Source organism: Mytilus galloprovincialis, chromosome 6 (assembly GCF_965363235.1).
Source record: "Mytilus galloprovincialis chromosome 6, xbMytGall1.hap1.1, whole genome shotgun sequence".
Lineage (NCBI taxonomy): Eukaryota > Metazoa > Mollusca > Bivalvia > Mytilida > Mytilidae > Mytilus > Mytilus galloprovincialis.
The window spans coordinates 94,428,931-94,501,019 of NC_134843.1; the positions used below are offsets into that span (position 1 = coordinate 94,428,931).

At 30.6% G+C, this 72,089-nt stretch overlaps 4 long non-coding RNA genes across 4 annotated transcripts; 3 read left to right on the forward strand and 1 right to left on the reverse strand.

The window, feature by feature from the left end:
* Window positions 1-3,596: 3,596 nt before the first annotated feature.
* On the reverse strand, window positions 3,597-10,601 carry LOC143078426 (uncharacterized). The gene is made up of 5 exons (XR_012979217.1): window positions 10,526-10,601; window positions 9,369-9,428; window positions 6,711-6,881; window positions 5,992-6,048; window positions 3,597-3,741 (listed from the first exon to the last, which is right to left on the reverse strand). It is a non-coding gene; the product is annotated as an uncharacterized LOC143078426 (long non-coding RNA).
* A 9,613-nt stretch (window positions 10,602-20,214) lies between these two features.
* LOC143078427 (uncharacterized) lies at window positions 20,215-27,870 on the forward strand. The gene is made up of 5 exons (XR_012979218.1): window positions 20,215-20,233; window positions 21,770-21,853; window positions 24,905-25,007; window positions 27,161-27,222; window positions 27,757-27,870. It is a non-coding gene; the product is annotated as an uncharacterized LOC143078427 (long non-coding RNA).
* A 19,191-nt stretch (window positions 27,871-47,061) lies between these two features.
* LOC143078428 (uncharacterized) lies at window positions 47,062-52,228 on the forward strand. Its single transcript, XR_012979219.1, has 3 exons — window positions 47,062-47,305; window positions 50,448-50,510; window positions 51,616-52,228. It is a non-coding gene; the product is annotated as an uncharacterized LOC143078428 (long non-coding RNA).
* Window positions 52,229-69,155: 16,927 nt separating this feature from the next.
* LOC143078429 (uncharacterized) lies at window positions 69,156-71,081 on the forward strand. Its single transcript, XR_012979220.1, has 3 exons — window positions 69,156-69,222; window positions 70,533-70,638; window positions 70,959-71,081. It is a non-coding gene; the product is annotated as an uncharacterized LOC143078429 (long non-coding RNA).
* The last annotated feature ends 1,008 nt before the right edge of the window (window positions 71,082-72,089 follow it).

A 72,089-nucleotide genomic window follows, 5' to 3' on the forward strand; every position in this document is an offset into this window, starting at 1 on the left:
GATGTACTGTGGTTGTCGATTGTTTTTTTGGTTTATAAGTGTTACGCGTTTGTCGTTCTTTATATAGATTAGACCTTTGGTTTTCCTGTTTAAATGGTTTTACACAAGTAACTGTTGGAGCCCTTTATAGCTTGCTGTTTGGTGTGAGCCTAGGCGCCGTGTTGAAGACATTATGTTGACCTACATGGTTTACTTTTATAGATTGTGACTTGGATGGAGAGTTGTCTCATTGTTACTCATACCACATCTTCCCATATCTATAAATGGTTATGATAAGTCATAATCCTACATTCTGTTGACTTTGTTTCTTTTATTTTATCATTGAACAAGATTTTTATGCTGTGCTTTACACCACTATCCAAGTGTTATGGGAAAGGTTTAGCGTTGGTTTATTTTGGTCAAATATGTTTTTTCGTAGATTATGTAGTCAAGATAAGGTTGTTGATTGTCTTGTATGAACTGGCCACGTTGTTTACGTCAAATCTTTTTTAGCTGAGTACATCATGTAAATGTTTGTTTTAAATTATTGAAGGCCGTAAGTTTGCATATAATGCTACCATTCACTTCCCTTAAGTTCTGGTAGACAGTTGTCTCCTATTTAGCGAATATGTTTTACCAGATATTTCGTTTATAGAAAATAGACAACGAAGTATTTGATATAAATAGTATGTGAATGATGAATAAGTTTTAATCAACCATGCGATGATTACTAAGCATTCTAACACTGGGCCGTGATGGTCATATGGAAATATTGCAAAACAAGTTTTAATGATAAAACAAACACTTTATGAGTTTAGAAAAAACTGATATTCACTGAGGTCCATTAGGTATTTCAAAAGTCAATTTAACCATATATATTCTGAAACAAAAGACAGAGAGTAAAAAATATATATCGTTATTTTAAACGTAAAACCACGCGAAGTTTTGCAAGGTGAATATACTATTTCGCAGAAGAATATGCTTATTTTTTAAAACATATGTAACTCATCTATATAGAAAGACCTATTTAAGTTCTGTCAATATAGAATATGTAATAGTTATACAAGTCAGGAATATAGCAGTTGTATTCTATTCGTTTCATGTGTTTAAGCTCTGATTTTGTTATTTGATAAGAGACTTTCTGTTTTGAATTTTCCTAGGAGTTCAGTATTTTTAAAAATTTTTTTTTACTTTTCTTTCATACAGATTATCACGTGTATCACGTTTATTGGTCGAGTAATTCCGACTTTGGGCAAGTGTTGTTCAGACTTTGATCAAGTATGGTTTAGACTAATATTATAGGTGTCAGCCATTGGTGGAAAATGATTTAGACATTAAATGTCCTTTTTCGTGAATGGTTAAGATATGGAAAACAGGTTGCAAATTGATTAAAACTGTTTCATCCTGCTTGAGTGTAAGTTCAGACTTTTCTTATGGCTAATTACCAGTTACAAATACTATATCTACACTGTACCGAAGCAATCGGACAGAAAAAGACTTTAAACACCAGTTTGATATAAAATACTTAAGAAAGGTAACACATGACAATCAAAATGTAAATAAATAAAAAAAAAATTTGTAGAAACAGTATTAAAAGACGAAAAATATCAATCGCATTACACTAATGCAGGGAAAACTTAGAATGAGTAATAGACACGACAGCTAATGTCACAAATAACCAAAAAACATTTGGCGCATTTTGAGGTCAACATCATTTTTGGAAATATATAAAAAAAAAAAAAATAGATTTTACCACTGCATCGAGTGTGATAGGATATTTATAAACTCGTGACAGTTAAATTTTGAAGTCTAAAGAGCGAGACTCGCCTGTTTTCATTACGTCACAATCGGAAATTCAGAGGAAAGCAACAACATTTTACGTCATAATCAAATTTTGACCAATGAAGAACTGATTATCAAACGAACCACAGGTTGATTAAATAAGAATGATCAACAGTTCAGGAAACAAATAAACCGAGTAAGAATCAGAGAGAATTGTTTATTGAATATGTGTGGTTCTAAATAGTTGGTGGTTCACGGACTGTATCAATAATTTCAACAGTAACTATAAAATAATTTGATCAGCACCGAAATCTCCAATAATCTAAAAGGTGTACAAAACAACACTAATATCTAGAAAAAGGAAACAATAAATTAAAATATCTATGAAAATCTTGGATAACATATATCTATAATTTAATATTGGATGTGTCGTGTCTTCTGATTGGCTGACGTTATTTTGTTATCAGCCCATAGACATTATTTTGTCATTTGACGGTGACGTGATCAACGTTTTTTCATGGTTTTCTACGGTTTAAAATGGAATTTAGAAATAAATTATAAGAAATGACTGTAATATTTTTTCTGTCTATTCGAAATAACATAAAAAATGTGGTGCCATCTGTTAAATAACCCGCTACGCGCGTTATTCAGTGTGCACCAAATTGTTTATGTTATTTCTTCATAGACAGAAAAAATATTACAGTCATTCCATACATAATCTGTATGTTACATTTGTCAAACCAATCTATTCTGATTGTGTTAAAAGAAATCTTTAACATTATAAAAGTTTCAAACTGAACAACGCTTGTATAATTTTAAAATTTCAAAGTTGACTCAAGTTGAATGTCTTAATAGAGATTGTATAGATATGAGTTCTCCGACAGAATAGTAATACATATGAGTTGGTACAATTCTAAAAGATCTTAGTTGATGAAAGTTAATATAGTAATTACTCTTATAGATACTGCGTAGATATACATTCACAACGGATAGCACTCGTGTGCATTTTTAGTGGTATAACTAAAAAAAAAAAGTAGACAAAGGTTAGAAATTACAAGAGAAGTTGCGTATTTGTACATCCCAAATTAATAGATTTGGCTATTGTCTATCACCATGATTTGTCTTTTTTCCTTCGTTTTGTCCAGATTTTAACACAGTATAACTACTGTGACTCAGTCTGTATTGTACGCTAGACTTTGAAAATATATTTAAATCACTATATTATCTAAACAATTTAGTTTTAGAAATCAGCAGTACAACGGTGGTTATATGTCGACCATGATCTGGTTACCTTACTGATGAGCATCTTTGCTTACACCGGGTTTTAATTATGAGGTTCATTTTACTCAGTCTTTGGTTGTTTTTGTAGAATTGTGTTCGTCTTTTAGCAATTTTACGTTTTTGTTTGCAAAGGCGTTTTTAGTTTGGTTTTGAACTATTAGGTTATGAGAGAGGTTCTGATATTTAAACTATTTCAACTGGATGTGGCCTTGATACTTTCCATAATGAGAAAAGGTTCAGTAACGGAAGAACGGCCACTTTATATATTATGCTCTCTTGTTAAGGTTGGAACAGAAACCGTTCAAAATATGTGTACGGCGGTATCTTTAATGGTACCTCAGAAAATTGAACTTTTTTTTCTATTGTTTAACCATTGTAATTTTTAGAAAAAAACGTAAAATAGTCCATAAATTGAGGTTAACAAACTAAACGTATAAGACAACATATTAATGTTAAAAGGAGGGGCATCAATGTATTGTAATCCTAGAGGTGTGAATATCCAATCTTATAACAATCCCGACTGAGGAATTATAATAATGCATGACAATAATAAATTATTATTGAAGTTGTGTATTGAAATTCTATGGCAATGCAATTAGTTTATTTTATTTTTTTAGCATATATGTATATGTATATGTTTGTTGTATTACATAACAATCCGGCTTCTCGAAGAGCTAGAGACAGTTCCCATTTTACCGCCTGAAATAAAAACAAAATAACAATTAAAAGATGACAAGCATTTCACTCAAAAAATAAGATTAATGAGGGCTGCTGTTGTTCTTTTTTTATCTATTTCATTTATCTACCAATAAACAACTCTTTATTGATATATAACTAATCAAACAGTATTTGCATTTTCAACAATAAGCGTGTGTTTTATTTCCCATAGTTGTAATTCGTTTTAAAGGGAAAAAAAGCCTGTGCATTTAGTATCTATAGACGTCATTTTCTTAGCGATTCTATGAACGACTGTATTTGAGGATGGGGAGGAGTCTATGCGATGTAAAAAGTAAACACTAACGATACGTTCATGACTAGACTTATGTTTGAGGGCATACAATACAGTTACAGTGCACGTAGGTAATGACGCTGCTAACGTTAATTGTTATTTTCGCGACGTCAAACTATGACTTATCGGGAAAAGATTCAGTTCTGACTAAGAAAAGTGCTTCGGACGCCAGAAATTAATTAAAAGTGTTGTTTTCAAATTTTTATCATTCAAACTAATTTAACTTGAGTCCATGGACCCCTCTTTTTTTAAATGCCATTTGTTTTTTTACGTAAGAAGATTATGTGTGCCAATTTTCACGAAAACGTCAATAGTGCATTTTTTTTTTTAAATATACTAGTCAACAAAAGAAACGATACACGACTTTGGAATAAAATTTATCACAAAGTATTAAATATAAAGCAAAATGAGATGCACTATTTTAAAAAGCTTTCATTTGCAATGTATGCACATATGAGAATGCAATTCAAAACCTAAAAAGTAACTAAATTCCGTGTAAACGATCATAGGGTGCAAATTATTTTTGCGGAAAGTTGGAGAAAAAATCGCCACACAATTTTCTAATTACTAAATGAATTTTCAAATTCGTTAAAAAATATCTAATATGCTCATCAAGTTATGTTTATGTTGTAACTTATGGGTTGAATTATTGTTTTTTTTTTATTATTTTTGGGAGAAAAAGCGTTTTTTTGAAATCTTAAAAAATGAAAATAAAAAAAAAGAATATCGTCTTAAATCAATGCTTTGGATATGAAAACAATACACTGTAAATTTGGAACCTTTCGGATTAGTTTTAAGATTGTTACCGTCGTTTTTTTAATTTCACTTTACACATATCAATTGATAATGTAAACATTTTAACGATTTCTTGTGAGGCTGAACTCTGCTTAACAAATAAAAATATGATTGTTAAAAAAGAATTAATGACAAAAATTGTCGTTACCTTTAAATGAGAGGCTGGCATCATTAGTTGGAACTTCTGTTTTTAAAATGGTCGTTTTCTGTAAATTTTGTCAAAAAAAAATAAATTTCGTCATGAAAGCAAAAAAAATGTTTTTCTAAACAACCTTCAATATTGGTCCTTTAAACTGAAAACTTCATCTTTAATTTGAAAAAAAAGTCGTGTATCGTTTCTTTTGTTGACCAGTATATATATATAAATATGCAGCAAAAAATTATGTTTTTTTTCTACATTTGTGAACATTTGATAAATATGAGTTATTTGAAAAAACCAATTGCACAAATTTTAAGGACGTTTATATGAGACAGAATTTACAAATAATTTAACAAAAACAGCTTGTGTTTATCTTTTAAAACAAAAATGTTATGTATACCTGTCGAAAGGAAAAATACGTCCACAAATCCGACTTTTTAGCAAACATATCAAATTTCGACCTCATTTTACCCAAAAAGTAGCACATGAGGTATATTTTTTATGACATATTTGATTTAATCAGGCAAAAAATAGCCTACATGCAATTTTTAGCAAAATTACAATATTGGATCAAAACTGTTTCTTATGCCCTTAAAACTGAAAAGCTACTTGTAACAAACAAATTGACTTCTAAATCGAAACAAAAACATTGTACACATGACTACTTCAATCCACAGCAATTCAGCGTCACCACCGTAAAAGTCTTACAAAATGTTAATTATTTTTTAAATAGTGTTTGATTATTAAAACCTGTCAATAATAAAGCTATGAAAAGTCAAGAGAGAATATTTTCCCGCTCTTTTGATTCCTTTATTAATTCCCTATCATTATAAACTAGTGTTGTGAAAAGTTAATTATTATGAAACTGAGAAGCGAACTCCCTTTAGCCAAGCTAGCTACAATCGTAATAATGTCACCATAGCACTTCATCGCCCAATCATCGCACGTCAGCGTGACAAATGCGGTTCAGAGTCTAACATATATATATCACTTTTGCATTACATACTTATCCGACTTCTTGCTGAGCTGAAAGCAGTAACAGTTCCATCTCTTGAGGTTGATACTAAATAGCAATAAATATCATAATTATAAAACAAGGAGCTGTGGTAAGAATGCATTTTTCTCTTTTTAATTAAACCGATAGTTTCCTTTTCCCAATTTTGAAGTTTTACGCGATTGTGGATTCTCTATTTATGTTAAACAAGAAGAATATGAGACCCGTACCAATTGTTGTAATCTGTTCGATTGATGTGATTGAGTTTCTGATTTTGCCATTAGCTTAGGGACTTTCCGTTTAGAACTTTCCTCAGAGTTTGGTACTTTTGCAATTTTATGTTTCACTGTTTCGACTAAACAAGGAACTTTCATTTTCGTTTTTATGTGATTTCTTCGTTTTTGTGTGTTGCTTTGAGTAAGTATCTATTTGTCAAGAAATCAGGTAAACTGTTAATGTCCATTTTTCTCGAAAGTGACATGACTTGTGGTACGTACATAAAAACCACGAAAAAAATGTCGAAAAACAATTAGTTCATAGAAATTAACTCAAAAGGTTACATATTTTCAACTTTTATAATGGTAAACATACTCGTAAAGCATTCATTATGAACAAGTGACTTTCTGTTGTCCGGTCAAACTTTTGCGTCTTTTGACTTATCTCGTATATTGCCTTAAATGTATCATAACGCTTTAATCTTAAATCATTTTTTTACCAAATTCAATACACACCTTCACTTTTCTTAACCTCGCATCCGTTGCAATAACATTTAGAGTTTTCGCAATAGCCAGCTAGACCATTACAACCAGACCCTAAACAACAACCTGCGCAGCCAACGTTACTGATGTATGCTACTTTACAAAATCTGTCAGAACAAACTTGCTGAAAGGATTCTCGCATACCTGTATATAAACAAATAATATTAAAACGGTCAATTGAAACGGAGTTGATTTCCATTAACACTAAACGTGTTTTAAAGTTGTAACAAAACCAAAATAAATAAGGCGAATTCTACAACGGGGAGGTCAATAAACACTGACAAACTCAACCTGTTGCAATTCACTGATATATATCGTTTCAGTGTTAAGTTAAACAGAGCACTGTTTTTATCGAAAACAACTAATCTTTTACATCAACTATGGGTAATGAAAGTTTCGAACAGCGGTATACTTCTTTCGCCTTTTTTATTTTTATCCTTGATGAATATTGAAATCAATCGGTACTACTCCAATTCCAAACTCAATTCTATATAAATAATCATAGCTTCTATTCTATAACACGAAAATAACTAACTTAAGTTGAACATGTAAACAATATCACTAGATGCACTTGCCTTCATTAAGTCCTTGCGATATAAGAAATTGCTTTGAAATCTTGTGTGTTCCACAGTGCGACACTTCAAATATTACCTTCAATATTTGGTTATCACTTCTGTATATTTTGCATTTACTCTAATCAAATTGGTCCATCACTTGGCTTACACGTCAATAGAATCAGGTTGCCGAAGCAACTATCGTTACATTCACTGAGATGTATACGTATGCAACAAACATGCATGGGATCCGAAAAACAAGACCGGTACTGTTATTTCTATTCTAATGCACAACAAAATGGACTAATGCATAATATCTTAAAATATGTATGACATCAATATAAAGTAAAGCTTATTGCAAGGATGATTTAAGCGCGTAAGTCATTACAAAATATTACGCCCAAAGAAAATAAACAGTTATTCAGTTATTCTTCCACATCAAGTAGATGCTATTTTATTTTTATTTTATTGCGTGAATCCAACATTTATAGATTTCAAAACTTCCTAAATAACGACTTATCAATTTTTCATTTGATGGAGAATAGTTAACAATATATAAAGTTATATTTGATAAGGTTAAGAATTATAAGAACTATATTTCGTTGATTGACAAACTAAACATAAAAATCCATCGGACTTGGTCAATCTCCTTATAGATTGCACTTCTGTTAATATAAACTATGCAATTATGCATAGAAACTACGTCACTACAACTGTAACACTTTTACTATAAAGTTTTGAAGTTCATATTTAAGTTCATATTAACTTCTATTTTTCACCATTTGTATTCCTCGAACTTGTAAGAGTTAAACTTATACAAAAATTCCCCTCCTTTTACTTTGAATCTACTTCGGGATTTAATTAAGCCGCTGTCTATTTGTATTTATACTGGTAACATTCCCTAGTTACGTCGTCTTGAGATGAAATATAGAGCTACTATCCGGTAACCAGGTAAGGTTATTAACAAAACAGTTATATCTATGAATACTATATATCTTCCCAAAATAGGCGGGGTTTGATAAACCGCTTTATTTACAAAGTGCAACCTAGAATTCCTTTACAAGTGCAGCATCTCACTTCTAGAAAAAAAAGTGGCATTCAGATAGACTTCATTGAATAAAATAAAACAATAATTCTAATTTAAATTTTGACTTTGATAATCAGCATACATAGGCCCACTTGAAATTTATAACCTTTGTTTTTTTTTATTTGAATATTTTTGTGTTTTGTCATAAACATTTAAATATTTGCTTTCCAACTGCATCAAGTATTAACCCTTTTCAAACAGTCCTTCAAATTATAAACTCAATCTACTTATATCATTATTGTCATTGGCTTAAAGACAATTACAATAATGATAAATCTATAGTCTTTAAAAAGATTATAGTGGTTATCGTGTTGCGCAGTCTTTTGTTTTCTATACTTCGTTGTGTATCCAGTTATTTGTCCTTTGGTCTTTCTAATGTTTAAGCCATAGCATTTTCAGTTTTTTGTCGACTTGTGAAAAGTAAAATCACAACAATACTGAACACCCAGGAAACTTCAAAAAAGGAAAGGCTCTATTCAAATTCATTGGTCAACTTCAAAACGTAAAACAAACGAATGGATAACAACTGTCATATTCCTGACTTGGTACAGGCATATTCTTATGTAGAAAATGTTGCATTAAACCTGATTTTATACCTTGCTAAACTTCGAACTTCTATGACCATTGCAAAAAATTCCGTTATTGACAACGATGTATGAACGATACAAACAGACACAATAGGTAAACATGTCAATAAAAGTCAACATTGTTTTATCATCTTAATCACTTTTGCGAGTTAAGATGTCCTTTTTTATCTTTCGACTGATTTTTTATAAACATTTCTGTAATATCATAAGTAATTCAAAGTAAGTATGAATACTTCAAAGAAAATATTTAAATTTAGGTATACGTGCAATTGATCATATTAGATAACAAAGTAATTGTAATTAATTGCATACATGTACAGAAGTATAGAGTATTCGACCCCATTTTTGTTAATGAAGATAAATTTAACAGACAAGTTAAAATTAGAAAAATGTAATATTTTACCTATAGCAAAGAGAAGAATAGTGAATACAAATGTAGTGCTGTTCATTCTGTAAATAGTATCTGAAATGAAGTAAAACTAAATGTACATACTACACTAACGTATGAATAAAAAACAATCAAAACAGATAAAATAATAAACAAAAGGAAACATTATTTTCTCTAAAATAAACGTTAAGATACTTTTATTTGAACTCTTAATGTTATTCAACAAAAACTACCTAGTACGATAGGCACTTAACATTAAATTAACACTTTGCATTGTATTTGGCTTCAGTATATAAAGATAACTCACACACTTTATTCTACTGACTATTAAAATGGGGAAACACACATCAATGTAACATTTTATTTTTCTGCCAATGATTCGTACACAATATATACGTTTTGAATTAAAGAAAAATCTATAAAACGAACTGGAAAGTAAAATTAAGTTTCAAATTGTACATTTGAAAACATCACAGAAAAGTTGAGGCTGGAATTACCATTATAAGAATGATTGAATGAACAACTCTTCACTGGCCCTTAAATTGGAATAAAACAAAATATTACTACAAAGGACTAACGCCAAAAAATTGCTCATAAATAGTTTTTAAAAATGGATAATTTGTTCTATGTTCCTGTGCAGTTCCTAGTTGTGTTGTAGTGATCTTATTTTACATAGTTCCATGAGATCATCCATTAACGTACGTAGTTTTCACCTAATACTGAATAAAAAGAAAACGAGAAATAATTTGACATCATACAAATCAATCATTAACGTTAGCATATCTAAATTTTAAACTAACCTTTCATGTTTCCAGCGGTTAATATAATGTCTTATGTTACCAAAGCCGATATAAATATCATGAATTATCGGAAGTAATAAAATATATTACTGCCGACGTTAAGTTATATAAAAAAAACCGTTATATCTGAACGCCAGCAGATATATATTTTAGTACTTTCGATGATTCATAACTTCATCATCATCTTTTATCATTCTCTTTTTAAATTGCATGTTTCGGAGATTAACAGTAAATATAAATTTGAGTCTTTGTAAGTGTTCTTTTATATAAATTTTCGTTGATATCGTTAAACATATCAGATATGTTATTTAGTTATTATATTAATCTTGAACCATTGCAGCCTATATATATTTACGAAATATATCAACTTACCTCGATATTGGTTCTGATAAAGTCGAGAATCGTACTCCGAGTCTTAACTTTTATGTTTTGAATCGTAAAAAGCCAGCTTATTCAAATATAGTTCTTTTCGTGCAATTTGTAGCCACAAATAGCAAGGTTCAAGGATCTTAATTATTTTACGACTTATTATATTAAACTTTAACACTTTCACACTCATCTTTTTTTAAATTTCTTAATCAAATATACAAAGTGTTACAATTTGATTAATTATTGTAATTAATATAAATCTTATCCATGGGTCAACAGAATACGTTGTACGCCTTAAAAAGATAAAAGGAACATTTTAAAATGTCCATGCGTCTGACGCTTTTTTCTTGGATTACTCCAATCATGAATATTAATATGATTATAAACGTGTATATATCAACATATGTTTCATGTTTCAAACATTGTATACATTGTAGTTATTTCATTCATTGTATATATATGTAGTATATAGAGCTTTTACTTTATGTATGACAATCACCACAGAAAAAAGAAAAAGAAGTCAACGGAAAAATTTGACTTATTTGTCCGAGTAAATAGGCACTCAGAAATTTCTACAAATAGATAAGCAGAAACCAGAAATGAATGGATTTCCTACAAAATTCGAAATATTGATGACGAGGTACGAAACTAGTTTTGACCATTTTCGAAAAATACATTTCTCGGAAATATGGATATAGTCGACAATAACAAATATGTATCATTAATGGAAGAAAAGCAATCATGCCAAACGACTATTATAAGATGAATAATCTATAAAGAAACTTAAATGTGCAAACAGATTTATCAATGTCCCTAACAACAAAGAACATAATTTAACCGCACACTTCGTGTTTTTCTGCAGTTGAAATTTTATTCATTTATTTATTTATTTATTTATTTATTAATTGATGAGCTGAGAAATAATTGCCTACTGATGATTAGAAGGTAACGTGCAGTCACAAAGCTTTCAAATTATTTTACTACCTGTTTCTAGCTGTACATGCCGTACATTCGAAAGTCATCACACTATAGTTATTTTCCTTTACACTATCATAGGCACGTTCTATTCACGTGAATTTCACATAAAATATTTTACGTGAATAGCACGATTAATGAGCAATTGAACAATAATGGCAAAAGTAGTTTACCGCTGTTTAAAATCTGATTTAGGGAAAACAAATCCAAAATAAAAAATAAAACTGAAGGAAACACATCAACTATAAGAGGAAAACAGAGAAACCATGAAGTGCAACAAAAACATACGCCCACATATATACATATAAATGTACTATTTGATTACAACTGTCATATTCCAGACTTAGTACTCGACACTTTAAGAAAAAATGTGGCTTCAACCTGGTTTTATAGCTTATCAAACCTTCCACCTATATGAAAATGTTAAAAAAGATTGCTATAACGAAAACACTCATCACAAAAAAACGTACAATCATATAATATTAGAGTTGACCCAACATGAAAACCGCAAAACAACAAAATAATTTCCATCAACGACAAACAGCTCAAACAGTGACGTAACAATGTAACTGTGAATTATATACCATTCTTTACACTACCAGTCTAAACTATTAGCATGACAATGACGGTATTGAGAAGCTTTTTATAATTGATTGAATTACAAATGATAACACTAAATAATGTATCGTTCGATCTGACAAGAACTGTTCAGATCAGACTGGCCATTTTAGATTAAAAAAAAATGGTGTACGTGTGTTATTACAAAGGAATATATTCCTAAATTTCATATTTCAAATTGGTAGAAAAAATGTGATGAAAGAAACAAAAGGACATTTAAACTCATAAGTCGAAAACAGACAGACAAATTGAATAGTAATGCAAAGAGATAAAAATAGATAAATGAAAAGACAAATGGAAATAGTAATGTGTCAAAGAGACAACAACCCGACCATAGAACAGACAACAGCAGAAGGTCACCAATCCAGCTTTACAAAACAAAATATAGAAATTCAAAGACTGAGCCGCAAAAATATACAAAAAGAAGATGTGATATGCTGCTAGTTTAATAACTCTCCACAAAAGACCAAATGTGACAGACATTCACAACTATAGCTCACCGGGCGGACTTCAACAATGAGCAAAGCCCTTTGCGCAAAGACGGTTTAAAGCCAACCATTACTGGGGTTGTTGTCAGATGCTTTGGAAGGTTGAACAGATCATACTCCACAGGGGCCCCCTTTGAAAAGCTTATGTAAGTACTACAATACCGTCTAATTTGGTAGGTTACATGAGAGTTAAAGGAGAAGGGTTAATAGTTACGACAATTGAAACATATTCGTCATCATCTGTGACGTCAATGAGGGTCGACAAAAAAAACGGCTTCCGTAAATTTCAGATATGATAATTTCAAATTCACCACTTGGAACACTTATTTTAAGTTGTAAAAAAAAATAAAAAAATAACGAACTCGGAATATAATTCTAAATCATGAAAAAACTAGTGTATCTCTATCACGGAAATCATGAAATCTAGCAACTACCAGTTGAAGAATTTCGTATTAACTGGAAGACATATAACTCTATATCCACTACGTACATAGTCTGAAATGTTTTTTATTCAATGGTATCGTGCAAAATGAAGTAAACCGATACTATAAAAGGTAGCATTTTTTACAAAATAAATTTTTAAAAGTCACAGTATTAAGCTGTTTTGAACATGTTGAAAGTCCAAACGAAAAACAGTTATTTTTCAGATACGTGTTTTTTTTTTTTGTAACACAAGCAGCTCTATTAATATACAATTATTAACTTTTGATGAGCTTTACTAGTATGCAATGATTTATCAACTGAAATCAAAGGTTAAGAATTGATTATTATCATGATTATATTACTAAGTATCCGTCTAACATTTCGCAGTGGTGCTAGTTATTCTTTTATTCTTGCAGTTTTTCTTTTTTTTTGCAAAAGGTGCGAGTCAAATTCTGTCTCTGTGATACAGGTGCCCCAGAATGAACGAAATAACAAAGAGAGGATAATCTAGAACTCTCCAATGATTTGACATTTTTTCGTTAGTGGCGCGTGTTTGTATTTTTAGTTTTGAGTTCCGGTGTTGTGTGACACGGATGCTTCGATAAATGAGGTATTTACTAAGAGAAGAGGAAAACAATCTAAAGATTAACACATTTCTTCGAGTTCGTTATATTCCAATTTGGAGTGGTGCGAGTATGATAAAGTGATATAAGTTGTTATAATAAGTAAAAATGTTTTTAATGCATGGTGCGAGGTGGCCGTGGGGGAATTGTCTTAAATTCGAGACAAAATGACTACAAAACCATTTCAGCCTGCTAATAAAATGATGATGGTAAAAAAGCAGCTATGAAACTTAATTTTGGGGTTTAATTAATTTAGCTGCGCTTATTAAAGCATTAATTGATGCGGTTAAAAAAGAACATAACATTAACTAATTATTCATTATATATGATACTTCAGACGATATTCGGTTCGGATATAAACTGGCTAAACAAATTTTGTCTATCAATTGAATAGTATAGATATGTGTTCTATGTATTCATAATTATGCATCGTTATTAATAATCTGTCATTGTAATTGCCCTTGATGACTAGTTTCAGATAAGCGTAAAAAAACATAGAATTACAAATCTTCTCAACTGTTTTTGTGTTCAACAAAAGTGCAAACATGTTTTTTTTCCATTTTATTGTAAATCAGAAACTGACATTAAGTAGTAGTACATGTATATAGAAACATAAAAGTGTTTTTGCATTCAGCATTTATTAAAAAATACCTGTATTTCTTCTTTTAATTATAACTGATGACCTGTCATCAGATATAAGAACTTTTTGTATCGCATAATTTTGCTGTTTTGTTATAAAATATAAAATAAAATATGATGAATAAAAGTGATAAGTTACTTTCAGTTTTTTTTTAACATTGTTTGCTTCAACAAAGTACCTGTATTTTGATTTTATTGCGTTAGAATGACAATATTTCAATGAATGTATAATTCTTGCTAATAATAATGTTTTTGTCCAAGGCGGATAACCCTGGCCTAACAACTTTTTGGAACTTTTGGTCCTCGGCGATCTTCAACTTGGTAGTTGTTATGGCTTTCAAACTTTTTACACCTGAGCATAGTTTTGTGTGGACGTAGCGGGCGTCTGGCGTATAAAAATATTTTTTGACCTGTTACCTTTGGATGGCTATTATTCGTTTGTTTCTCTGTCCTATATTTACTCCCATGTATCTGTTTATTTATTGTAATCCTGGCGTGTAATATTGTCATTTTAATATTATAATTAACACTGACATTAAAGCAGGAGGTTTGGCATGCCATAAAACCAGGTTCAACCCACCATTTTTTTCATAAAATGCCCTGTGCCAAGTCAGGAAAATGGCCATTGTTACATTATAGTTAGTTTCTGTGTGTGTTACGTTTCGGTGTGTTGTGTCTCTGTTGTGTCGTAGTTCTCTTATATTTGATACGATTCCCTCAGTTTTAGTTTGTAACCCGGATTTGTTTTTTCTCTATCGATTTATGAATTTTGAACAGCGGTATACTACTGTTGCCTTTATTTAATAAGATAAATATCTATACTTATTGAGCTGCATCTCCTCTGAAAATATACAAAGTCATCTAATTCATAAAAATGTCTTTAAAACAAAAACATTTCCATAGAAAACATAAACAAGAGAACGTATCCCTATTCAGAGAAATTTATCGATCCATGTCTTTTACTCTGTTGTGCATGCGCAGTCGACGAACTGTCTGCGAAATTTTAAACCTACTAGAAAAAAAACCCGCGAAATATACTTTGGTTCTTAATTTGAAGATATACCGTTTTGATGTAAGAAAATTTAATCACAATTTGTCTTCCAACTCCCTCCGATCGGCAAGTTATCTCGTTTACACCTTTTGTAAATTGAAATCTTAAAACATTTGTTGCTAAATTACAAATCTTGATCACATGTTTGATGAAATGTCTAGTTTGTACCATTCTATTAGAACCATGGTTTAAATTTTGCTTCAAAGATTTTGCACCACACTCCTCTCGGTGGAACAATATTTTTTGCGCCCCCCTCAACTCCTGGATTGGCACCTGATTTCAAGTGTTTCCATGCTCAGAAAAAACCCCGTATATATGAATGGGCTGAAAATTTTATGCATTAATAGGAAGGGGGTGTCACTTTCCAGCCGCACACCTGTAGGCTTTTTTAACCGAAAACCGAAGTAATCCCTCCACCCTTTTCGTGTTGAATTGCTGCAGTTCAGCGGAAGGAAAAGATCTTGACGTGTGAAGACCTGTTGTGAAATTAATGAGATCGTCAAGGGAATGTGTATTTTATGCATTAGTATATGAATGGGTGGTCACATTCCAGTCGCTCTTCTGTACCCATTTTTACCGGAAACAGAGGCAAGCCACTCCCATACATAAGTGGGTTTAAAAATTTATGCATTAATATGAAATGGAGGTAGGTCATAGTCCAGTCGCACCCATTTTTAACCGAAAATTGAAAAAATCCGCCACCCTTTTCGTGTTAAATTGATGCTGTTTCCCGGAAGGAAAGGCTCTTGACTAGTTAAAATCTGTTGTCAGAGGAATGTGTATCACAAAGTGTTTCTGTGTAAGGTGAATATTAATCGTATCTTCTACGAAATGAAATTTTAATTGTGCAGGGCAGTCGTGCAATGACGGGATTGATGGGGGCACTTAAATTTCAAAGCCGAACGTCGTGAATGACGGTCGATTCGAACTGGCTTTTTTCGATTTAAACCCCCAAATACCACCAACAGATCTTGAAATGAACACATAATAAACAACACTGGTCATTGCCCCTTTGTACTATAAAACAATATTCATGGATTCTATGTGAAAGAAGAATACGGGACACCCAATTTCAACTCTATTCATTTAGCAATATAGATCTGTTTCAACACTTGTCCAATTGTACCGCGATTTCTTTGGCATCTTATAGTAGTTTACATGTATGGATTTTTTCATATTGACCCAGTAACATGCCCTCGATATCAGTAATTGCATCGGGCAGTTTTAATTGCCCCGAGGAAACACTAAGACAGCTCACCACAAATCTAAAACATGGCCAATACACAACAGCTACTGTGGATTCCTTTCTTTTCTTGGGTACCAATTTTCGTTGATAACTTTCGTGGATATTGAATTTCGTGGTTTTGTCAAAGTTTGTATACAAGCCTATATAAAAGTTTGTTATTCGTTGAACATTTTATTTCGTGGTTCACCTGTACCCACGAACTTCACGAAAATTGGTATCTCACGGATAATAATGAATCCACAGTAATTCTTTTATTAAATTGTTTAATTCCTCTATTAAACTAAGAGTCAGAAACTTACCGTGAAGAAGATACAGAAATGTATAGCTGAACTTGTCTACTTGCATTTAAAGTGGATTTTTGGTCAACATTGTCAGATGTTATTTCTAATATTCTCATCCAAGTACTTAATGGTATGCTATTACATTTCATTTTATCTACCAAATACAAAGTAGCTGGGAAGAATAAATCAGACGGTTTAACTATTCTTACTCTTGAGTGGAATGCGTTCTGATTAAAGGAAATGAAACTGTGATCCTAATCGAAGGTCCTTCCCGAAAAGGCTGTGAAATATAATGTATGTCCGTTTCAAGACGTTACTAAACACTGACCACCATTAAAATTTCTTCATTTTGCTTTTATGATATTAGGTTCAAACAAAATAAAAAATTAAGTTATCACTTACTTTACAAAATAAACGACATTTTGATTTAATCAATGTTCCGTTTAATCTGTTCATAATGTATGGCTGTGCGTTGGTAAAGCACAGACGTGATTTTGTACTGCATGACTCTGATTCCGTTATGACTGGCTGTAGCAGTTGTCGAATTTTTTTCCTTCATAAAGCATGGACATTTATGTACACTACACACACACACACACATATATATATATATATATATATATATATATATATATATATATATATATATATATGAATTTTAATTGCATTAAATAGAGTGTCCATATTTCCCACTGTTATTCAATACCCTGCACTGATATTTGATTTGTTCGCTTAAATTCACATGAACATTTACTGTATTTTAGTAAACTTAAGAATACGAAATGCGCATCGTTTTTTTCTGTACGTGGTTTATTAAAACTATTTATTTACGACAAGAGAAATCTTTTAAATGATAATTCGATGGTAGTTTTATTTGCATATTTCAATTTTGTTCGAACACACGTATGGTGAGTAGTAATTTTGCTGCATAATGGAAAAATAATATAAAATGGCCTCTGTTACAAAACAATTTTTACTTTTCCTGTGTGTTATTTTCATCAAATGAAGCAAAAATACGATTCAATAAGTCATTGCAGTCAAAATTCAAAGTTAAATCTTTCAGTCGGATCAATATGTTCGTTCATTTCAATCAATGAAACGGATTCTGAGTATAAGGGCTTACTTAATTTAAAGGTGACCGATTTCTGACTGTTAAACTGGTCCTTCAAATAAAAAACGCATAAGTTTGCACGTACTAAGTCTGATCCTGATTTTTATTTTGGTTATATAATAAAACAAATTTAAGACAGCAAAAATAATGATAGATCATAGATGACAGTTTAACGTCCAAACCACAAACATATAACTGATTCATGACTGCTAGGGGTCAAATAAACAAACCACAAACCATAAAATTAATTGGTATTTGAACAGGTTTGCATCTTTTATCTAGTTTTATCTCGTTGTTTACTTTCTTTGAATCCCTTCACAATATTTTGCTTAAAAAAAATCTTGATAAACGGACAATTTTACAATGACTTTAAAATTACTCATATAATTTGTAAGCTGAATTCATTTCTTTGTCGTAACTTTCTAATCTCCATCGAAAATTATTGTCAATTTCTAGTCAACATAAGAAACATACCTAACCCTGTCTATTGAATCTATTCCATTCTAGTCTTATTCAAAAACAAATTTTACATCAAAAGTTGTACAATATGAATATTGTTTAGCTATGAAGGTAACATTTCTCACAGTGGCTATAAAACGTATAAATGTTTAAAATATCCAACCAAAGGCAACAATAGTAAACCGCTGTTCAAAATTCATAAATCGGTAGAGAAAAAAAAACCAAATTCGTGTTACAAACTAAAACTGAGGGAAACATATCAAATATAAGAGAACTACTACACAACAAATACACAACATCGAAATGTAACACAGAGAGGGACAACTATAATGTAACAATGGCCATTTTCCTGACTTGGTACAGGACATTTTATGAAAAATGGTGGGTTTAACCTTTTCTAAAAGTTGTTCAAAAACAACACGAACTAACTCTTAAAAATTAACCCAAACCTTTTTGGAATTTTTGTTCCACATGATCTTCAACTTTGCATATCTCATTTCTAATGAGATTATTTGGCTCTGTCACTTAGTCATGGTATATTAATTTTAGAAATTTTGCTTAGTTCACATGTATAAGTTTGTGATAATTACAGTTTATGACGAACTGCTAATGAAGAGTCAATGATATTTTGTATGAACATTAATTGCCATTTGCAAATATCATTTCCATGGAGTTTATATAGCCTCAGCCCCTTATCATGGTTCACTGATTTTAAAAACACTTTTGCATACTTTACAAGTGAATGTAAATGCTTAGGTTTGTTTAAGGGGGAACAACTTCAATAATTTAATGGTATTTGGTATGCAGTTGTATAAGCATTGGAACATCTCATTTCCTTGAAAATTATTTAGTTATGTTCCTTCAGTCATGGTTCATCGACTCTGAATATTTGAATAATTATAAACTACTTGTAAATAACTACAGAAAAGCGAGACATATCTATGTGAACAGTTTATAGTATTATACTATAGAAGTGTCGGGATTTCCTAGTTTAAAAAAAATTCTATCATAGATTAATCAGATAACGTCAAATACAATCATGGCTCTAGTCAAGAATTTGCAAATGATGCTGTATCAGTTTGGGAATGCGTTCAAAAGAGGTTCCTACTTTTTCTTCTTTTATATGTCAATTAAAAAATCCTACATCCAATGTATAAACTGAAAATGTGATAGAAAAATATTCAACTCGTGAATGACCTGTTGATTAAATCTTGTGATACGTTCTTTCAAGAATTAATGTTCTGTTCGGTCACTCGTGGGATATTTTTAATCACTTAAATTTATCAATTAATGCAATCGTAAGTGTAATTATCAATAATAATTTGGATATTATTATAAAAATACTGCTATAATTCTTATTATTAGAACTGTGATTCATCGTATTATTTCATTTGTCTCTAGTATATATAACATATTCTTTAGTAAAATCAAAGCGTAAAACTCGATCATATTTTTTTATTGTAGTACAACATTTAACATATTCTTTACACAAGTCAAAGCTTCAAACTCGATCTTCTTTTTATTGTTGATTTATATTGCCAATTCTAAGAATCGCAATAAAGTAAAACACGAAACCTTCAACAACATTTTAAACATATAACCTTGAATTCTTGACATGCATCTTTTTTTTTTTTTTTTTTGTTTGTTTTTGGTAAACCAAAAGATAGATCTGTTCCTTGCTAATTCGTTTTCCGTGATTAATTCATTATATTACTTTTTTTATATTCATAATGAACTGTATATATAGCAGGTACTGTTGTATTGTTGGACAGTGGGTTACATCGTCATTCATTGAAGGTAAGTCTTTGGCTATAATTAATAATGACGACAAATCCATGGTATTCATGTACGAAAAGAAATTTAGAGAGCGCATACACTAAATAAAATGTGTCGCGGACGTAATGTCAAGAAAAACAATTAACAACTCCCTAAAAATAGATGAACCCGAATTGTAAGATTCCAACACTACAACAATTGTATTACGATGTTTTTTTCACTCGAGACAGTTAAATGTGAATAATTAAGTGCAGGGATTGCAGCATAAATAATTAAAATTGAACTGTTGAGACTGTAGAAATATCGTTACCCACAATATATAGTAATAAAATCTGTTTCTAGAATGATTTGCAGCCTTCCTTTTCAAATATTTTCTGCAAATTGTGTTCTTTATATGTGACGTCTTCAGGCATAGGTCGCCATTTCTATGACATCACAACAGGAAATTATAAAAAAAAAGTCCAGTCAAAGCTGAAGGCAGTTTTCAAACGAAAATATCAACATCTATGTAAACGACAGACATAGATCTTGATATTTTTGACACTGCCCTCATCTTTCTTTGACTTTGATTCATGATCCAAATAATTGAATTCTTGTTTGCACATTATTTATTATTTGTTTCCTCGGTTATGTTTAATGATTTATTGATCATCGTCTTTTAAACGTAAAGAAGCAACATATCATGCATATTCATAACAAGAACAAATTAACCTGCAATGCTATGTATCAATCACGTATTGCGAAAATATAAAAAAAAAACATTCAGCAAAACACTAAGGATGTTTGCTTGTCGTGTTTTGGAATTTTTGTCAGATTTTCGAAATCCTCTTGTTTTATTCACTTGAATGCCTTATACATTTTTGCCCATTGATCCCATGTTTCTTTTTATAAATCTTTAACATGTTTAATTATAAGTCATCTGTTAAAGTTGTATAAAATCTTTGTTTTTTTATTAGTTTTTTCGAGCTTATGCTTGCCTATGATAAAGCTAGGAAAAATCAAGAGAGAACATTTTCCCGTCAAAACTTCAATGACTAATATTTCGAAAACAAGCACATTGACTTACATATTTTTTTCGCTCTTTTTGTTCCTTTATTAATACCCCATCAATATATACTAATGTTATAAAAAGTTTTTTATTTTGAAACTGAGAAGCGAATTCCCTCAACATAAGAAGAAAAGATTCAGTAACACGAATCCAATCAAAACACCGGGAATTACTTAAGGTCCACCGGAAACGAAAGCTGTACAACATCCACTTTAAACACAATATTCATGAATGAGAATTCTGGTTGTTGCCATATTCCCCTAGAATCACTATGTGTTTAATAGAAATTGTACTTTTTTTCCAGTATGACAAACGACAAAGGCTACAACCGAAAACCGCATCTTAAGACCTCAATCTGTATATTATAGGATTGAAACGATATTTGAACGTATAAAAATTATAATATTTATTTGTACAATCGTATGAATTTAATCATCATCCTAATCAATCTTTATTTTAACTTTACTTGTCATGGATAGCTGCAAGCATTCTATTTTACGCTGTTGTAGGAAGTACAGTTTTACTACCACGGCCATATCAAGACAACATGAAGTTCGCATTGTTGATGCTGGTATTTCTTGTCATAGCTACAGGTATTAACTAATGAGTAACTTCATGTAAGATTCAGTGCTTGATCCAGTATCGTGTTCAATTAACAATTTTAAGTACTGGTTTGTACTTTTTAAATGTCACTGTTCTTCGTTTCACTTGTTCAATAGTTATCAAGTTATTACTACAAACACACAAATATATGCGTTTTTTATATATGTATTTATGTTCATTTGTATCAGTTCTTCAAACAAAAAAATGATACAATTACTAATCGTTTTAAATGAACCTGTTTCTCGTTTCACTTTCAAAATAGTTATCAATTGATATCTACTAATATATACGTTTTATTTATATCTGTTTTCAAACAAACAATTATATCCTTTTTATTCGCAAAACCAGGCGTACTTGGATAATAATCATGAAGTATGGTCTTGACAAAAAGTGTTAAATATCCTTCAAAAACCGTTTAGGTCAATCAACATGGCCTAGTAATAACCCAACTATCCAATCCTTGTTTATCTTTCATTGAGTGAGTTGTAACATTTAAAAGTTTTAAGATAATTGCATTGCTCAACGAACTAAACATTTCCCAAAACATTGAATTGTTATATTTCTCTTGCAATAGCCACACCGCTGCCTCATCGATTGTTGGAACCCTTTTGTCATAGGACACCTAAATTGGCACTTACTCCGTGGTAGTAAAGACCAATGTCTGCGACAAATATAATTATTGATATCTTCGAAAGACCAGAAACATATATATAGTTTATAAGGATAATAGAATAAAGAAGACCAAGAATATACAACTTCGAGTGAAATATGACAAAAACAAAACAAAATACTTCCAAAACCGTCTATTGACTTTGACTAATTGACGAGGAACGTTGGTTACTTTACATTTAGCAACTTGCTAGATCTTCACACACATATATTTTATGCTATAGCTTTCAAATCCCGAAGGACAGACTTTTTGTTGAATGGCACAACTGGAGAAAAGAATAACAGTAGTACTAACATAGAAGTTGATAAAATATAACACATGTTCGTAATGTATAATATATGTTTCAAGTGATTTTATTTTAAACTGAAACAAGTTAAAAATCCTCGCAGCTTTTTTATAGCTACAGTTCAGAATATTTTCCTATTATTATTCTTTGTAGATACAAATGTATGTTTAATTCTTACAAAACGGCTTTAATTCATGAATTGTTATTTTTGTTAACTAAGAGTAATAACACAAAACTAAATCACAAAAAATAGGATACTTGTTCAAGAGTCGCATACAAAATGTTCTATTAATAAATGCAGAAAACAGAACTAACATTTACCGCATTTTAAGTATCCGAAAGTAGTAAAAACTGTCATACATGTAGTTCATGACTAGCGCGATTGAATGAATTCTGATATTAACTGATCCCCCCAAAAAAGACTCAGTATAAAACTCCATTAAACGTAAGCATGATATTTTAAGGATAGGTTTTGATTTGTTTTGACGTGTTCAAATCAGATGTAGAAATACGGAATATAAGAAAAGCATTTAATGGTATCAGCTTTTAAAATTTATTTATAACATAGTTATTTGATATATCCGTTTCAGTGTATAGCAGAATTGCATTTTCTAAATTATACCTATTATAGTTTCGATCAATTTAATTCTATGAAATCATTGTGCTTTAAAATCAGGTGAACCCATTCCAAACTCACCAATAGATTACATTGCATTAAGACAGAATGGTCCAAAATCTAGAATATCATATTTTTCTTATGAGCAAATTTCAATATAACGAAAAGACTACATCTTAAGGATGTATTCTTCTGACGTTTTAGTCTCGTTGAAATCTCGTTCTAGAATTATTTCCAAAATATGTGATAGAAGTGGAAAATAGCAATGAATTTTTAAGATGCAATAATCAAACTTGACGCTGTGAAACATATGTGTATTTACAATAAGTAGTTTTTGAGAATTAGATAATTTGTTACCTATCAAGTCAGTTTTTGCAGCCAAAATTTTGAGAAAATGGGTAAGGGACACAAGAAATAATTTTACGAGAAACATGAACATCCGATACCACTTTTTTCTTTCCAAATTGCTTGAATATGTATTTTTTTAATTATTTATTAACACTTACCTATATTTATGTTAAGTTGAATTTATTCAGAATGATCCACTTCATCTTAGTTTAAAGTATGAAAAAAGTTTAATTGTAGAACTGTAATTTTTTTCACTATAAAAGCCCAAAAATGGGCAAATAAAGGCAACAGTAGTATACCGCCGTTTGAAACTTATAAATCGACTGAAAAAAAAACAAATAAAATTGATGAAAGATGGGAAAATCATCAAACTTGGGTCGTAGCTAAAAGAAGTGCACCACCATATGATTTTTTCTCCACCTATTATTTTTTTACACATTTGTAAACCTTAAAATCAGGTTAAGAAAAAAAGGTTAATTCCAGAAATTTTTGGCTCCTCAGAGGTGTAAATCCTTAATGTATTCGTCTGTTGGAAAATTTATTATTCGTTGGGAATTTGCTCAACTAGACTCAGTCGATAAAAACTGCATATAAAACATAAATGAGGTACATCGAAATAAGGTTGTACCTGAAATATTTCCACTATTAACATCTGTGACAATACTTTTAAAATGTATACCTTTAATGATTTGACTTACTTGGTCACGCAACTAAAAATATGTTAATCTTTAAATAACGTAAATAACAAATCATATAGTCAAATGTTGTATTTTTTGCATGAAAGGTTACAATCTGAGGTCGTTAAAAAAACATTTTAATTTTACGCATTACATGCTTCAAAATGCATTGCAGCTATATCTTTTGACAAATAAACACAGCTTTCAGGTCGTCCAATATATTCCCATCTAACTTGAACGGCTTTTTTTTTTCGGACTGATATGATTTAAACAATGTTTTCAGTGACCAAAATCAAAATCTCCGGTACATATTTTTTGTAATTTTATGTGTAAACAATAAATAGAAATGTTTTAGTTAAATAGATATGTTTAGCTTTATACTGTAAAGGAAAAGTCTTTTATGTGTTTCAGAAGACTTCTAATGGTTATCGTTTCCACTTTTAGATGACGTTCTTTCCCAAATGTGTGGTTGTAATCCAACAATAGAAGATCCAGTTTGTTCAAGGTCTGGTGTGACTTTCCGAAATATATGTTTCTTAAGATGCAGGTAAACATGTTGTACAACGTAATTATCATAGATACCAGGATTATAATTTAATACGTCAGACGCGCGTATCGTCTACATAAGACTCATCAGTGACGCTCAGATAAAAACAGTAAAAAAGCCATACCAATACAAGGTTGAAGAGCATTGGGAACCCAAAATTCCCCCCAAAAAAATGCCAAATCCGGCTAAGGTATTCTACTCCTGGGATAGATCCTTAATTTTTTGAACCAAAACGAACAATTCATCTGTAATATTTTGAAACAAATCACATAATTTATATAAATAAATTGAAATCACTGTTCAATTGAAATTGTCTCCTTTGAACTGGTCTAGTAGGCTTAACAAATTTGCAAACTAATATGCTGAGCTGGCACATTTAAAAACTAGCGGATGATTATCAAACAATGAATTGGACATACAAAACTGTCCTAGATTCTTTTTTTTTAATTTCCAAGTATTGGTTTATAACAGTTAAAACCTTATTGTGCCTGAAGTGCTTCAATACAGTTTTCCATTAATGCGAGTTGCCAAATATTGGTAAAGGATCAAAAGTATAGCCAAATACAGAGGATGAATTAAAGCGTTTTTTAAGTAATACATTCTATAATTCAATGATTTCAATAGTTTAACCATTACATATTTCTGTCTTCAATATACGTATTTTCTTGCAAATATCGAAGCATTTCACTACCAAGATTGTGATACCCTCTGGGGACTACTAATTAAACAGCAGAGGTATACCGACCCAGTTATAACAAAGGCAAATCACGGTATCATGTTTACCGCACTTGAAACACTTATAATGGCTCTTGAGTGATACTCGGAGCATCAACAAAAAACGTTGGAAAGCTGATATGACAAAAAGTACAACAATAAACACATAACGTTCGGTTCTTATACTACATTGGCATTCATTTTTTGGGCTTTGAGCGTTCCTGGTGAAGGTAAAACTTGAAAAAGACTTCAGACGCATGAAATTTACTTTTGTTGTGTTTACTGTTCTTGAGATCAATTCTTACCTAAATCTTCAAGACATGCATCAGGAAGAGAATACATGAGAGAAATATGTTCTTATTATTTTATTTTTTTTTTACAAATTGATACACTATATTCCCATTGGGTTATTTGCTTTTCCTATACGTTTTTACAAACAATCACCGTTAGGTAACGTAAGTTGTTGATATCATGGATTTGGTTTTTAATGGAATTTTGCATGTGACTGTTACCCGAAGTCCTCCATATGAATACCATAGAAATAAAGGTAACAGTTACCAAAGAGACTTTCGAATATAAATATATGAAAATAACTGTTACATATTTTAACGTTCAAATATTTAACACATAAAGAATCCTTTAAATAGAGTAATGCATTGTACTATTTATGTAGATATCTGAACTAGTTCAAATATTTTGAAATATTGCTTCTTGAAAACCTGTCCACAGAAGTCTTGAAATTAATCGGTTCCATTTTACAAATAAATGTTGGTAAGGAGTAAATAGTTGAATTTTCTGGACACTGTAAATATAGCGATGAAAAGGCAAAAACACCACGTGGTGAATGCTGTGTCCAAAGAATCTTTTTTTGGGGGGCAATGTTTAACATATTACATATTCACTTACATTTATACTAGGAAATCGATATTACAGTAAAAACGAATTAGATGACATTTATAAAAACTTATCGAAGCTATGTTGTATCAATAAAATAGCTATGTTAGTGGCAATCAGAATTGTCAATGTTATACAATTCCATAATACTTGCAGGTATATTTATGTATTTTACATTACATCTGTGATGTGACGAATATTATTATTAACAAGTTATTGCGGGTTGATTATTTAAAGGAAAATTTGTATTGTTGGTTCCTTATTATTTGTGGGGTGCCAACTTTGATTTCGTGAGAATAGGTTAACCTCGATTTTTTTGTTTTCAATGATATAATATTCCCCTTAAGGTCTGTGTGTAATGTCTGGCAAAACACGAAATCAAATATCTATGAATTAACTATATTGCTGAGTCAACAGATTGTATACAAAGCTAACAGATAATATTGAAGCTCTTTTGAATTTAATATGGGCAAGAGTTGAATGATTTTCATAACTATAGCCAATGACAGATGTCGAAGTGATACGTCATTAATTCTTTTTTACAGGGGTCATTATTTTAGTTGCTACGGTCATTGTCCATGTATATTTTAACATGTATCAGACAAAGGTAGGTAGTAATGAAACATAATTAAGTCTTAGAACTGAACTTAAAATTGATTAAGGATACATAAAATTGAGAAAAGTAACGGGGAATGTGTCAACCAACGAGCAGACAACAGCCCAAAGACACCAAATAGTCTGCAACACAGAGAGACAATCCAGTATCCGGATCTCGAGGCGGGCTTCAGCTGGCCCTTAACAAAAATATGCACTAGTTCAGCAAAATTTAAAAAATAAGTCACAGCAAAATAAGAAATATAGAGATAAGAACTGACCATAATATTTAAATAAGGTCAATTCAAATATTTCGTGCTATACTGTTGGCAGTTGTAGGAATATAAGATATTGTCATTCGCGGTTCGCTTTTAGTGCAGTAATGTTTTTCACCCTCCCACCCGAATAAATGTATTTTTCTTTTGTCTTTTTGATGAATGTGAATAATAATGTGTGTAAGTAAAGGCAACAGTAGTATAAGAACAGAATATTTAATTTGATTTATATGTATTTGCATACATAATGAAAATTGCTTTTATTTTTGTAGATTTGGTTTTTGGGTTTGTAACCTGTAGCGGTCTCGAGATGAACTTTATGTTGCATTTGTCTTTAATAAAATTAAAATTTTGCAACACTGTCAGGCGAGCTGATCCCATACAAAGGTGTTGAGTTTATTTTGTACATAATTTATTTGAACCTGAAAAAGAGTGAAAAACCCAGACAAAAAATTAAGTGTACAGTTTTGCATGACTGCATAAAAACTTTGCCATTAATGTTGTATTTGAATATTTGACAATATTAATAAAACATATTGAATAATTTTGCTATTCAACCAAACTAAAACCAACCAGTGAAACCAAAACAAAACTGATAAATTTAACCCTTCAATTGTAACATTTTTAAACTGATGTTCAACTATAATATTTTAGGAATAAAAAATAAACCTAGCCTTGATAGTTACCGAGACTTTCACCCTAGTTATACTAATATACTTCATAAATTCTATTCCTAAAAATTTGTAAGTTGAATAGATCTATTGTTACGAAGAACTATGGGTTTTAACAGACCTTTTATTTGAATTATACATTTAACACAAATATATTACATTGTTCATTTGGACTAAGTCTTAATAATAAAATAAATGATAAAATTAGGATTGTTGAAGACAAATGATTGCAAGCAGGGGCGGATCCAGCCATCCCATTTAAAAGTCTTGAGTGTCAAAAATAAGGGTCCAACCCACTAACTTTTATTTTGACGGACCGAAAAAGGGGGTTCCTACATATGCAATATGTATTATTGCATGTTGATAGTGTCGAATCGTCAGGTTTCTAAACCAGAGACATCTATCCTTCTGTATGTTTGAATTTGGATATTATTTAATGTTTTTATAGAGGATGACTATTTACTTGTTTAATACATTAATGATTACCTTCATTAGTAAACTTATCTATGTTACTACTTTGGGTTAAAGATATTGCCAAATCAAAAGAAAGACTTAAAATGTCGTCCGTCCAATGTAAGAATGCATGATACGACCAATTTTGCCCTACGAGTCCATCTTATCACGTGCATTTAACTTTGACATTTGTAAAACCTACTCACTTGTCAGAAGTTGAATGAAGATCGTCAAAGTAAGGCCACTAGTGAGGTTTTATTTGAAAAAAGAAAATATCTTATAAATCAAGGTTCGATATTTTAATTACAAATGCTATCCGTTTTTGTTCATTCAAAATTCATTATAAAGCAATACACGGTTTTGTATCGTGTGTTAGTTAGTTATACAAGTAGGGATACTGCACGTCTGGATAAGAACCCCAAGCTATATTCGGCCATGGCCATTTTTCTGATTTGGTACAGGACATGTTAAGAAAATATGGTGGGTTGAACCTGGTGTTGTGGCTAGCAAAACCTTCTGCTTTTATGTCAATGTTAAATATAACAGTAAAATGAACACATTACATGACAGGACTACAATACAAATGGGAGAACATATTGGACAGATAAACACACTCATTATAGCTATCAAAAGGTACCAGGTGTATAATTTCATACACCAAACGCGCGTTTCGTCCACACAAGACTACCCAATGACGCACAGGTCAACAACGTTCGAAAGCCAAAACAAGTAGAAAGTTAAAGAGTATTGAGGACTTAAAATTCCAAAAAGCTGTGCTTAATACTGCTAAGGTTTTCTGCCCAGTAAGAACATCTTTATTATTTAGAATAATTCATACTTTGGAAACAGTTAATTTATAAAACTGACTATATAACAGATATAAATGATAACACAGAAGTGGTGACTAACTACATAATAAATACGAAGAGCCGAAGATATCAACGCACAAAGTGACGTCACATTTGAATTTCTAAACAAATCCCTAAAATAGGATAGAATTAGGAAAGAATTCAAGAATATGTATGTAATACTGATATAACATTTATTAATAACAATAAAAATTACTAGACATATTAATATAAAATTGTGGTAGTAATTAGATAATAAATTGTATTATCTAGCTATGTCGGTGTTTCTTCTAAATCAAACTGTTATAAAAATATATCGTATAAGTTTAGTTGACCCAAACTACAATCTGATAAATGAACTGGGTGATTAATTATTTTTACCATAACACACAAATACAGCAGAAAAAAAAAAGATATACAACTGCAAACGATACGACATTTGACAAAATCTGATGAGAACAACAAATTTAACAACACAAATTAATAAATATTTTTTTAATAGAAAAGTACCGTGACACGGCAATGCGAATTCACATTTAAAAAACAGACAAAATGCGGAATAAGTCATGTTCGGTAATAAAAAGACCAGACTTATTTTTTGATGTGGCTTGTGATGAATGAATAACTCATCAGTGACGCTCGAATCCAAAAAATAAAAAATAAAAAAGGCCAAATAAAGTACGAAGTTGAAGAGCATTGAGGACCAAAATTCCTAAAAGTTCTGCCAAATATTGCTAAAGTAGTCTATGCCTGAGGTAGAACAACCTTATTATTTCCAAAAATTCAAAATTTTGTAAACAGTAAATTTATAAATATAACCATATCAATGACAATTCATGTCAGCACAAAAAGTGCTGACTACTGGGCTTGTGATACTCTCGGGGAAATAAATCTGCACCAGCAGTGGTATCGACCCAGTGGTGGTAAATAAACTCATCATAGATACCAGGACTAAATTTAGTATATACGCCAGACGCGAGTTTTGTCTACAAAGACTCATCAGTGACGCTCGAATCTAAAAAAAAGTTAAAAAGGCCAAATAAAGTACGAAGTTGAAGAGCATTGAGGACCAAAGTTCCTAAAAGTTTTGCCAAATGTTGCTAAGGTAGTCTATGCCTGAGGTAGAAACGCCTTAGTATTTCAAAAGATTCAAAATTTTGTAAACAGTAAATTTATAAATATAACCATATCAATGACAATTCATGTCAGCACAAAAAGTGCTGACTAAGGCTTGTGATATTCTCGGGGAAATAAATCTGAACCAGCAGTGGTATCGACCCAGTGGTGGTAAATAAACTCATCATAGATACCAGGACTATATTTAGTATATACGCCAGACGCGCGTTTCGTCTACAAAGACTCATCCGTGACGCTCGAATCCAAAAAAAAGTTAAAAAGGCCAAATAAAGTACGAAGTTAAAGAGTATGAGGACCAAAATTCCTAAAAAATTTGCCAAATATTGCTAAGGTAGTCTATGCCTGAGGTAGAAAAGCCTTAGTATTTCCAAACATTCAAAATTTTGTAAACAGTAAATTTATAAATATAACCATATCAATGACAATTCATGTCAGCACAGAAATTGCTGACTACTGGGCTTGTGATATTCTCGGGGAAATAAATCTGCATCAGCAGTGACGCTCGAATCCAAAAAAAGTTAAAAAGGCCAAATAAAGTACGAAGTTGAAGAGCATGGAGTACCAAAATTACTAAAATTAATATCATGAACTGTTTGAAAAATGAACTATGTATAACAGCAGTTGCCCGTACACAAGTTTATACTATCATGTGGTGTTCAATAACATTGGAGCAATATGCGTTCTAATCAATACATGCATGAAGTGCGTTTGCATATCGCCATATACTTTTAATTACTTCTCCTAAGGAGATGATATGCTGTTAAACTTCCGTCCGTCCATGCTACTAAAATGTTCTACTACTGATCATATCTTCCTGTAATTTCATATCAAGTATTATATGAAGATGTTTTCCATTGTTATGCATTTGCACACACACATTTATGGAACGCGGGAACTAAATTTATGGATAATCACAATGTATCTCGGATTCTTATAGTTTCTTGGTCGCTCATTTAAGATAGTCGGCGTAATTTAAACTTAACGCCCGATCATCATAGATGTTTCAATTAATGTGACTCGCGCGCCGATAATGATAGTTACTTGTTTGATTATGCATTTACAGCTGATAACGTGTAATGTTTCGAGAATGATAGTTAAATTCGACCAAGTGAATTAAAACACGAGTCGTAAATTCGATAATTTAGATAAAACCTGAAATACTTGCCGATTCAAAGTAAAATTTCAAAACTAAATTGAAAGATTAAAATTCAGACTTTACAATTTGGAACATCCTTAAAGTTCCTAGTCTATGTATGCAACAGAATGGACACAAAAGAAATGTCACAATATATCGCGGATTCTTATAGTTTCTTGGTCGCTCATTTAAGATAGTCGGCGTAATTTAAACTTAACGCCCGATCATCATAGATGATCTAATTAATGTGACTCGCGCGCTGATAATGATAGTTTTAGCCGAACAGGTTTATCATTTTTACGTAACTTAACTCATTGTATGCTGGTTCATATTCTGGACGCCAGTCTTTGCTCCTTTCTAATATAATTCACGAATAAAATAACAAATATGAAGCTTAGAAATGGAAAAATATTAAATACTAAACTTGTTCAAAGGGTATCTACACGTCTCAATCTTCAAAATCGCTTATCTAAAAATACGACCATCGCTAATATTTTTAACAATAAAAATCGTGGTTACCCTTCTATCCATAAGTGTCATGCCAAAATATGACTTACATGTCCTCGGCTTTCCACCAACAATACGGTTAGGTCCACATTTAATGGTTGCACATTTTCTTTAATATTTGAAACTGATATAACTTGAAAAACAAACAGTCTTATTTATTTACTCACATGAAACAAACCGGGATACGATATTCGGTACGTAGGTGAAACTGGATGGTATTTATTTAAACGCACTCAAAAACATCTGTATCGTTTTAAAAGACCCAATAAATTCAAAAGTATCATTTATCGACACCTTAAGAATCACAATCATCCTATTAAATATTTAGAAGGTCAACCTTTGGAAGTAGTAAATAAGCAGCCTGGTGAATCTCATTCAAAGTTTGTACGATCACGGAAAATAATTGAATTAAATTGGATTAAAAAATTACAGACAGTCTACCCTCTCAGTCTTAATGATAATATCAAGAACAAATTCTGTTAACATTTTGGATATTGTTTCTAAAACTGTTCGAAATAACCGTTCTGATGGTCGTAGAAAAAATCGCAATCAAAGAAAATTTTGGACCAATCATACCAATATTTCGGACCTAATTTCTATTTCAAAAAAGAACGGCAGACATTATCTGTTAACAAAGCTCTGTTCATTACCGATTAATAAGTTAAGTAAAATTTTAGAGGATTGCAACATAATTTCATATAACAGTCCTAAGTATGAAATCTTTCAAATTATAATGGCATATTGTTATTCTAAACTGTTTCCTAAAATTGATCGCCCTGAAGATCATAAAAAAACATTTTATTAAAATAAAGTATGTCAATAAAGGTTTTGATTTTGTTAATATTGCTGGTATTTTTAACGATCATTCTGTTAAAGAACAAATTCCTGGATATTTTGATAATACTGAACTCCCTCTTATTTGTTATATTTACAAGAAATCTACCCGGAAATTTGTGTTTAATTATAGCCAATTGTGTAAAGATGTTAATATCAGTGAACATACACCTACTTCATGTCATTGCACTAATTCCAAATACATTTATGGACCCATTTCCCATGTTATAACAGGAGATCTTAACATCGTTCAAGACCGAAAGTTAAAATCATTCCTCAGTAAAGGACCTAAATATCGTTCCCCGTCAATTATTAATTGGAATGAGTGTCGTGATATCATCCACGACTCACTCCGTACTTACTGTTTGAAATGGATAAAACGGGAAAAAGCTGACAAAAAATCTTTGGACTCTTTTTTTAATTCAGAAATGAACATAGTAGATATACGTATTCAACATTTTTAAAGAACATTTTACTCTTAACAATAACCACAATAAACCTATTTCTCGTATCAAACATAAACTAAAAGAACTAGCCAAGGAATTTGTTTTTGTCCCGGCCGATAAAGCTGCTAATAATAATATTATTGTTTGACGTAAATTTTACATTGAGGTTCTACAAAAAGAAATCACCAATTCACCCCCATTTCAACTGACTCCATTTTCAGAAAACGACATCTGTTACAAACATAAACTTTTAGCTACCGCTTTACAAGCAGAACCAAAAACAATGAAAGTCCCAACTATGTATTGGCTTCCGAAACTACACAAAACACCATACAAATATAGATTTTTTTCGTTTTCTAGCCATTGCACCACTACTAAATTATCTATTCTTCTTACCAGTACACTTGGTACAATCAAAAACCTGATAATAAATTGTTCAAATAAGGCCTTCGAAATTAGTGAAATTAATTACTTTTGTAGTGTCAAAAACTCGTTGGAAGTTCTTGATAAATTGCATGCTTATATTGGTGATTTTGAATCTGTTCAAAGTTTTGATTTTCTACCCTATATACCACATTGCATCACATTCTCATTAAGAAAAAATTCACACACCTAATTAAATGGGCATTTAAAAAGTCAGAATGTGAATATATATGTTCAAACTCTTTTATGTCATTTTTAGTAGCAATAAACAAAAAAACTATGTCAATTGGACATGCTTTGATACTATTTCTGCCCTTGAATTTTTACTAGATAACATTTTTGTTGGCTTTGGAGATTCCGTATATCGTCAGGTTATCGGAATTCCAATGGGGACTAACTGTGCACCACTTATTGCGGACCTGTTTTTGTATTGCTATGAGTTACAATTTATGACAAAAATCCCATCGAAACAACATCTGATACACAAATTTAATAATACTTTTAGATATTTGGATGATATTTTGGCTCTCAATAATGACGACTTCAGTATGTATTTATCCTGTTGAACTTACTGTAAATAAAGCTAACACTAACAATGAGCACTGCCCTTTCCTCGATCTTCATATATATATATATATATATATATATATATATATATCATTACCGGAAAGCTTAATACTAAAATTTATGATAAAAGAGATGATTTCTCATTTCCTATAGTTAATTATCCAATTTTAGATGGTGACGTTCCATTGTCACCATCTTACGGTGTTTACATATCTCAACTTGTACGATTCTCTCGTGTATGTAACAATGTTTTAGATTTTAACGAGAGAAATTTATGTATTATTGAAAAATGATCACACCAGGGTTTTCGATATCACAAACTAGTCAAAACATTTACTTAATTTTATCATCGGTATAAGGACATCATTCGTAAATATAGCTCAACATGCAGACTTCTTATACGTTCAGATATTTCACATCCAATATTTTATGGAAATATTCTTTATCAAGCACAAAAATGTCAGTATTTACCTCAGAAGCTAACAAAACCTTTAAATAGACTTATTAAGAAGGGATATAGTTACGATACTGTTGTCAAGTCATTAAAGATTGCATATTTTGGCGTTAATATTGATTCACATTGATTCACTTATAGGGTCTTTGCATCGGAAGTAAACACACTTATTATTAACAAACTAGTTGTTGGCATGACACGGGTTATGTTGTTCTCATATATGTTATGATGGTATGATACTAAACCCCTCATGGGGAGGATTGTGCCTGATATTCATATGATGAAGACATAACTTTTCAATCAGTTTAATTGAAGTCTGGAGCTGGCATGTCCGTTAACTGCTAGTAGTCTGATGTTATTTATGTATTATTGTCATTTTGTTTATTTTCTTTGGTTACATCTTCTGACATCACACTCGGACTTTTCGTGAACTGAATTTTAATGTGCGTATTGTTATGCGTTTACTTTTCTGCATTGGTTAGAGGTATAGGGGAGGGTTGAGATCTCACAAACATGTTTACCCCCGCCGCATGTTTGCGCCTGTCCCAAGTCAGGAGCCTCTGGCCTTTGTTAGTCTTGTATTATTTTTACTTTTAGTTTCTTGTGTACAATTTGGAGTTTAGTATGGTGTTCATTATCACTGAACTAGTATATATTTGTTTAGGGGCCAGCTGAAGGACGCCTCCTGGTGCGAGAATTTCTCGTTGCATTGAAGACCTGTTGGTGACCTTCTGCTGTTGTCTGCTTTATGGTCAGGTTGTTGTCTCTTTGACACATTCCCCATTTCCATTTTCAATTTTATTTACTGGTTTACCCGAATAGTTTTTTGTCGATTTTTGTTTTGTAAAACTTTTTTAGAATAGATTTTTTTCTCTAAAAGGTTTGATTATTACAGGTAAATATAATTACAGGTGACCAGGTTATCAAAGCTTTACCTGTTATATTGATCATAGCCTTTTAGGGGTCAGAAGTTTAATTTCTAGAATAACTGGAAAACAGAAACAACAGTAATATAAGGTTTTTTCTTTGAAAAAAAATTAATTCCTGACTGTTCAACAGCCAGATAAAAAAAGTCAACATTCACGAACAAACAAAAATTTTTAAGGTCTATAGTCTTATGATTGCTATTTTATCTTTTTCTGTGACCTTTTATTCTGATACTCACTTATGACATAAAATCAAGGATAACATCGAAGAAAAGACTTATTTTTAACATTTATTTGGGGTTTTATCGTAATGGCTATGCATAATTTGATTCACAGCATATTTTGTTTAAATTATCAATAACGAATATTTTATTATACATTTGTAGTCTAAATCATTGCAACGCATGACTAGTTCTTAAATTTTTCCAAAAAGAATTGAACCGTAAGACATGTGTCAAATAACCTAACTGATAACATTATTATCTTCAAAGAAATGAGTCATTAATCATTTGCATAAGAAGAGAATTAGATATTAGATATGTTTATTATAAAAATATTTCGGGATTTATTATTGTTTTAAATTATTTGTTCTAATTCAATATTTATAGTTTAATATCTTAAAGGGGCACTAGCTACGATATATATAAAAAAATAAAGTATGATTTTTTTTTATATCAATCATTAATCAAATTGGAATAATGAAATAATAATTTGCTTTTAGCTATCAATTTCCTTTAATTTTGTTGAAATAAGCGATTAAACATAATTTTTGACTGATTCACTTGCAAGTGAAAACGTCATCATCATTCTAACCGGTATTCATGTGAACTTCAAGTTAACCCCTAGCTAGAGATTGACAACGCATGCATTGTACGTGTACTGGTTATTTAAAGAAAAAGAATGTCAACAATGAAAGTGAAACTATGGTAAATCATTTGATTACTAATTCGATGCACATAAAATCATTTTTATATGGTTAAAAACAATGAGAATCATCTATTTTTAATCTATAAAATAAAATCAAACAGACCTATACAAATGCAATTGCACGTGTTGGTTTAATCTATTCGTATCTTTATTTTTGTTTACATCGCTTATATGGTCATCCGAGGTCAAATCGATAGTTAATTAGATGGCGTCTGGACTAAAATACACACGAAACGAACCTATATATTATCTACCTCATGCTCTGTAAACTGTTTATTTTAGACTTTTGATAGTTTGGATAAATGTTTTACATTGTTATAAACCAAATATGAGAACTTGAGTCAAATCGGTTACAATGAATTTGACAGCTAGTGCCCCTTTAAGTCTCCATTGGTTAATTTAATGATAAAATATAAAAATTATTTTTTTTAAGAAAAGAAAAATCATTGTTCCGAGAGGACACTACTGTTGCCTTTATATATAGCTATAGCAGGTACTTGTTGAATATCCTATCCCTATATTGTAGGAACTAGTTGAATGTTCTACTATTATAGCAGGTGCCTGTTGAATGATCTATATCTATATCAATTCTTGTTGAGTATCCTCTTTGTATAGAAGTAACTTGTTGACTTTCCTATTGTATCTTTATCTGTTTCTGTATTGGTACATGTACAATCAATAGTTATCTATTTTTGTGATAACGCAATACTAATGATTCAAGATTAGAACCCGACCAAAACATAGAAACTGAACACGGAGCAACAAATGCAGTATAAACAACCGGAGTTGATTTCATGTTCTCTGGTAAGGTAACCCGAATCTGCGAACAGCGGTATACTACTGGTGCCTTTATTCATAAATGACACCTGTTGTATTTCTCATGTAAATACAAACTGAGTAAAAATAATAATTATTAGAGCATGGTCTACTATGGCAAAATTTAGGGTTCTTTGCTCATTTGCATAGCAACCATTTTGCCTTATTATGACGACAGAGTTTACAATAAAGGCAACAGTAGTATTCCGCTGTTCAAGACTTATAAATAAGTAGAAAACAACAAATCCAGGTAACAAACTTAAACTGAGGAAAACGCATTAAATATAAGAGGAGAACAACGACACAACATTAAAATGTAACACACACACACAGAAACGGACTAAGCATTAGACAAAATCCGACGAGAATAACACATATAACATCAAAACTAAATACATGCATAGAATTGTACCATGACATATCTTATAATAATGTTGATAAACACTCAAATATAAACGACACGAAAGAAAAATAACGCTGAAATGTAACACACACAGAAACGAACTATAATATAATAATGGCCATATTCCTGATTTGGTACAGGACATTTTTTAAAGAAAAAAATGGTGGGTGGAACCTGGTTTTGTGGCATGCCAAACCTCCCGCTTTAATGGCAATGTTTAATATAACATTAAAATTACAACACAACATTACAGGACTACAAGACAAATAAATAGGAGAACATATTGGATAGAGAATAAGATTACATATTTCCCTTAAATCAAAATGCCAATATGCCAGTTCCTATGTCGAATGAAAAAATTGTCCGCATAAAGATGAATTTACATGATCTTAAGCTTCTTTCAGTGTACAAATAAAAATTGTTTACTTTGAAATTTTTTGACCTTTTCAGTTTCAAAATTGGAAGCGCTAACGTAGTATAAATTATGTATGACATAATATCAAATGACGGAAAATCGTAAACAAAACAAGATTCGAAACAGAAATACATATGCAAAAAGATATTGTTCATGATTTGTCATATAAGGAAAAACCATTTTAGAATTTTAAAGTTAAATAACTTCTAGCTTATCTGCAGCGTTCTTAAGTTTTCTGCCAAATTCTATTAAAAACCTGAGGATATCAACCATACCATTTCGTAAAAAGTCAATTTTTAGCATTTTCCCTTAGAATAGCAAAATATCCTCCAAAGACACTTTAGTTACAGATCTATGACGGAACAGGACTGAATTATCCGCAAATTTAAAATTACTTGTATTTTCAATCTTAAACTAAGGAAGTAATAGAATCAAAAGGGACAAAGTCACTTGATGCAAATCATACGAATAAAGTTCCTTTGATGTTGACATATGCATGGAATTGTCCTCAAATCAATCATTCATTATTTTCCAGTTTATTTAGCACTTACCGCGGCCTCGTGTACCATCAGTAATCAGAACAAACTAGCATATCGCATTGATTACACTCACAATTATAATATACAGCAACAAATGACAGATCCAAATTTGCATTACCCCAAACCATTATAGGCACACACATAACGCAGACATCATATTCAGATTTTAAATATCTTTTAGAAACATATGTATTTTACTTATATTTTAAACGTTAAATAATGACAAGTGCTACATGTTTGACCATAAGGAATATTATCAATTAATAATATTTGAATAACCAGTACTTAGTATGCTGTACATAAACGGCAGAATGGTTGTCATATCAAAAAGCGTTGTTGCAGTTAGTCTCAGTTAGGTTATTATCTCTCCTGAACGATTTGCTTAGTTCTCTACACTGCTACAAATTAGCCTTTAGAAAGTAGAACAGATGTTTCTTTTTTACGTCAATCTCTCGATCGTTAAATAGTTAGATTCCGGAAAAAAGTTTCATACAAATCCCAGCAATAATATTTAAATTCGCAGAAACATATGGTAATACTCCTTTGAGGAATATTACTCTATCAAGTTTTGCATACTACTTGTAGGAGGAGTCACAATTTTCAGATAAGAAAATCCGTCATATAATTTGTTTTGGCTATTTCTGCCAGGGAGATAACTGCTAAAATCAATATTTGTACTGAAATTTTTGTACAAATCCTATTTGTCAATCGGGAAATTTTGTTCTACAAATAATAAAACATGTATCTCCGTTCGTTAAAGATACTATATTTCTTCTATTTATTCATAATCATGCATCGTTATTTACGATCTGTCATTCTAAATGCTCCTTGAGGAATAGTTTTTGATAAGCGTATATAATGGAATTAAAAATATTCACAAAATGTTTTCGTGTTTAACAAAAGTGCAAATATTTTTTTTCAATTAAACGTTAAACAGTAACTGATATTAAGTAGTAGTACATGTAGTATATCAGGATTGTTTACTGCAAAGAATATAAGAGAAAAGATACATAAAAGCGTTTTTGCATCTATTAACAAATACCTTTATCTCTTCTTTTTATTGCAATTGATGACCTGTCATCGGATACAAGTACTTTTTGTATCGCATAATTTGCTGTTTTGTTATATAATAAAACAAAAAACAAAAAAATCATTTAGTATAATATGTCAAAGTTATCAAGATATTGAACTTTTGTTTGCATTGATTTAGAGTCCACACATTATTTATTTAATATAAATCATAAACTACCTTTATATCTTAATATATTTTATTCCTTGTAATGAGTCGCTTTTTATGTTAGTGTAATATTGATATAAGAATAAAGACATTTTTAAAAAGATATGTACTTCTTAATGGTTTTACAATCTTTCTTTTTAATGAAAATCACTAACAGTTCTTTGATAAAACAATTTTTGGAATCGTAGTCGTTGTTTTTTATCAAATTTGTATAAGTTTGCAAGTACTGAATCTGTACCTGCTGTAATCCTATTTTTGATTATTTCATTGTTTTAATAATTTTAGACAGCAAAAAGAAAGATTGATTGGTGACTATGAAATGTCTGAACTCCAAACTACAAACACATTACTTGATTTATGATTGCTTAAGGTCACAGCAACAAACCACAAACCATAAGATTAATTGATACTTAAACAGCTTTGCATTTTTTATTTAGTTTTATTTCATTGTCTACTTTCTTAGATTGATTATGCAATATTTCGTATTAAAAAGAAAGGCAATAGTAGTGTACCGATGTTCAAATTCATAAATCGATTAAAAAAAAAACAAAACAAATCCGGGTAACAAACTAAAACTGAAGGAAACATCAGAGGAGAACTACGACACAACAGAAACACAACATGATCTACGAACAAGTTTGACATTTACCTTTGAATTAATCGAGTTTGGAAGCGTAATTTATTTCTCGCAAAGTTCTACTCTCAACTGAACCTTGCTGCCAATGTCTAGGTGTAAGTTAAGATATGAAACAGACCTTACATTTTTAACCCCGCCAAATTATGTATGTATGTACCTGTCACAGGTCAAGTCAGGAGCCTGTAATTCAGAGGTTGTGGTTTGTTGATTTGTAACATATCTGCTTTTCGTTCAATTTTTGTAAATAAATTAACCGTTTTTTCTCAATTGAATTGTTTTACATATTTCATTTCGAGGCCATTTCTAGCTGACTATGTGGTATGGGCTTTGCTTATTGTTAAAGACAGTACGTTACCTATAGTTGTTAATTTCTGTGTCATTTTGGTCTCTTGTGAAGAAAATGTAAGAAATGTAAAAGCATACTTTGTCAATATATAGTATAATATGGATTATTGATTGCACAGAGAAAAGACATCATTAGGAAAATAGAAGAAGTAAATGATATATATTTTTTTTAATATAACTTTATTATATATACAGCTGTTAAGAATAATTTGTTAAAACATTGGGGTTACATTACGCTATTTTTCTGCAAGTACATAAATACAAAAACAAAACGGTAATTTTTTTCTATTTCTTAATTATTACCCTAAAACGCAGAGCTAAACAATCTAATTTTAGCATATTTTCTTTTTTAGGCGAAAAAAATATTATTAACTATAACTGGAAATTTTTATTTCTAAAAAATATTTATTTCATTTCTGCATATAAACTCTAACAGCTTTTGCACAATCTTAGATGACAAAAAAACTATATCATCATTAATATCAAAACAGGAGCTCGAAAGCATTATGTTACAATGTCAGTGATAAAGGCCCTAACCGTGTTTCAACTATCTATCTGTCTTGTTATTTATTTTAACAACATATATTGAAATGAAATTCCGTGATTTCCTAGTTTAATGAAAAACTATCATTTCATATTTAAAAATTGTATTCATATAACTTAAAAAGCAACCAAGGCTGTAGTCATGACCTTGCCAATAATGTTGTATCGGTTTCGAAATGCGTCAAAAAATAGTTTCTTGTTTTAGTTTTCTACTGTATTTCCATTAAAAATCCAATGTCCATATTTTAAAAAGAATAAATAATAGAAAAATATTAAACTCGTGATCGATCTGCCAATTAAATCCTTTGCTTTTCGCTTTCATGAATTCATCGATTGATCGGTCACTCGTGGAATTGTTTTCCACACTTGAAATTTTCAGTAATTGTAATCGTATAATAATCTTTATCATACATTAAATACAGCAATTTTTGTATATCTAAAGTTTTTTTTCCAGGCTGTATCACTTACCCTGTATCGCATACCCCGTATTGCATAGCTAAATCCGTATCGCAAACCTGATGTGACGTCATAAATCAAATGACGTCAACGTTTGACATCCAGTTGTTGTATTTCCTATCATAGAACAAAAGTGAGTTCCCACTAAAGAAATGTCCTATCATTTCAACTCATATCGATATTTTTGAAAAAAAATATTACCAAGTAACTTTATGAGCGATTTTTATAAAATAGATACAATTAGTCTTTTAGAGGGAACTCACTTTTGTGCATTGACTGTGTATAAAGGAATCTCCTGTTTTTATTAATAATCTTTGAATAGATGGTACTTGGTAACTTTGTTGTCCATATTTATGTATACAAATGAGCTTAGATTGTAGTAATACGATTAAACTTTACAAAAAATATTGGGAAAGTGTGTTGTATTCTACAGGAGGGAACAGCTAACTGTATCTTAAGTTTATGCTTTAAATAACATGGCATTAAGACATATTGTTTGCCAGTTTCATAGTTCTATATTGCACATGTAATAAGGTTATAGGGGACTTTACGATGTGGATATTTAGCAAATAAGGAAGTCTATAAAAAAAAAGTCAGATGGAAAAATACAAGAAAAATGTTTTTTTCTTGGTTATATTTTCAGACGATTTAAAAAAATGTATATCACATGAATCTGATTGTATATAAATATATGATAAACAAATAAACTCGACCAATATCAGCACTCGGGACTATCGGCCCTCGGGAACGATATTGGTTTCTTGGGGTGATACAGCATGCGATACGGATTTTGACATATATTATTCTTTATATAATCATTTTTTGTATTATTATAAACTTAAGATATTATTGTTATTATACAAGTATTGAAATTCATACTCTTATTTGTCTCTATCATATATGACCTTCAATTTACTAAAGTCTAAGCATTAAACTCGATCATCTTTTTTATTGTTTTATATTTTATTTGTCTCTAGTACACATAACCTATTCTTTAGTAAAGTTAAAGCTTAAAACTCGATCATCTTTTATGGTTAAACAACATTGCCTATTCCGAGAATTGTAAACAAGTTAAACATGCAACTCTCCACGTATTTTAAAAAACTATAGCCTTGAATCCGTGATATGTGTCTTTCTTTTGTCTTTTTTTTTCTTTTTGTTAACCAAAAGATGGAACTGTTCCTTGACAATTTGTTTTCCTTGGTTTATTTATAATATTACTGTTTTTTTTTATATTCATAATAAAACTTTTACATATCTATAAGGTGCTGTTGTTTTGTTAGACAGTGGGTTACATTATCATTCGTTGAAGATAAGTCTCTGTCTATGATAAATAGTTAACAAGGTAAAGACGGCGAATCCATGATATACGAAAAGAAATTAAGAGAGTTGATACACTAGATAATTACATTAGATGTATGTTTCATTATAATATGTTAGTCTGATTGGTTACACTGCAATTTCGAGTTATTCCTTAATCAACTTAATAACACAATAAAATTTATCATTCATGATGACGCAAGGTGCCACAATAAAGTGCACAGTTAAATTAATAAGAACTTGATAAAAATAGTGTTTTCAGGATCCTAGCTAAAAAATGTAATTATAAGTAAGGAATGCTTCTTTTTGTAACTTCATATGGTTGTAAAAGCGTTGACCGTGCGCACATTTTTATAATGAAGCGCTTTCGCGTTTTATACAAAATGTACTTCGGTCAACGCTTTTACACTCCAATAAAGTTACAAAGAGAAGCATTCAATTCTTAAGTAAAATGTGTCGTTTATTGTTTATTGTTTAAACAATATTTTATTCAAATAAATTGAATTGGATTGGGCAACAGGCATAGCCTATGTAAGCCCTCTCCACAAAACAAGGTACAATATATTACATTCAAACAAAGCAACACATACACAAACATAAAGACAAAACAGAATTAATTTTTCAAAAATACCTCTTAGCTGACTGGAATGATATTTCAAATAGTTAACTCAGATCAAAAGTATGACTATTTTAAAATGCTTCAAATGTTAACTCATAAAAATTATGAAATAATAAATTATGAAAAAAAAGTTTTAGTATTCTAGGTTATATACTCAAACATTGATTTAGAGGTCTCACATAAAATTAAATGGTCTCCAGTCAGCTGTCTAAAATAATAAATTTAATAACTCATTTTTAAAACAACATGTTTGATATCATGTACTTATTTTTACTAAATTATTGCACCTGAAGAAAAACGACAACGAGTAGTAACCATATTGATACATTAAAGAATTATAATAATATAAAAAGAATTTAGAATGTTAATAATAAAAGAAAAAAAAATAGATTTAAGAAATTAAAGATATACAAATTGAATATATGAATGATATAGAAATAAAGGTGCATTTATTAGCTTTTTAGCTTTAATAATATTAATTTCAATGTACTGTCGTTTCATTATAACTTTTGTTTCAATTTTAATTATTTTTCAGCTGGTTCGGGTCTAAGAGCTTAATATAATATAAAATACAGACATACAAAGTAAAAGTTAATTTGGTTTTGGACTATAAAATACATTTCATTATACAAATCTCTCTGAATTTTTTATATATTCATGAACAGCCTTAACTATCTGCACATTGTCTTCAATACTCATAGATTGATCACCAAATAGTATCAAGTTTAAATCAATATCAACTCCATAAGCAGACAGTTTATCAAGGAGTGTGATCCTGTTAATAGTGTATGATGGACAATCAAAAAAATAATGTTGGTTGTCTTCACATTTATATAAACATTTAGGACAGGAAGGTTCTTCTGTCAAAAAATCATGAAACAAGTTTGTTTACTCCCTGTTTATTAGAGTTATCAGGCACCTTGACGTTACGGTTGTGACGTTATAAAAACGATTACTTGTTATTTTTTGTTTATTGAAGCGTTTTATTTAAAATTAATGCAGATAAAAAATATTCGTATATGCAACTGCTAGCTTATATTGCATATATAGAAACGACCACTGCAACAAGTGTTTTACGAGGCTCCACTAGAAACAATTAAATTTTACATTATTTACACTATTTATATTTCTGCTATGATTCTTGATCTAGATAATTCAATTCTCAATTAAAATTATCATTTTGGGCATCGGATACGTTTATTGATTACTTGATTATAGTAGCAAACCTATCGTCTTATTCATAACAGTTACAAATTACCCTTTAATGACATGTATCAAACATTATGTCGAGAAAAAAAAAAAAACAACAATCAACAAAACACGTAACGGAAGAAGAAAACATACAGTAACAAAACCCAATTAAAACATCGGGGCTTACCTAAAAGAGGGACAAAAGATACCAAAAGGGACAGTCAAACTCAATAAACTGACAACGCCTTGGCTAAAAATGAGAAAGACAAACAACCAACAGCACACACGACACAACATAGAAAACTAAAGAATAAACAACACGAACCCCACCAAAAACCTAGGGGTGATCTCAGGTGCTCCGGAAGGGTAAGTAGATCCTGCTCCACATGTGACACCCGTCGTGTTGCTTATGTGATAACAAATTTGGTAAATAGTCGAATTCGGTACGTCACATTAAGGTTCTACGCAAAGGAAAACTTGCACATTGTTGTTTAGAAAATAAATGTGCATGTGTTTTATTACATCTTTTACTAGAAACGACATGTCATTTTTACCACAACACTCACAAAACTCGGTCTACAAGCATTTATTATCAATCAGAATTGCCAATTAAATAATTTGATAATACTAATGTGTAGGTATATTAATGTATTTTCTATTACAGTTGTAATGTGACGAGTAATTTATTTGTACTGTATTCCTGTCATGGTATGTTGTCATTTGGTGTCACATGACCATTGTTATATTATATTTCGTTTCTGTGTGTGTTACATTTGAGTGTTGTGTTCCTGTTGTGTCGTAGTTCTCCTCTTATATTTGATGTGTTCCCATAAGGTTTTAGTCGGTAACCCGGATTTGTTTTTTTTTCTCAATCGATTTGACTTTATGTGTTCAACAAAATAATAATCTGCCTTAAGTTCTGTGTGTTAATTTTGGCAAAACACGGAATCAAATATCCACGAAATTACTATCTTTCTCAGTCAACATATGGTATACAAAATTAATGGATAATATTTATTGAATTTTAAAATTTAATATAGGTAAGGGTTGAATAATTTTTTTTATAACAAATAGCCCATGAAAGACGTTGAAGTTATATGTTATACTTTTTATTACATTTGACAAGATTATGGCTGCCCTGGTGCCTGTCCATGTCGATTTTAACATGTATCTGACAAAGGTTAGTAGATATGTAACATAATTAAGTCTTAGAATTTTGATAAAGGATACACAAAATTGTGAAAAAAACGGGAATGTGTCAACCAAAGAGCAGAAAACAGACCAAAGCCTCCAAATGGTCTTCAACACAGAGAGAAACCCCCTGCACCCGGAGGCGGGCTTCATATGGCCCCTTCACAGAACTATTTTAGAGGCTTTACTGCACACAGTCAGGCTAATTGATCCAATACAAAGGTGTTCAGTTTATTTTGTACATAATTCATGTTTACTTTAAGTTATAAATTAGAACATAAATATATGTATAAAGTTATGTACACATAAAATTGAGAATGGAAATGGGGAATGTGTCAAAGCGACAACAACCCAACCATAGAGCAGACAACAACATGTATGTAAACATGTCCACGTGTATTTGTTTATAATGATTTTTTTTTTTATTCAACAATATATTGCTTGCTGTAAACAATTGACTTCACTAGTCCAGCATTCTAGTGAAGGGTATCTTTATTTTAAAATAATAACAAGAAATCAATGATTTCCCTTTGTGTAACAATAATACCTTACAATTTATCTAAACTATATTATAAATATTTCATTTTCAACCGTAAATAAATAAGTATATATGAAATTCTAATTTATCAAAATGTATATCTAGTTTGTTTGGAAAGAAAAAGTTTCCGGAAATAATTCACACTTGTCGTTATCGCTTTTCTATTATTGTATTGATATCTCTTCCTGGTTTGGAACTTACCAGTTTTTATAGTGATTTATGATTAATATAAGCAATTCACAGGCATGTATGAATAAATATTATAATATATATGTGTATCAATTCTGAAAAAAATAGTATGTAAATATTTTTTTCTTTTCTTTAACGATAAAAAAACAGTGGATAACAAATACCGTTATCTCCACGCTTATCGGTGATAGGTAAATCAGTTCCGGATCTAGAATTTTTATAGAATTAACCTTTTTCTTTTCTTTTTTTTTTTGCTAGATTATACATTTTCATACAAAAAAAAATATTACAACAGTTTGACAACTTTATCAAGTAGACATTTATTCTTAGTATGTTTACTAGTTGTAGTTGCCTGCATTTTGTAGCTGTACATGAATTCTGTTTTAAATACAGAATATACATCTAAAGATTTTGTTTTCTGTTCAGACATATAATTTGCCTTATATATACAAAACATTATAATTGTGATCAAATAATTAATTTCATAGTATTGCTCATCATTTATTTTATAACCCCATACTAAATTTTTTAATGTCAGAATATTATTATTAATATTCAGTTTTTCTAAGAGTATTTTTACTTTACTCAAGAAATTATCAAGAAAGTGACATTTTAGAAACATGTGATAATAATCCTCTGTGGTGTTGCAATAGTGACAATTTGAAATATCGCATATCTTCCGCTTTTTCAATAAAACTTTACAGGGTAAAATAAAGTGTAGCAATTTCCAACGGAACACTTTGTATTTGTTATCTTTTAAAAAATGATGAACAAACTTTAACATATTACACGAAAGACTCTTAATGTATTCAAGGTTAAGCATTGCCTTCCATTTGTAAAAACCAACAGGTATTTCAATTTCATTCTTAATTAATATATTATAAATTTTTCTGGTATCTACATTTTCTAAGTTTTCTTTTTTATTTCAATTATTATTAATATGTATTGTATAGAGCGTTTTTACTTTAGTTTTCTTTGAATTTTCCTGTTTTAAAATCTTTAACCATTCTCTTGGAAAAGCTTTCTTTAATTGGTAAAATTCTGACATCCAGTTACTTTTTGTTTTAAGCTTTTGTAAAATAAAATTTTCTTCTATATTACCATTTTCATCAATGGTGTCATTGACAAAGATTATATTACTATTTATCCAGTTTTGGAATAAAAGGCATTTATTTTTTATCTTAATAAAATGATTTCCCAAAATAACTTCTTGACGTATAGATCTAAAGTTTTTTGGCTGTTGTACTTTTTTGTTAGTTATCCATGCTTTAACAATGTTGAAATAAAATTTTGGCAGCTCCTTTAACTCTGGAATAGAGTCAGTGTTATCAATATTCATGTGAAAGATAAGGAAATCTTTTCCAAATTTATTAAAATAAAAAAGTGGAATAATTTTCCAATTTTTTAGATCTCCATTAATTAACCTTTTGATCCACCCAATTTTGATAGATTCTATGTATTTATCTATGTTAATCATTTTTAAACCCCCATCTAGTTCACCAAAGCTAAATACTGTGCGTTTAACCTTTTCTCTTTTGCTTTTCCATAAAAAATTATAGATAATTTTTTTTTAAATTTAACAATATATTCTTTTTCAATATGTGAAACAGATGCTAAAAAAGTAATGTTTGGTATAATCAATGATTTGATAACTGTTATTTTACCGATCATTGTTAAATGTCTTTTCTCCCAATTTTTGATAATCTTTTCAGACTTTTCTATTTGTTTTTCTGCATTAAGTTTTTGACATTCATTTTTGTTACAACCGAAAAAAAATTCCTAAACATTTCACTGGTTTGTTTGTAAAGTTGATGTTTTCATATTTTTCTTTGCAATGTTTGTGTTTTCCTAACCAAATGCTTTCTGTTTTTAATCTGTTTAATTTAAGCCCTGATAAAGTTCCAAAAATTTAAATCATGTTTAATATTTTTGAAATGTCTTGTTTTGTTTTTAAAAAGTTTTGAAAAGTGTGGTGTCATCTGCGAGTTGACTGATTTTTAAAGAATGTGTTTTCCCATCTATTTTGATTTCAAATCCTTTAATATTTTTGTCTTGTTTTATTCTACATGCTAATAACTCAACAGCAGTAACAAAAATTAAAGCACTGCACGGACATCCTTGTGTAATCCCTCGAAAAATGTTGAGGGGTTCAGATATCCACCCATTATTGATCACTGAGCTTTTAATATCTGTATACAAAGTTTTTATCCATTTGAGCATAGAATCTTGAAAGCCGAATTTTTTTGATGCTGAGAACATGAAATCCCATTCTAAAGAGTCAAAAGCTTTTGAAAAGTCTAAAAATAATAATGCTCCTTCTATGTTAAATTTTTCTGCATAATCAATTATATCCTGGATCTGTCTGATATTATAATCTATATATCTATTTGTTACATACCCATTTCGATCTTCATGGATAATTTTTGGTAAGACATTTTTAATGCGCTGAGCTAATGAATATGCTATTTATTTTGTATCAACATTTAATGAAGTAATTGGTCTATAGTTATCTAAACTCAGTGGATCATTTTTTTATGGATAAGAGAGATAACTCCTAATTTCTGGGAAGTTGTTAACTCCTCTTTTTTATATGAAAAATTAAATGTGGATACAATGAATCCTTTTAATTCTTCCCAAAATGTTCTATAAAAATCTACGCTTAAACCATCAATTCCAGGTGCTTTGTTCAATTTCATCTTAAATAGTGAATCTGTACATTCATCTATAGTTAATTTTCCTTCCATAATATCACTCTCTTGTGTTGTTAATTAATGATCAATATTTGTATCATTAATATAATCATTTATAAATTTTATATCTGGATTTGTACTTTTATAAATATCTTTATAAAATTCTGTCTCTAATTGTAAAATTTTGGATGAGTCAGTTTGTATCACTCCTTCTTTATCTCTTAGTGCAGATAGTTTTCCTTGTTTGTCTAGCTTTTTCCAAGCCTAAAACGAATTTCGTATTTTGTTCCCCTTCTTCTACCCATTGAATTCGTGACCTGATTTGAGCTCCTTTTGTTTTTATTTCATATATTTTCTTTAATTAACTCTCATTATTAATTAACTCTTCATGAAAATGCTTTATTACCTCATCTTTACAATGTTTATTAATTTTTTGATTTAATTTTCTGATTTTATTTTCCAATACATGTATTTCACTTATGTTCTGTTTTGCTTTTCTTTTACAGTATTCAATGGTGCATTCTTTGACCTCGATTTTGAATAAGTCCCAATGGTGTCCAATATTTTTGGTAAGTTTTGGATTGTTTTTATATTTATGAATTAGGCCATTTATTATGTTTTTATATTCAATATTATCCAAAATGCTGTTATTAATTTTAAAATATCCTTTCCCTTTCGATTGTGATCTCCCTTTCAACTTTAATGATATAGCTTGGTGGTCTGTGTGAGATATAAGTGCAGGTCTTATATCTGCTGAGTATATATGTGATCTTATTTCTGGGCATATAAGAAAGAAATCTATGCGAGAGGCTTCATTTATATTGTTTTTGCGCCTCCATGTAAATTGTGTCTTGTTACTATGTGTCTCTCTCAAAATGTCTATCAACTTTAGTGTTTTAATTAGATTTTTTAAACTGTTAACTGGTTTTTGTGTTTTTTTATTTGTGCTGTATTTTTTTCTGTCGATATTTGATAGAGTATCATTCATATCTCCACCAACAATTACCACCCTTAAGCTAATCTCTGATATCATATCTTTTACTTTTTTGAAAAAAAAACATTTCTGTTTTTTGGTAAATTTGGAGCATAAATATTCACTAAAGTATAAATGCTATCTTTAATTTCTATATTGAGCAAAATTATTCTCCCTTCTTTATCTTGAAATTTGTCAATAAATGTATATTCTATTTGCTCATTAATATTAATTGACACCCCTCTTGATTGTGAATTACCATAGCTATTATATATGTCACCTTTGAATTCTTCATTCAAATTTTTCTCTATATTAACAGTGAAATGGCTTTCTTGTATAAATAAAATATTACAATGTTGATGCTTTATCCACATATGAAGTCTTCGTCTTTTATCTTTTGATCCTAGTCCCTGACAATTCAATGAACATATATGTATAGTTTCACTCATTATTTGTCATTTAATGAAAATACAATGTTTACCCAAATCTAATGTTAACAACATAATAATAATAAATGCAAAGTCAATATGTATTTTTGTAAATCTATATATTATATACTTTCTACATACACTTGTTAATTTAATAAAAAAAAATATACCATTATGTAAATGATACATATACAATCTGTAAGTTATGCTTTTAATGTGTATCTCATATTATTGTGACTTTGTACTAATTATTGTTTTATTGTCTATTTTCAGTCGGTGTTCGACCTTGACTTTAATATTAGGTTGACCCAGATTCATCTGTGATGAATTTAAATGCCACATGAAGTTCACAATTGGTTTGATAGAAAATTTATGTGATAGTGGATGTGTAAAATTTCGTAATCCATGTGTTTTTGAAACTTGAAACCTGCACGTATTATTCATGGATTTACCTAGGAATACTAGAACTGTGTGAACACGTGTTACTATATATGGCCAATGGTTGGCTAAAAATAGAATGGGACTTTCCCTTGCTATACATCTTGCACATAGCGAAGACTTGCGATACATACTATCACATTTGATAACAAATGCGTTTTCAGTGAATATTTTAATTATTTTCAGAAGGAAAAATAAGTATTGGAAGAAGTGATTAATTGTAAACTTCACATCAAGAATTATGCTTCTGCCAGAAAAAGCAGATTGTAGTGTGCTATTTATAGCATACCTATACCATATAGGAATATTTTCCTTTTTCACAACAAACATTTCTTTGACTTTCAATTTGTCATTTCTTTTTGAATGTATGCAATCTGTAATCACATCACATTCATGTTTTTGGTTTTTTTTTCAATAATTATAATAAAAATAATAAAAATTATATACAATTTGTACATTTGTTTTTTAGATATTATAATTCATAAATTTTTGATACAACTTTAATATGGTACAGTCATGCACTACTTTTTACTTGTCTTTTGTGCAGGACCTGTACGTTTGTGGTATTCATCTGTGGGGGTCGTTGCATTTCTTTTGTCGGTTTTATTTGTAGGCGTCTGATTTTCAGGGTGTACAGTACCAGGTGTGCCATGGAAGTATTGGCTAATACCTCCTTGTGGTGTATTTTTTCTTGGGTTTCTTATCCCCATTTTCTTTTTAGGCCCTTTATTTTTTTTCACCTAGAGTATCTTCTGCTGTTGAGCTTTTCTTTTCTTTTTCACTATCGTCACTGGTATTTATGTTTGTGGATGTTTGGTTTTGTAGCTGCTGTCTTTTATAAATTGAAATAATCAATTATGTTCACTTAAAAATACTACGAAAACCTGAAAAGGAGGGAAAAAAAAAAAAATGTTGTTTAGCTTTTGTGTAAATGTATGTTTATCTCGTTTTGATTTAAGGGCGTATATATCTGTTACTCATTAATACAACTATCTTTAGGGTATCACATACATTTAAATTCGGCATTCCTTGTGTTATCATCAAGTAGTTCATTTCATTGACATGTTTTTTTCTTTTACAAAGATAGCTATTCATTTCATTTGTTGATAAAAAAAATGATGCATATAGTTATACTGTTTTGTAATTAAGTTTTTTTTATCATTATGGTGTGTTTTAAAGGGCTAACCAACATTCTCTTTGTTCTTTTTAGATTAAGCTAGTTTCTTTCAATTATTTGTAGAACATATAGGGTTAGACTAATCAAACTTTTTTTCCTCACCTTTAGACATTTCTGAAACAATAAATGTGACCTACCGAATAAGACAATTTACCGAATTTGTTATAACATAAGCAACACGACGGGTGCCACATGTGGGGCAGAATCTGCTTGTCCCTTCGGAGCACCTGAGACCACCCCTAGGTTTTGGTGGGGTTCCTGTTGCTTATTCTTTAGTTTTCTATGCTGTGCCATGTGTTCTATTGTTTGTCTGTTTGTTTTTCTTTCATTTTTAGCCAGGCGTTGTCAGTTTATTTTCGATTTATGAGTTTGACTCTCCCTCGGTATCTTTCGTCCCTCTTATATTTATTAAAATAACTGTTATAAATAGTACTTAACATGAATATATAAATAAAAACTTCACATCTGATAAAATAACGATAACAGGAAAAAAGTCATGGGTGCGTCTTAACACTGTTAAGGCTTATTTAGTGCACCAAGGACTTATAATATGCCACTAAGGACTTGAAGGGGTACTTTTACATGTAAACAGATTTCATGTCATGGTAGAGATTGTTATTTTATGCATAAATTTTGATGTATCGAAAAAGAATCGCAGATAAATGAATAATTTAACCATGTTTAGCTTCAAGCTGTCTACTTTTAGGGTTCTTTAAACACCGCAAAGTTGTACAAGGACTTCAATGAAGCTTTATTAGAGCATAAAGGACATACACATGTGTATGTAATGGGAAATAAGTCATTTCATACGATTTTTTATTTTTTACTAGCATTTAATCAGTTGAAAATTTACGAAACCGTGTTTAATATCGAAACGAATCAGCAATATTATGATCACAGCATATTTTTTTTAAATTATCATAACAAATATTTTATTATACATTTGTATTATAAATTATTCAAAACATGAACATAAAAAGAACAATTCTTCGATTTTGCCCAAAATTATTGAACCGTAAGACACGTGTCAAGTTACATAACTGATTACACTTTTATCTCAAAACAAATGAAACCTTAAGCATTTGCCTAAAAAAATAACCAAGACAATAGATATGTTTATCATAAAAATATTTCGGGATTTATTATCACTACAAACTCCTCAGAGTCTGAACTCACCAGTTTTTTTTGCTCGACCAGTAAAATCGAGCACACATTTTACTCCACTAGTCTCGGCATTGTCTCGACTGTACTTAGCTGTAGGTCTCGACTTTACTTAATCAGTCTGATTCAGTACTTGATGATCTTTGTGTAGTCTGAAATGTTTTGACCAAGGCTCGACCTGTCTCGACCTGTCTTAACTAGTCTCGACTCAGTCTCAACCAGTCTCGACCTGTCTCGACTAGTCTTGACCTTCAAATTTAGTTTTGACTGGTGTGCATTAGCCCATCTAACTAAATTTAATATTGATCTTTCAAAATTCAAGCTTATTGCTGTGAAATGAAAGAATTTAATTTTACAATAGGTAAAAATAAAAATGATCATACAAATTCAGATAGTATAAAAAAGAAGATGTGGTATGATTGCCAATGAGACAACTATCCACAAAAGGCCAAAATGACACAGAAATTAACAACTATAGGTCACCGTACGGCCTTCAACAATGAGCAAATCCCATACCGCATAGTCAGCATAGGCATCTTTAATTTTTTTAATAACTTTTTCAAATAAACTTGGATTTTCATCAAACTATGCAGCTATATTAGATATATATTAAGCTGACTGAATCCCAGGTCAATATAAGATATTCCTACTGGTGAACAAATGTCGGTTTAACGAACATTTTATACTTATATTTTTTGTTGTCTTTTGGGAAATGAGTTGTCCGTTTAATTATGCTAAACTTGTTAACATTCAGTCTATAAAAACATCACATATAATATTATAGAGATAAATCAAAATAGGTGTGTACCTGAAACATCTCCATCATTAGTTTAAACATATTTTATTGTTCAAAACAAATGGATTAGACACAAGTTTTTCAACTTAGTTCCGTCTTCTCCATAATATACATGAATATACATTATATTTATATAGCACATTACATAAATTTGTATCTCCATCATTAACATATATGAGATGTTATGGCCTACTCATTTGTATAAGTAAATAAGTTTGCTAACCTTAAAAAAAGTGTAAATTACAAATCACTTGTGAAATATTGTATTGCACGAAGAAAACGTTTCATATAAGTGTGTTTGTTTGTGTTTTTATAAATTCGCAACAATGTAAACTGAATTTGCGATAGTTCAACCTCAATTTAACGTATACCAAACTTAAAAATGTATAGCAGTTTTATTTATTTTCTTTACTCACATATATTATTCAAGTAATTTTTAAGTGCCGATGGACGACGACCGTCGTTACACATGAGTGATATTCCACATTTGCTAACTAATATATAATACTGCTCAAGTTGAACCAGAAATAAGAAAATTATGTATTTGAGACTGGAAAAACCTTTTCTTGTTTTTCAGATGAATTCAAAAAGCTATTTTTCATTTTTAGAGAACGTTTCGTAGCATGTCAGTAAGTATGTTTCACAAAACAAACAATTCATCGATACCAGATATTTGGAAACAAATCATATATTTAGATTCTTTGAAAACAGCATTCGATGCAGAGTGTCTCTTTGAAATTTAAACAGATATGTGAGACCATATTTTGGGCTTGCATTTTGTAAACCAAACTCATGAATCTTAAAAATTGAAATAGACATGAGAAATGTTCAAGATTTTTAATTTTACAATATTCATATTCATGATATTTAACAGTATAAATTGCATTACACAAGAAACGCATTGACAACGTTCTTCAGTGATGCTGGTTATCAAAATATTACTTTTTATGAATTATAAAGATTAACTGAAAGTACATCCGAATAGAAAATAAATCAAAGCTACTTACACATACTATTATTCAAATAATTTCAATAGTTTCACCACTTAAAATATAGTTTATCAATATCCGTATTTTCTTGCCAATGTTGTAGAAATACAGTAACGGGATTGTAATTGTTACAGAGACTAACAGCAGAGGTATCCCGACCGCGTTATAGAAATAACCTAACACGAAATCATTTTTAAAATTACGTATGCTTCATTTGCTTTTTTCCGCTATGTTGAGGGCAAACTAGTAGACTTTTAATTGTTACCAAATACACTCATAAAGGTTAAAAACGAAAAATGGTCCGTAGAATACTTGTTCTTAAAACAAGAGTTCAGTAAAACAAGTAAAATATTTGTGTTTAATGAAAGAAAGTGGTAGGCTGCTTTACAACATGACGTTTAAGAGAAATAGCATTCATTTTACGTAAGTGACTGAAATTGCACCATAGGAAAACTAACTGATGTTTTATACTTTTTATTACAGTCTTCAAACTGTTGCTTGCACTGGTGCATGTCCATATCCGACATTTTAACATGTATCAGACATGAAGGGTAAATGGGTAAGTAGGAATGTTATAGAATTAAGTGGTAAAGGATATGTGAATGGACCTGATTAGCGATTCCATCTGGCAAACAGTATCAAACAGGAATCAAAACAAAGCAAAGTTGCTGAGCATAATACCCAGATGAAAAAAACAATAAAATCAACAAACAGAACTAAAGAAGCATGTTTTAAAAATAAGGCACAATTTAAACAAAACCATTCTAACATCGAAAATCTTATTTTTATACTTCTCAGGAATCCTGGAAATGAAGCCACTTTTAGGAACCAATTAGTTTCAAATTAGAATGATTTATAAATAAAGTATAATTCAGATCTTACAAATTCATTTAATCTGTAGGGTGCCAGTTTTTATATATACTATTTTTTTCAGATGTCCTCCAACTTCTTAAATGAAACCCAAATTGTCCTATGAAAACACATACATAACTCGCATCAAATTGTCTTATATTTGTTGATCTTTTTGATACTTATATTCAATCCTGCAATAAATTGGTCATTATATTTTGATGCGTAATATGGTAAAGATGATTAATGCTGGTGTAATTAGTTTTATTGCAACCAGATTGAACAGACTCTCATTCATTACCGCAGAATAAATAATGTTTACAGAATAAATTATCTTTCTTTATAACCATACAAAGGACATTATAATGTTCTTATTATAAGTCTTCTTTACAGAGAAACAAGTATAGCAGAGTAGTATTTACTTAAAGCCCTTTGTTTTTATCAAAAGGAATACAATATCCGAAACATGTACGTTTTGTATGTTATTTACTTCATATTCATTCTAATATTTCTTTTTCAGCACCACGTGGGACTGGAAATTATAATAAGATTCATTAAAATAAAAAAGAATTACATTGTAATTTAGTCTGAATCATGTTTTGGGATTATTTGAACGAGTAAGATATGAGTACAAATTGTTTAAACTGTTAGTTATAGTTTATGTATATGCCTATATGAAAGTTTGTGTGACAACTCTCCAACATGCATTTTACATTAGATAAGCATGAAATATACACGTTTACATCATCATTTACATTGATTTCATCTCAGATTTAGTCTCACGATTCTAGATACCTGTAATCTTTTGGCATCACTTTTGTGATATGAAACCATCTTCTATTAACATCTACTTTCACTGTTCACAACGCACTGAACCCCCAGTTCAACTTGGCTGTACAAACATAGAATAATTATGTCGAATGTGACAATACATCGTCGGTTTATTCTAAGGTAATACCCTTATCGTGATAATACCGGATTATGGTTGTATTTCTAAAAAATGGCGTAACTTACAGATCAGACATTTTTACTAGCCAAGTGGTCTAATCAGTTTTACTACTTTAAGTACTAGCCAGTCAACACTTAGGTTGTGAGTTCGAACCCAGCCCGTGTAGGTGCGCTCTACTCCAATCTTAATTGACTAGGATTTTCAGTTTTCCTATCGAAGGTTGTTGGTTTTCTCTAGTTATCCCGGCTTCCTCAACCAATAAAAACTGACCACCAAGAAAATAGCCAAAAGGTGGCGTTAAAACATCAACAATCAATCAATCAATCTACTCAATATCAAAAGAAAGCTAGTAAACCAAGAATTTCAAGTTGAAAACATCACTTTGTAAATTTTACTGACGCCATCATGAGTTGTTTTACCGTTGTGCAATATGCGTTTCACAAATTATATCGGATATGTTCCTTATGTCGTAACTATAATCATTCCCTTTTTACGAATGTGACCTACCGAGTTTGACTATTAACCGGGTTTGTATTTATATGAGCAACACGACGGGTACCACATGTGGAGCAGGATCTGCTAACCCTTCCAGAGCACCTGATATCACCAATAGTTGGTGGAGTTCGTGTTGATTAGGCCTTAGTTTTACTAAAATGTGTCTTGTGAACTATTATTTGTCTAATTGTCTTTATCATTTTTAGCCATGGCGTTTGCAGTTTGTTTTCGATCATCAAATGACAATACAAGTTTTTGATGACAAGGAAAACATACGCAATTACTGTGGATTCATTAATATTCGTTGGATACCAATTTTCGTGGATTTTGTTGGTACAGGAGAACCACGAAATCAAAAGATCAACGAAACACAAACTTTCTGAAGGAATGTATGCACACTTTGCCAACACCAAGAAATTAAATATCCACGAATATACAAGTTTTCTTCAAACCTCGAAGATTGGTACACACGAAAGTAAATGAACCCACAGTACAAGTTATACCTGAAAAAGGTTTACCAAGAAAATCGCCTCCAACGAATAACTTTCTAAAAGGTTCAATTTTCAAAATATGTAACACGCAGATACATGTTAGGAAAGTAAAACTTTACCAAACTGTCTTAAACCACACTAAAGGATAACTTGGAGTGAATATAGGTGTGGCGAAAAGGCAAACTACGCTTGGTCAACTGGGAGCATCCAACGTGTTGATCAGTACTAGTAAAGGTCTAGGAAAACATTTAATGAATCGTCAAAAGTGGTGACATTAGCCAAAACAAGTTTACAAGTATCGAGCAACACCAAATATTTCTATGATTGAATGATAATATATTAGATATGTAGAGGAAGATATCTAAACTATTTTTTCTCTACCACTAATCTGTCACTCATTTGCCGATAAAACCAAAACAAAAAACAAAAAACAAACAAACCGATATTAAATCTAGAAAATAACAACTACAAAAGATATGCTTTAAAACGAAAAAAACAGCTTTTGGTGAATTCAGTCACACATAATTAGCAGTATGAAACACGATACGTTTTTGGCAAGTTGATGTGTATCTGAATGATTTTGTTAAATAATTTGAAAATATCATCCATACGAACTGACAGTTCATCAAATTGAACAAATTTGACAATAATTGACGTAACAAATCAATGGACAACTGGCGATTTGTATATTGCATATATTTATTTTCTTACCTAATACGAAAATTTATTGATCCTTTAAATACATATAAAACCAGGTTCGATTCATAACCGGTGTCTTTAGATATTTGAGTGACATGACTGGATTTTTGTTAAAGAGGAATGTAAGTGAGAGGTTTAGTTAGCTAAAAACACAGGTTCAATTTACAATTTTCTACATAAAAAAATGTCTGCACCAAGAGGTCAACAATTTTACAGTTGTTATATTTTCGTTTGATGTGTTTGACCATTTGATTAGGGACTTTCGTTTTTAAGTTTTCCCCTGAGTTCAGTATTCTTGTGATTTTACTGTTGACTATATGGTTGTTTTGTTATTGCCCTATAGCTGACTTCTTGTAACTGTAAAGGATGGAAGGAGCGTATATTACTGCATTTCCTCAACCATAGAAGTTGCTACCACGGATATTACACTGTCTGGCCTTGTCTAGTTTTATGTACATGTAGTAAATAATGAACATGAACGAAAAAATTCAAGTTGTAAGATCTATCACCATAAAATTCTTTGTTTAACAAATTTACCAGGTATAATTATATATTGTTATGATTCTTGTCGTCAATTTTATTCTTTTCTGTCTTTAAAAAAAAACTGATTGATTAATGGCTGCTTAATTAACTGTAAAGTCAGTATAACAAAAACGATTATGAGATAAATGGGTTTTTGACGTTCCAACCACAAACAACAACAATAGGTGTTAAATCACATTTGTATATTCCGAAAAAAAGTGCACTAATTGCGTTCTTGATAGGACAGACAAGTTCCTTATAAGTTCTTAAGTGCCATGTGCAAACTTACTTAAAATTTGTTTAAATAATTTAACTCTTGTACCATTTTGTCCTTAGAATTATCACTGTTTTCTACTGTGCCTAACGTTTCCATTATTACTAAATAATAGTTCCAACCTAATTTATCCACTTTTATATTCTTGTACTAAGTAATAAATTCGGAGATACAAACTATCAATAGGCGAGTGACATTCAGACCTAAAAAATATTTTTAATGCACCTATCTAACACACAGCTATATTATATATCATTCGAAAGGAAAAAATGTGTACATTCCATTTTTCCCGGTCGTAAAAGTGAAATATGTTGCATTTTGTTTTTAAATTGGGGTCAAAGGTCATAAAAAATTGAAAGAATAACACTTTTGTAGTATTATTGTCTTATTTGAAGCAGCTAGTATTAGCAAATTCAAATTTTACTTTACACGATACTATGATAATGTCTCTCTGATTCTTATTTGCCTTTCGTTCATGGTTTGGCGATAATTGACTTCATTTTGACGTTTTCACTCTGCTCTCTAATCAAAACGGTACTTTCTACTAAAACGACGCATAATAACAAATATTTGACCTTAAATGTGTTAATATTTACTATATTTGATGGTGTGCCATGCGAAATAAAAAAAAAACATTATGAAATATTTGTAAGTTGGACGAGTAAAAGGGAGAGAAAACAACGCAATCAAGAGAGTAAAAAGTAGACGTCTTTGTCACATCAACAGTGACAATAGTCTCCTGTTTGTTAACAGCCTATAAACCATGTCTACATCGAAAATCACTATCTTACATGTATAATACAACCACAAGCAAAGTTAAAGAGGATATATGAATCACATTTTAAGTCTGTTTGTCCGTCAGTCCCCACTTGTTTGCGGCCCATGTCGAATTAAATCAGGTAACTTATACATGTATACAGTTCATCCAAAAACTAATGATTTCAAATATAAAATACATTGCCTTGAACTATAGAACTGATGTTAAACACACTTAGTTCAGAGATGTATTATGGGATTGCACGTGGTTCTTCATGAATTAAATCAGTTCATTTTGACATTGGTATTGACATTTGAGCCGTCAAGTTTTCAAACATTGTGTGATTCGTCCTTGTCTGGTTTTTGTCCGGTCCATATCTTTTGAATCGTTGAACCTGGGTTTTCCAACCTAAGTATGCATACACATCATATAATAGGGGATGGTCATCAACTAATATGGATCAAATCATAATGGAATCCTGTCCGCGACATATATAGCTGCAAAACTAAGGTTTACCAAACTTCACAAAAAAACTTAAGACAAGATTAATCGTAAGTAAACTGAACAATTCATGACTTACGACCCTTACGACCAGCTTAAGCTTTAGTCGAAGGATTTGTTGTGAAACTGACCCTAGAATGCGGTGATTTATTAACTAAAGTTAGGTCCCACGGTGACCTTTATTTTGACGTTTGGGATTGTATACTTTACAAACACTTTTATTTCTTAACGTGTTTTTTTTTATTAGGACTGCATTTATTTTCACTCACGTTTGTGCAGTCAAAAGGTTTGCAGTTAAAAATGCAAGCATTAATGTCCTACCACAGTAACAGTATTCAAAACTTAGATATATATAGATATTTATCAACTAATATGAATTTGTGGGATATAGTTCGGCTCAACCTATATATAGGGTTTTTTTTGTCATTCTGGAGGAGTTTCTGTGAATAATCTATTTCTATAAAAGATACCAAATAAATTTAATTTATAACAAATAATGTAATTTTCTGTTCTGTGATTGTTAACAATATAAGACAGTCGAAATTTATATTTTAAAACTGCGCCTGTGAAGCTTTTGTTTAACTGGAACGATTCCTGATACTTCGCTGTTACTGACATAATTCTGTGTAACAGATGCTTACAATGATTTTAGTACATGAACAATTTCCCTAATGCATATATTTTTCCTTCACAAGAACAAATTTATCAAATCCTGAAGAAAGTATGACGTAATAAGAACACCTTTGTCATCCGTATTTTAAACATACTGCCGTATTTGTTTGTTATGACGCCATGTCTTTGTTTGCCAGCTTTCAGAACGTGTAGTTTGAATAATGATGCACTTTGTGGTAGGCGTGACACGATGGCAATCTTTTTGGTTGGAAGTCTGATATTATGTAGCTTGCTCAAATCGTCTAATTTAGTCTTAAACATACTTATTTTTGGTTTCGGACACTTTAGAGTTTTCTTGCAGCACCGATCTACGTGTCAATATGAATTTTGTTTAATTTGTCATAAATCCGCCATCTATTGATGATTTCGATATCGTTAAAAGAGAGTTTTCCTAGGAACAAAGATAGATGATGAGCTATAGAACCTGTAAGAGCATGAACTGCTGGTAAAGGTACATATAAATAATAAAAGAAACTATACATGCACAATAAACATTGTGCATCGCCAACCATAATTCCAACTCGTAAACAGCACACAGTTGTTCCATGTCTAGAATACAACGAAGTGTCAGGTCATCGTTGATTCTCTAACATTACTCCTCTAAAATTGTTAATCCGTACTTGGAATAAGAAGCCTGATGATATTATACTATAAGTCCGGTATCTTTGATAAGTATGATTAAAAGTACACTATAATTTCTGTATACCAGAGACTAAATGCTTTGAGGTAAACAACTAAAGCTTATCGTATGGTCTAAAACAAGAAGCAATAGCCAACACTGTATAATAAGCTACAAAGGTTCTTAAACAATTTTAATTAGATACCAAAAAGCTTGATTCGTGCTCAAAACTACAAACAAAAGCAAAAATCATAAAAAGCAACTAACGACAACCATAATGAATAACAAATCAATTTGAAAGATATTAGGCAAATGATCGATTGTTTACGTAAGACACGCGTTTCGCCGACATAAAACTCCTTGGTAACGCTCGAACCAAGTAAAACTTCGAAGAATATTTAAAAACACGTAATCCTATATAAAATACGGCTTAGGTAATATATACCCCCTGAGATAGATCATTTATTGTATTTCAAATATCTATACGAAGAATTCAAAATTGTCAACTGAATGAATATATATCCCCATATATTAAAGTATTTATAGTATGTCAACATACAGGCTCTTTGCGTGGCCCTAGCACATACGCTATGCTTCCTCTAAAATATTGATCAAATTTGAACCATCAATAAGTCTACCGTATGCGATGGTTAAAACGGTAGGAAATTTAAAAAGTGGACATATCTCACGTTTAAGTTCATGGGGAAATATCAGATTTGACACATTTTTTGCGTAATTTTAGTTGCAAAACTAAAATGTGCATTGATTCAATTGAGAAAGAAGTATTTTTCAATAATTATTCACAATCTCTGCTTTTTGTAAGTGCAAATTGACTAAGAACAATAAGATATTGGTTTTCTACCAAGAAAAACGTTGACATCCCAGCTTCTATGATCCTTTTAATTTTATTTTATATACTGTGCATAATATTGTACCCAAACAAATGCCTTCATGGTTATTCATACTATTTTTCGAAGCGTTTAGGTCCGTTAACTTGAGGGAAATTAACAGAGAAAGCGATTTGTGAAATTTGATTGAAAAGGGGGAGTGTGTAAAAATGTGTAAAATCCAGAATAATACAGTGATAACGATATGTATTAAACAAGTAATGAACTTTTGAATGATACGAGCATCATATATTTGGGTTTCAAGCCGAAAATATCTAAGAAATGAAAAAAAATATGAAAATTGGCACCATTTTTATAAAAAATTCCAAAATTGTTACAAGAAGCTTCTTTTTTTCGCAAAAATTATTTCTTTTATTTTTGAAAAGTATTTTTTATACATTGACATGTTAAACGTACATAATTTTTGCTTTGTGACAACAGAAAATAAATCTACATGTTAATTTTTCACTCTTCAATACTGTTGTTCATTTTTCAGTTTGGAATTATTTCTCGATTTTAATTCAATTTTTACAAAAGTTGCACCGTACGAATATTTTACGACCGACCAAAAAAAGAAGTTCAGATATTATACTATAACATATAAAAAAATCAGGTGTGTGTTAGGTGGGTGCATTAAAGTCACTAACTAAGCGTCTTTTCTGAAAATGTCACTCGCCTACAATGAAACAACCTGTTACTGCAGGTCAAACAATAACAATATATTGAACAAAAAGACTCACCAACAGGAGGTACCAAAACGACAACAAAACAAAAAACCCCTTCGTCTCGATTTGAAACAGCTTATTCATTTTGATCATATCAGGATTTTAACCATGTGTGTTGGATCAGATTATGACGATAAAGATTAAACGTTCTTAGTGACGGTAATTGCATAAGAACTTCTCGGACGAACGAAACTTATGAATTGTTACCTTAAAAATACCTTTATTCATGATTTTCACTTTTTGTACCAAAAGTAACATGTTTATGAATTTTATGTTTAAATTTGTGCATTTTAGTTTTCTGAATAAAAAAGTCGAATGAAAAGTTTTTGGTCATTAGATGCAAAGATTTGCCGATTTTAATTTTCCTTAGAGTTCGTTTTTTTTTCTCGGAAACTCCGTAATCAAATGGCAAACTCATAATCTTTAAACACATCAAACAAATGGATAACAATTGTCATAATCTGGACTTTTAATAGATCTTTAGAATATAAACAGTGTAAAACGCTTTAATCTTGCAATAATATTAAAACCTTTGACTTTTCTACATTTTACACATGTTCAGCATTACAGACTCATTAGTCATTTTTACAAAACAAATTATTCACAAAAATACTGAACTTAGAAGAAAATCTAATCGTAAAGTCCATAATCACATGGCAAAATAAAATAACAAAACACATTAAAAACGAATTGACAAGAACTGTCATATTCCTGACTTGGTACAGTCATTTTCAAATGTAGAAAATGGTGGATTAAACCTGGTTTTATAGCGCTAAACCTCTCACTTTGATGACAGTCTTGTCAAATTCCGTTATATTTACAATGATACGTGAATGCTTCAAAAGTACTAATTATTCTAAATACTAAGGATTTTCTTATCCCAAGCATAAATTACCTTAGCCGTATTTGGCACAACGTTTTGGAATTGGTCAACACTATACTTGTTTGGCTTTCTAACTATTTTGATCTGAATGTCACTAATGAGGCTTATGCCGGCGTCACATATTGACGAATAGACCTGTGTGCACCAGACGTACAGAGAACATTAGCAAATTCCGTATATGTTAGTTGCACGCTAGATTAACCTAAGCAATGATTCATTTTTTTTATGAGACACGTGTATGGCATGTTGTATACGCTTCACGAAGTTCTTGCACGAAGTCTAGATGTAAACCAAAATCCGAAGCAAATGCAACTGTATTCGATGTATCCATTATTTCTTTATCGGTCAGAAAGTTATCACTGCATTTAACTTAGTTTCACAACAGAATTTATTTATCCTTCAAATTTTTATTAAAAGTTTTAATCATCCTGATTCACATCCTAAATCATGTGTTAGTGTCTACAAAATATGATTTAGTGATAGTTCTAAATGCCATCAAATGATTGGCGAGTTTCTTATTATAATAAAATTGAAAAGTAAAGATTCTACAGCATTAAAAGAGCAAGTAAATCATTTATGTTTTCTAATCACTAATGATTGATGCCAAAACTTTTGTGAAATCTAAGCTTGATTGCATTTATAACAAACATGAATCATATATTTACATGTAGTCAAGATGAATAGAGAATCACTGATTTACACGTTTATTTTAAATTGTATGATCTTGTCAGACGTTTATGCACTCATTTTATAATACATTGTTAAAATTTCTGTGAAGGATTTAAGCCGATAACTGTCTATTCCGTAAAAACATTTGACATATTTGAGGACGAAGGCCAAGGACAAGTTCAATATTCTACGGCATGAACTGTTAGAGGCGTATATCTTACTTAAAACATTGTACAATAAGGTGTTCTATTGTCATTTCATGTAATGTTCCCCTCGTAAAATTTTAGAGAATTATGATCCAATTATTATATCTTTAACCTTCAAAAACTAATACTTAAAGTTATATTATACAAATGTTTCGCCATGAAAACAGCTGTTCCAAATTCATAAAACGATTGAGAAAAAGCAAATCCGAATTACAAACTAAAACTGAGGGAAACGCATCAAATATAAGAGGAGAACAACGAAAGAATAGAAACACAACATTAAAATGTAACACACACAAAAACGAACTATAATATAACAATGGCCATTTTCCTGACTTGGTACAGGACATATTACACAAAATGGTTGGTTGAACCTGGTTTTGTGACATGCCAAACCTTCTGCTTTTATGGTTATAAGTATAAAATTAAAATGACAACATTACATGACAGGACTACAATACAAATAAATGGGAGAACGTATAGGACAGAGAAACACACGAGTAATAGCTAACAAAAGGTATCAGGTTTAAAATTTAATACACCAGACGTACGTTTCAAGATGTAACCGGAGATCAAGAAATCGATCAAACGTATTCACCTACAATATATATAATCCCACTATGTCCTTCCTCGTTTAGAGAAATTAACATTGATTCAGTGGTTTTATTGAGACAGTTAGTATTCATGAATACCCCCTTTTCCGATTTATCCGTAAGGTACTTGTATCCCATCCTGAAGAGTATTTTGCGTATTGCTATGCTTTTCTGATTTCCGTTAATTTCAAGCTTCCAAGATATATTTTTGTCCTTCGATTTTCATCTGCAATCAACGCATTGTTTTCTTTGAAAACAAGCGTGGTAAGTGTCGATTTCATTTTGTTTTGTGATTAAGGTATGCATATTGTTTTGAATCAATTCCACGTTTGATATCTGCAGTGTTTAAAACTGTTTATAAAAATTTGAAAATAAACAATTAATTAGAACATATTAAAAATGTTGTTATTGATAATTCCCTATTTTTAATTAATTTGATGCAGAAAAGGTTGTATGTTAGAATTTACAAACTACCGAAAAACATATTTAACAAACATATGATTAAATGTTTTTTTTATAATTGTGTACACACGATTAATTTATTTGACTTTAGGTGACGTTGTCCTGTTTTTGTTTCTCATATTTATTTTCGTTGATAAGCGGATTTTGCACGATATTTCTATACAGGCAATAATACTTGATATTTAAATTTAAAACAAAAATCAAATTAACGCCAACAAATCAAAATTTAAAAAAGGTCATCTTCCTAGTTCATGAAAGAGTAATCGATTTGTACTTTATACAAAGGCTGAGGTTTTGGTTGTTGGTCAAATTCTTTATTAGATAATTCGTCAAAGAAATTAAATGTGGCTTGCACATCGACTCTTGGTTAGAACAACTTCTTCAGATGAAAAATGTCTCCCAGTTGTGGTTATACAATTATTTCTTTGTGGTCCGCGTAATGCGACATGATCTATCAAGGATTTGAAGCATTGTCATTTTTTCTCATTTTCATTGTTTGTGAAAATGATGTTACGAAAAATGAGAGTAACACAAATATCGATGTATATTCCAAAGGATATACAAAATCCTGTGCAAAAAGATACCGAAACACAATACTGATGCTAGTGTTGAAATCAATTCAAGTTTTTTGTTCAAGAACCTGCTTTGGTGTTACGAAATAATGGTATAGATGTGACTTGAATGGATCAAAAATGTGTAATTTTTGACTGTTTCTTTGGTAAAATTGTTTTTTTTAAAATGAAGAACAAATTGTGTGACTTGTTGATTTTTATTATTCCTTTAACTAGCCTTGACCTGAAAGAATCAATTATGCTACCTTCACCAGTCCAATATGTTTCAAAATGTAGAGGTTTGTTCCTTAAAATATAGGACAGATAAAGGTAACATAATGGTTTCTTACAGGTATAACATTGTCCAATAACTGAAATAAATGGAAAAGCTTACATCAATCAAATGTCGTCGCAACAATATTTTAAATAAGAAAAAGGCACAGGAAAAATATATCTTTTATTCTTGCCAAGGCTCTGTCACCATTTTCTACATTGATAGTCATCGATTTAGGAAAAGGAAAGAGGTATAAGACACCAAGGTTAATTGTTTATACTTACATTTATAACAAGACATCAAATTAAAATGCAATAATTCATCTAAAAAGGTAAATCATCGAAAACGCAAAAGATAAAAAAAATGGGCTCTTCTTTGTTTTAGATACCTTCAGTGTATGTAGAAACAACCTTATATTGTTGATATTTAAAAACGCTCAACAAAACCGCTTTCTTAATCAAAACATTATTATAACATTAATCAAAGCTTGGCTTGGTGTTTGAATTAGCCTATTCTATAGATGACGTGATTCAGATGTGGACCCTCAAATTATCACGTCCACTTTTCCAAAATTTGACCTTTAGAATTAAACTTTTTCCCAGGCTTGTATTAACGTGAGGAGCACAACGGGTGCCACATTTGCATCAGAATCTTAGATCACCCCACTTTTGGTAGGGTTCGTGTTTCTCAGTCTTTTTTGTTTTTTTGTACTATTGTTTGTCTGTTGGTCGTCTTTGTTTTTAACCATTGCATTGGTCAGTCTGTATATTTTGCCCTTTTTATAGTATATATACACATGGAAAAAAGTATTGCAACACCTTGATTTTTTAAAACTTGAAAAATCATCCTCTTTTTTTGGATGAAATATAATAAAATATGTGTATAATATTATTGAAACATAGTTTATGATAACATTGGCAGTGAAACGAACAAAAAATGTTTGAAAAAAAAAAAGATTTATATAATCACAATTTTAATAACAAAATGAAGTGTTTTTTGTACAAAAAAATGCATTTTACAACTTTTACTGTAGTCGAACATGTCAGACATTTCAATATTAATCTTCAGATGAATGTTCAAATCATGGTCGATCGTTATACGCCAAAGAATTAGTACTGTGTGATCAGCCTCTATTTAAACGGATAACCGCATCTTAACGTCTTCAGATTCCTGCACACGGCCATAGGAAGATAACATGAAGTTCACATTGTTGATGCTGATATTTTTTGTCAAAGCAACAGGTATTAACTAATGAGAAAATCTATGTTAGATTGAGATGGGTATATAGTGTGATTTGTAGATTGGTCGAACTTTATCAAATGGTAGCAACTGTATCAATAATTACTTTACGAAATAAGAGTACATGCAATAACACAATTAAAATCTCAAAATAACATTTAATTACTAAATTGGTAAAATTTCGATACTAATTCAGACGTCATTATACTTATTCAGGAGTCGCAAAATGAAATATCATTCAATGCAAGACGCTTAAAGAAGATTAAGCATTCATTCAACTAGTTAATTACAAGCAAGATTTGAGTTCTAATATTGATTAATTCTTTAAAAAAGATTGCATAGAACAATTCATCAGACGTCAAGATGATAATATCATTTTTCTGTGGTTACGTAATAAATCAGGCGTAGAAATACGGATTTGGCTAAACAAAAATCGTCACACTGTGAACATTTCTTAAAGTGATATGAAACCTCAAATTAAAATAAATGATGCATATATTTTTTAAAACAAAATGGATAAATTTCATGATTAAACTTATGTACAAATACATGTACTTTTTTCTGACGAAAATTCTTTAATTTGTCCCCATTTAGAAGAAGTTTCCTTTTTTTGATTGCTTACTTCCAGAAACAAATTCGCCGATATATTTTCCGTATGCATAGTGACCTTAGAGTGAACGATCTCTTTAAAATCCTGTGATCGCAATACGCATGAATCAGTCACTTAAATAAACAATCATCTTGTTGTACATGTTGAACACGTGCTCAATAACCATGGTTTTTGTTGATTGTTTGATAAGGTGACAATATATACAATTCGGAGTCAAAACACGGCATTTAATGATTGCAATATTTGTTAAATCATAACAGACAGAGAGAAAAAAAAAATTGAAGATTATACGATGTATTTACGTGAAACATGATACAATCGTACACAGAAGACTAAGTTTATGACATATACATGCATTGGTTCAAGAATTGGATAAATATTATTTTTCATCAGTCACTCGTTTCATATGACTTTATATCCAGCCAAAACATCTTTTACAGTTATATCTTACACATATGAAAGCTTAAATGTCGACTTATATTCAATTTTGATTCAATGTGTTTTCTTTACGTTTGTATATGATTGAAATAATCTTTGTTTACCGATTGATAAAGACCATCGTTACAAATTAGGTTCATGTAAAAATAATTTCAGCCTGATATTACTGTTCGAGATCAAATGAGAAATATAAACTATTTACTGAAAAATAAATTCTTTCTTTGCTTAAGCATTTCATTTTTTTTTATATTTTTTCAATTGTAGATAATGTCTTTTCCCAATGTCCTAACTGCCCATGTTTCCCGACGAACCAATTGGTTTGTTCAACCTATGGTGTGACCTTTAACAATGCATGTTATATGCAATGCTAGTAAGTATTTTCTGAAAACAGAAATATGTCAAATTAAATTAAATTATATAATAATATTGTAATATTACAAAAAATTAAAGTTAATTTTATGTGTAGGATTATTCAAAAGATATATATGTTCATTACAATTCATTGATTACCAATGTTTTTGTATTTCGTAATAAACGATAGAAAATGAATTTTCGTTTTAAAGAAACCTCTTCTCAAGGTTTGAGGGGTAAAAGTGCATTTGTTCAATTAACAATACGTATGCAAAAACACTGAACATTCTCCTAGAAACTGTCCATGACCGACGTGATATCTTATACGTTTTAATACAGTTTGCAAACTTTTGCCTGCAATGGTTGATGTCCATGTCCAACTCCACCTCCACCACCAACTGTGTAGTAGATAAAGGTTAGTTAAAATATTGAAGATTTAAATTTTCAGAATTGTGTTTGAGGATAGGAATATGATTACAGTAATCTATTTCAGATAGCGAACAGTCTCAAACGAAAATCAAAATAACAAATTACAGATTCACAATTTTTTTTATAGTCCGTTCTTATGTGTTGTTCTGTCACACCAATGTCACAGGTTAGGGGGAATTTTGGGATCCCGCTAACATGTTTAACCCGCCAAATTCTGAATGTATTTGACTGTCCCAAGTAAGGAGCCTATAACTCAGTGGTGTCGGTTGTTGACGTGTTACATACATGTTTTTGTTCTTTGTTTGTACATAAATTTGGTTGTTAACTTTTTCGTTCATATTGTTTTACATTGTCATATCGGGGCCTTTTACAGTTGATTATGCGGTATGGGCATTGCTCATTGTTGAAGGCCTATGCTTTGTAATGTCTGTGTCATTTGGTCTCTTTTGCAGAGTTGTCTCATTGGCAATCATACCACATCATTTTTTCTCATTTTACTTAACTTTGAACTTTGGAAATAAATCTTATATAAAAAAGTAAAGTGATGTGGTAGTATTGCAATTGAGACAACAATCCACCCAAATTCAAATAAAGTGGATGTACGCAATTATAGATAACAATTTGAAAAAACATATACGTATAGTCGGCTATTAAGGCCACGTAAGTTACAAATCCTATTGAGAAATCCAACGGCCGTATGCATGTCATACAAATCAACTGATGAAAAACAAATATGACACACATGAATCAACGGCTGCTAGTGACCTACAGGCTCCTGACTTGGATCAGGCTCATAAGGAAAATGGCATGTTGGAACATCTTTGTGACCTATCAGTCCTCTTCATCTAGTAAAGGATAGAAGGACTACAGCACACCATAAGAACATAATATTAAAATCATTTGAAAATGGTTCAACCTATTAGATTCTTACATATCAAAATGAAAATATAAAACCAATCACGGACCGCACATACAAATCCATTTATACAGTCGTAACAAAAAAAAGACACAACGTACAGTTACAGACAACTATTTCAAAGC